The sequence below is a fragment of the Phyllobates terribilis genome, unplaced genomic scaffold (assembly GCF_046119375.1).
Source record: "Phyllobates terribilis strain yellow unplaced genomic scaffold, ASM4611937v1 Scaffold_2__4_contigs__length_985480577, whole genome shotgun sequence".
In the NCBI taxonomy this organism is placed as follows: domain Eukaryota; kingdom Metazoa; phylum Chordata; class Amphibia; order Anura; family Dendrobatidae; genus Phyllobates; species Phyllobates terribilis.
The window spans coordinates 232,416,699-232,488,787 of record NW_027362762.1 but is presented as its reverse complement, the minus strand read 5'-3'; positions in this window follow the sequence as shown (position 1 = coordinate 232,488,787).

The following is a 72,089-nucleotide window of genomic DNA, read 5'->3' as shown; positions in this document are numbered from 1 at the left end:
AAAAGCTCCTCCATCCATCTGACCATTTTTCCTCCAGGATAGCTGCACCCTCCCCATTCAGATGCAGTCCATTCCTACCAAGGAGCCTGCAGCCAACAGTGAAGTAGGCCCAGTGCTCTATGAACCCAAAGTCTTCCTTCCTGCACCAATTTCTAAGCCACTTATTTATCTCCCTAAGCTCCTGCTGTCTTTCTAGTGATGCACGTGGCACTGACAGTATTTCTGAAAACACCACCTTTGAGGACCTGGCCTTCAGCTTCTCTCCTAGTTCCCTGTACTCATTTTTAAGGACCTTCCACCTCCCTCTAACTTTGTCATTAGTACCGATGTGTATCATGACTGCTGGGTTTTCCCCAGCCCTACCCAGCAATCTGTCTATTCGATCCACAATATGCCGAACCCGAGCAGCCGGCAGACAACACAATGTTCAGCATTCACGATCTCGGCGGCAGATGACCCTGTCTGTACGCCTAATTATAGAGTCCGCTACAACCAACATCTGTCTGGTCTTTGCTGCACTCCTATTTCACTCTCTCCAAAATTGCTGAAGGTCATTATGCTCTTTCCAAATTTTTAGAGGGTCATTATAGTCACTCTTTCCAAATTTTTAGAAGATCATTAGGCGTCACTCTATCCAAATTTTTAGAAGGTCATTATGTGTCTCTCTTTCCAATTTTTTAGAAGGTCATTGTGTCATTCTCTCCAAATTTTTAGAGAGTCATTATGCAGCAATTGAATAAAATGTTTGTTTTCCAGGGTGTGTTGCAGTTCCTCCTAATTTTTGACAGCCCTTGCACTTAGTGCATAGGCTTTATGAATTTAGGAGTCCCACTACCTAACATTTTAACAGGATGTGTATGAGGCCCTCATTTATGTCTAATACAGGGTGTATCGGAGTCCCTCTTCCTTCTAATTTTTGTCTGTTCTTGCATTGTCCACCTAAGCTTTGTGAGTTTAAGAGTCCCTTCTTCATAAATTAAACAGGACGTGTCTGACCTTGTCACACATACCACATGCCCAGATAAGGTAGTAAAATATTAAAATTACATTTACCAGTGGGTGTAGTTTTATTTCCCCCTCTCCAATATCATCTGCTGTAATAATAGTAGACGGGGAAATACGATGAGAAATGGCCCGGCAATTAAAGGGTGGAGGATGATTTTTTAACATCTATTTTCTCTTTTTAATTTTGCCTTATAGACAAGTCATTATATAGGAAAGAAAGTTTCCTAACATTTTTCCTGTAAAATCCATTTTATCTTCGGTTTTGTATATTTTATTGTCAGTCAGTAAAAGTTGCATAATACTCTGACAGCATTATTCCCAACAGAAACCTGGGAGTCAGATATGTGTCCAGGCATCTTCTTCCCATTCCATTTGAGCACTGTTTCCATCCATTTAAGCAATTTTCCTGCCCCCTTCCCCAGCCCTCCGGGTAGGGTCTTCCAGAAAATACTCAAGTTTTCCATTGTCTTCCATTATACTCGTTACTCGAGTCGAGCCTGTCCTAGTGTCCGACCTGCTTGATTCGAGTATCACTACTGACCAAGGCTACCACCCTCCTCATGTGTGTATACTTGAGAAAGAAATGTTGCAATATTAAATTCAAAACAGGTCAATCAGAGAGTGTGAGTTACCTGAATGTTCCAGATATTGTCGCTCATCACAATTCCCAACTGCATTTCATGGGGAGTCAGCCAGAGCAAAAGTTGCTGTTTGATGCACAACAGCAACTCGTCTCCTGTATAGCATTTGTCCCCCAGGCTTTCACATGGTAAAACCACTTGGCAGTGCTTTACTTTACATGAATGAAATGAGTGATGCCAGTTTGGAATCAACACTGTATACTAAGGCTTTTGGGGATAGCATCATTTCTATTGAGTAGGAACTAGAGATGAGCAAATCTTTTAAAATTTGAATCTGCTGACTTCATTGAATTTACCCCAAAAATTTAATTTGTGGCAACTCCTTTTTTGTGAATTTAGATATAGTAAAGCATATATTTTCTTAATATATGTAAGGGACAGCAGAGAGAGAGAGAACCTTGCTGACCATAAGAACTTACACTTCACTGGCAAGAAAGTGAGTATACTGCTGACCATACGAGCTAATAATTTACAGGTTAGAGAGACAGTGGACCCCGCTGACCATAAGAACTTACATTTTACATTTTAATTTAGTATATTATCCACAATGGCGCTATAAACTCCCTACTCCCTAATCAGCAAACTGTGTGACAAATCCACCTGTTACTATTCTGGATAATTACAATAACAAAGTAAATGTTTGCGCTTTTGGAAATAGACAATACAATTGCCACAAATCATCTAGGTAAATAACCCCTATATAATATAAATCATAGATTAGCACTGTTAGGCATTGGTCTGGGGCTGGATTTGGAATGGGTCCAGGACCTTCTGTGGTCTCCCATTCCAAGCCAGCCAGGGCTGATACTGCTCAGCATTGTTGTCAGTCCCAACGTCTAGCTGTTCCACGAGCCCTGCAGATTGTCTCCCAGGCATTTGTGCCCAGCAGTGTTAAGCATAGGCTGCAGAGAGAGACAGGTCTCATGGAGTCTAAGTCCAGGATTCGCCGCACTGAGCATGTCCGTGACCTGGCGGATCATGATTGGTGGGTTGGCACCCACCTGACTCGGTGACCTGGCACTCCCTGATTGGTTCACGGGTAACGTCACCAATAGCGCATCGCTGGGCAGGGCTTAGTCTTTAAAAGGCCACAAACATGGCGGCACGCTCAGATCATTTGAGCTAGCTGTTTGGTGTGCACCCTTACTCTGGGCTCAAAGAGCCATAGCTTTAGTTAGGCAGGCCGGGCTCAAAGAGCCATAGCTTTAGTAGGCAGGTAGCTTCGCCTCGCTGACTGGCTCTAACCAGGGGGTTCGCCTTACACCCCGAGCCGCCTGTGAGCTAAATAGAGCGGGTTTGCTCAGACCGGTAGCACGCCGGCTGAGTGCTCGATTACCCGGCGGGAATCACCCGCACGCTAGCGCCGTCTCCTGTAGCGTAGCGCCTGTACCGAAGACAGGGCTACTGCTCATAGTCCGGTCACACATCTCCCTGCGGTTCTTGGAGATTGTGTGAACCGCTTTAGCGCCAATCCCCATAGCGTAGCGCCTGTATCAAAGACAGGGCTACTGCTGTTCCCACGGACGCACGTCTCCCTGTGGTTCTTGGAGATTGTGCGTACCGTCTTACCCTTCCATGTGCGTTAACACGAAGGGCTAAGATATTTGTTAGGTGCGTCGCCGGTCGCTCTCTCCTCCGTGCAGTAAACGGAGATAGAGCGTACCGCTATACCCTGTCCGGTGTGTAGTTAACACGGAAGGGTTTATCTTTTAGTTGTCGTTTGCCTTTCCTCCCGGGAAGTGTTCGGCAGCAGTCCTCTAGGCTGCATCGCAGACCCCAGGGTCGGTTGCGTTCCATTAAATAAAGTTGTCTACAACCGCTCCCCTTAACAAGCACTATGTATAACTTTATCCTGCTATATTTCAGTTACAAATAATACAGTAAAAAATCCTTTCTATGTTAACATCTACAGTATGTCTAGAGGAGTGCAAATTTTTACATACCATTCAAAACCAAGAAAAATGCACAATGTCCAGCAGATTTTTAATAATACTCAACAGTTACACAATTAAAGAGGATGGGGTTGCACCTATTCAGATGTGATTATAGATCATCTGTTCTGAATTTAACTGTGCTGTACATATATATGAATATATTGTGACAGAGTCACTGGTATGATTTTTGAGGGGAGGTACGTGTCACGCAGGTTGCTAGCCTGTGTGAACTAAAACCAATAAACTTTCTACCAACATGTTATATGCTGGAGGGTTAACTCACTTAAAGGGCATGGCTTTAGGTGAATGACATTGAGATGCGAGGGATTTCATTCCCCATACCTCCAACTCAGTGTGGCTGAGCAACGTTTAAATGTTCAGCCTTGTTTTTTTTTCTCTGTGATGTGTTTGCGGAGGCAAGGTCTCCAGACTGGACAGCCAGAGCTCAGGAGGGAGCAGAAGGCTGGACATAACCTGTGTGGGCAAACCCCACACACATACAGTACAGACCAAAACTTTGGACACACCTTCTCATTTAAAGATTTTTCTGTATTTTCTTTTCTATGAAAATTGTACATTCACACTGAAGGCATCAAAACTATGAATTAACACATGTGGAATTATATACTTAACAAAAAAGTGTGAAACAACTGAAAATATGTCTTATATTCTAGGTTCTTCAAAGTAGCCACCTTTTGCTTTGATGACTGCTTTGCACACTCTTGGCACTCTCTTGTTGAGATTCAAGAAGTAGTCACCGGAAATGGTCTTCCAACAATCTTGAAAAAGTTCCCAGAGATGCTTAGCACTTGTTGGCCCTTTTGCCTTCACTCTGCGGTCCTGCTCACCCCAAACCATCTCGATTGGGTTCAGGTCTGGTGACTGTGGAGGCCAGGTCATCTGGCGTAGCACTCCATCACTCTCCTTCTTGGTAAAATAGCCCTTATACATCCTGGAGGTGTGCTTGGGGTCATTGTCCTGTAGAAAAATAAATGATGGTCCAACTAATCGCAAACCAGATGGAATAGCATGCCTCTGCAAGATGCTGTGGTAGCCATGCCGGTTCAGTATGCCTTCAATTTTGAATAAACCCCCAACAATGTCACCAGAAAAGCACCCCCACACCATCACACCTCCTCCTCCATGCTTCACGGTGGTAACCAGGCATGTAGAGTCCATCTGTTCACCTTTTCTGCGTCGCACAAAGACACGGTGGTTGGAACCAAAGATCTCAAATTTGGACTCATCAGACCAAAGCACAGATTTCCACTGGTCTAATGTCCATTCCTCTTGTTCTTTAGCCCAAAAAAGTCTCTTCTGCTTGTTACTTGTCCCTAGCAGTGGTTTCCTAGCAGCTATTTTACCTTGAAGGCCTGCTGCACAAAGTCTCCTCTTAACAGTTGTGAAGATATGTCTCTACTGCTAGAACTCTGTGTGGCATTGACCTGGTCTCTAATCTGAGCTGCTGTTAACTAGAGATGAGCGTTGTTCTACTCGAACTGTTCGCCAATCTCAAATTCGAGCTGTTTTGGGCGGTGTTCGAGCCGGTCGGCGAACACGAACAATTTGAGAAAAATTCGGCTGTTCGAGGTTATGTTCGATAACTGTTCGTGCACCAAAATCATAACTGGATTTTTTCTCAGTAATGATGAAAATTAATGTTAATACGCAGTTTGAGTGTACAGCGGGGCGGGGGGAGGGGCAGGGGATGGATCTCTGCAGGAACAATGAAGATCTCCATTTTTTTTTCTCTTTCCCGCATTTGCAGTGGGGAGGTGCAATCTGTCAGCCTATCAGCAGCGCACACACGGAGCGAAGTGCTTTTTTTCACACAAGCAAGGGCATGTGTGATTGGCAGTGTATGTCACATGTCCTTGCCCTATAAGACCAAGCCATTTTCCCCGTCGCCACCATTTTCTCACTGCTGCAGCTGCGTGTTAGACGGCACCGCTGTTGCTGTGTGCGCTATACCTTGTTAATTTCAAGCCAATTTTCGCACAAATATACAGATAGCTTGGGAGTAGGGAATAGTTGTGATTGCAGTCCTTTTAAGGACTAGGTTACAGCATTTCCTACGACTTTTATCAGGCAGGTCTGTGCTCTTAAATAGATAGATTGTGGGAGTAAAGACTAATTGTAATTGGAGTCCTTTTCAGGAATAGGTTACATCAGTTCCTATCAGTTTTTGCCAGGCAGGTCTGTGCCAGTGCTGTGCAAGTTTTTTTCACAGCATTTGGCTGAATCTAGCAAAGCTAATCCTTTTTGGCCTATTGCAGAGTGTGTTAGTCAGTGGAGTAGCCTATCTGTGTTGCAAGATATACCACCTGTGTATAGAATACCAATTTTTTTACTGCACCTAGTGAAGTAAAATCTTTTGGGCATAGCATCATTCTATTAGTCCATCTATACTGACCTCCATCAGGTTGCAAACTGAATATAATTTTTTTCTGCATCTAGCTCTGAAAAAATATTTGGGCTTCTAGCGGTGTGTGGGACTTGGTCTATTAGTCCATCTATACTGACCTCCATCAGGTTGCAAATTAAAAATAATTTTTTTCTTCATTTAGCTCTGAAAAAATATTTGGGCTTCTAGCAGTGTGTGGGACTTGTTCTATTAGTCCTTCTATACTGACCACCAGCAGGTTGCAAATTGAATATAATTTTTTTCTGCATCTAGCTCTGAAAAAATATTTGGGCTTCTAGCGGTGTGTGGGACTTGGTCTATTAGTCCATCTATACTGACCTCCATCAGGTTGCAAATTAAAAATAATTTTTTTCTGCATCTAGCTCTGAAAAAATATTTGGGCTTCTAGCAGTGTGTGGGACTTGTTCTATTAGTCCTTCTATACTGACCTCCAGCAGGTTGCAAATTGAATATAATTTTTTTCTGCATCTAGCTCTGAAAAAATATTTGGGCTTCTAGCGGTGTGTGGCACTTGGTCTATTAGTCCATCTATACTGACCTCCATCAGGTTGCAAATTAAAAATAATTTTTTTCTGCATCTAGCTCTGAAAAAATATTTGGGCTTCTAGCAGTGTGTGGGACTTGGTCTATTAGTCCATCTATACTGACCTCCATCAGGTTGCAAATTAAAAATAATTTTTTTCTGCATCTAGCTCTGAAAAAATATTTGGGCTTCTAGCAGTGTGTGTGACTTGGTCTATTAGTCCATCTATACTGACCTCCATCAGGTTGCAAATTGAATAAAAAAATTTTCTGCATCTAGCTCTGAAAAAATATTTGGGCTTCTAGCGGTGTGTGGGACTTGGTCTATTAGTCCATCTATACTGACCTCCATCAGGTTGCAAATTAAAAATAATTTTTTTCTGCATCTAGCTCTGAAAAAATATTTGGGCTTCTAGCAGTGTGTGGGACTTGGTCTATTAGTCCATCTATACTGACCTCCATCAGGTTGCAAATTAAAAATAATTTTTTTCTACATCTAGCTCTGAAAAAATATTTGGGCTTCTAGCAGTGTGTGGGACTTGGTCTATTAGTCCATCTATACTGACCTCCATCAGGTTGCAAATTAAAAATAATTTTTTTCTTCATTTAGCTCTGAAAAAATATTTGGGCTTCTAGCAGTGTGTGGGACTTGTTCTATTAGTCCTTCTATACTGACCTCCAGCAGGTTGCAAATTGAATATAATTTTTTTCTGCATCTAGCTCTGAAAAAATATTTGGGCTTCTAGCGGTGTGTGGGACTTGGTCTATTAGTCCATCTATACTGACCTCCATCAGGTTGCAAATTAAAAATATTTTTTTTCTGCATCTAGCTCTGAAAAAATATTTGGGCTTCTAGCAGTGTGTGGGACTTGGTCTATTAGTCCATCTATACTGACCTCCATCAGGTTGCAAATTGAATAAAAAAATTTTCTGCATCTAGCTCTGAAAAAATATTTGGGCTTCTAGCGGTGTGTGGGACTTGGTCTATTAGTCCATCTATACTGACCTCCATCAGGTTGCAAATTAAAAATATTTTTTTTCTGCATCTAGCTCTGAAAAAATATTTGGGCTTCTAGCAGTGTGTGGGACTTGGTCTATTAGTCCATCTATACTGACCTCCATCAGGTTGCAAATTAAAAATAATTTTTTTCTGCATCTAGCTCTGAAAAAATATTTGGGCTTCTAGCAGTGTGTGGGACTTGGTCTATTAGTCCATCTATACTGACCTCCATCAGGTTGCAAATTAAAAATAATTTTTTTCTTCATTTAGCTCTGAAAAAATATTTGGGCTTCTAGCAGTGTGTGGGACTTGTTCTATTAGTCCTTCTATACTGACCTCCAGCAGGTTGCAAATTGAATATAATTTTTTTCTGCATCTAGCTCTGAAAAAATATTTGGGCTTCTAGCGGTGTGTGGGACTTGGTCTATTAGTCCATCTATACTGACCTCCATCAGGTTGCAAATTAAAAATAATTTTTTTCTGCATCTAGCTCTGAAAAAATATTTGGGCTTCTAGCGGTGTGTGGGACTTGGTCTATTAGTCCATCTATACTGACCTCCATCAGGTTGCAAATTAAAAATAATTTTTTTCTGCATCTAGCTCTGAAAAAATATTTGGGCTTCTAGCGGTGTGTGGGACTTGGTCTATTAGTCCATCTATACTGACCTCCATCAGGTTGCAAATTGAATAAAAAAAATTTCTGCATCTAGCTCTGAAAAAATATTTGGGCTTCTAGCGGTGTGTGGGACTTGGTCTATTAGTCCATCTATACTGACCTCCATCAGGTTGCAAATTGAATAAAAAAATTTTCTGCATCTAGCTCTGAAAAAATATTTGGGCTTCTAGCGGTGTGTGGGACTTGGTCTATTAGTCCATCTATACTGACCTCCATCAGGTTGCAAATTAAAAATAATTTTTTTCTGCATCTAGCTCTGAAAAAATATTTGGGCTTCTAGCAGTGTGTGGGACTTGGTCTATTAGTCCATCTATACTGACCTCCATCAGGTTGCAAATTAAAAATAATTTTTTTCTACATCTAGCTCTGAAAAAATATTTGGGCTTCTAGCAGTGTGTGGGACTTGGTCTATTAGTCCATCTATACTGACCTCCATCAGGTTGCAAATTAAAAATAATTTTTTTCTTCATTTAGCTCTGAAAAAATATTTGGGCTTCTAGCAGTGTGTGGGACTTGTTCTATTAGTCCTTCTATACTGACCTCCAGCAGGTTGCAAATTGAATATAATTTTTTTCTGCATCTAGCTCTGAAAAAATATTTGGGCTTCTAGCGGTGTGTGGGACTTGGTCTATTAGTCCATCTATACTGACCTCCATCAGGTTGCAAATTAAAAATAATTTTTTTCTGCATCTAGCTCTGAAAAAATATTTGGGCTTCTAGCAGTGTGTGGGACTTGGTCTATTAGTCCATCTATACTGACCTCCATCAGGTTGCAAATTGAATAAAAAAATTTTCTGCATCTAGCTCTGAAAAAATATTTGGGCTTCTAGCGGTGTGTGGGACTTGGTCTATTAGTCCATCTATACTGACCTCCATCAGGTTGCAAATTAAAAATATTTTTTTTCTGCATCTAGCTCTGAAAAAATATTTGGGCTTCTAGCAGTGTGTGGGACTTGGTCTATTAGTCCATCTATACTGACCTCCATCAGGTTGCAAATTAAAAATAATTTTTTTCTGCATCTAGCTCTGAAAAAATATTTGGGCTTCTAGCAGTGTGTGGGACTTGGTCTATTAGTCCATCTATACTGACCTCCATCAGGTTGCAAATTAAAAATAATTTTTTTCTTCATTTAGCTCTGAAAAAATATTTGGGCTTCTAGCAGTGTGTGGGACTTGTTCTATTAGTCCTTCTATACTGACCTCCAGCAGGTTGCAAATTGAATATAATTTTTTTCTGCATCTAGCTCTGAAAAAATATTTGGGCTTCTAGCGGTGTGTGGGACTTGGTCTATTAGTCCATCTATACTGACCTCCATCAGGTTGCAAATTAAAAATAATTTTTTTCTGCATCTAGCTCTGAAAAAATATTTGGGCTTCTAGCAGTGTGTGGGACTTGGTCTATTAGTCCATCTATACTGACCTCCATCAGGTTGCAAATTAAAAATAATTTTTTTCTGCATCTAGCTCTGAAAAAATATTTGGGCTTCTAGCGGTGTGTGGGACTTGGTCTATTAGTCCATCTATACTGACCTCCATCAGGTTGCAAATTAAAAATAATTTTTTTCTGCATCTAGCTCTGAAAAAATATTTGGGCTTCTAGCAGTGTGTGGGACTTGGTCTATTAGTCCATCTATACTGACCTCCATCAGGTTGCAAATTAAAAATAATTTTTTTCTGCATCTAGCTCTGAAAAAATATTTGGGCTTCTAGCGGTGTGTGGGACTTGGTCTATTAGTCCATCTATACTGACCTCCATCAGGTTGCAAATTGAATAAAAAAAATTTCTGCATCTAGCTCTGAAAAAATATTTGGGCTTCTAGCGGTGTGTGGGACTTGGTCTATTAGTCCATCTATACTGACCTCCATCAGGTTGCAAATTAAAAATAATTTTTTTCTGCATCTAACCCAGCCAATAGTTTTGGCCTAATACCACAGTTTGGCCACTCAGCTCTGCTCGGTTACCATCCATTGTTTTTTTGTGCAAACAACTCCAGAGTTGTGAATTAGTTAACCACCAAAATGAGTGGAAAAAGGCCTGCTGCTGGTGGAAAGGGGAATAGGCGTGTTGGGAAGGGGAAAAAAGGTTGTGTCCGTGGGGTAGGTGCAGAAGAAAGACCATCTTCCAGCCAAACTAAAATGTCTACTTCTTTTAGCGGACAATGTGATAAGATCCCTTTCTTACGGCCACGCCAATCGCTACAAATTCCAGATGAGGCACAAAAACAGCAGGTGCTTCAACGGATATCAAGTGCTCCTTTAAGTGGGCTCTCCTCCACATCAACTTCAACATCACAAATACTCCAGTCATCAAAGGTGTCACCCAAATCGCACTTGCTTCCTCACAGCTCCCAAATCTCCAGCTGCCCGTCTGAGTATGAGGTAGAACAGATGGTTGAGTCTGCAGAGCTGTTTACTCATACTATAGCCTGGGAATCAGAGGTCGACTCCAGCGCTTCTGTGAATCCAGACGAGGAAATGATCTGCACTGATGCCCAGAATCTTTATGAGTCGGATCCAGGACCAGACGCAGAAGGTTCTGACCATAATGTAGACCCTCATTCCCAAACTGTAACTCCTGTTGGTGGAGACAATGAGGAAGACGATGATAAGACTCAAATACCTGATTGGAGCGACAACTTTAGTTTTTTGTCAGGGCAGGAACAGGTTGGCTCTGAGGACGACGGGTGTGATAACGCACAGGGTGATGATGATGAGGTCGGAGATCCCACTTACTGTCAACCCACAGTCAGCCAAGAGATGAGGTCAGCAGAGGAGGTGGAGGAAGATGCTAGTGACGACGAGGTCAGGTTGCGCCTTCCTGGACAGAGACGTAGTACTGGAAGCACGTCAACAACTGCATCCTCAAACACAACTCTGCCTCTCACCACAAGTCGTGGTGGCTCTTCAGGTCGCATGGGTGCTAAGCCTTGCATAGCCTGGGCATTTTTTCAGATCGATAAAGATGACCCAACTCGTGTTATCTGTAACATTTGTCAGCAAAAGCTAAGTAGAGGCCAAAAAATACATAGTTTGAGTACTTCATGCATGAACCGGCACATGGACATGAAGCATAAGTTGCAGTGGGAAGCTCAGTGTGCTACAATGCGGTCTAGCCGGCCGGGCCAACCACCGTCTGCCATATCTTGTGCATCCGCGGCCTCTTCATCCTCTGTGACTGGGGGGACAGCAGTCACACCTGTTTTGGGGCGCAGACCTGCCACCTCTTTACCCGCAACAGCTAGCGTGATTGGCAGGTCATGATTTTCTTTGGAGGTGGTAACACCAGCTGGTCTTGAGCGCTGTCCGACATCGATAGCACCACCTTTGGATCAAGGCAACCTAACATGTCCGCCTGCATCTTCCTCACAGACCGGCAGTTTGCCGGGGACACCCTTATCAACCCCGTCTAAGCACAATAGCCAGCCCTCGGTCCCTCAGATGTGGACAAGTAAAAGACCATTTCCTCCTAGCCATGAGAAAGCTAAGAGGTTGAATTTCACCATCTGCAAGCTCTTGGCTACAGAAATGCTGCCTTTCCGCCTGGTGGACACAGAGGATTTTCGAGACCTTATGTCCGTCGCAGTGCCCCAGTACCAGATGCCCAGTCGGCACTACTTCTCAAAGAAAGGTGTGCCTGCGCTCCACCAGCATGTCGCACACAACATCACCGCTTCTTTGAGAAACTCTGTGTCTGACAGGGTGCATTTCACCACAGACACTTGGACGAGTAGGCATGGACAGGGGCGTTACATGTCGCTGACTGGGCACTGGGTAACTATGGTGACAGCAGGACAAGGGGCTGCTGTCCAAGTCTTGCCGTCCCCACGAGTTGTGCGTCAATCCTCTTTATGTCATTTTTCCTCCACTGCTTCTGCCTCCTCAACCTCCTCTCGGTCTTCCACCTGCACCCAAAGCCTGTCTGGTCATGCCACAAGCTTTCTAACTGCGCAGAAGGGATCCTGCACACCTCCTTACTATGCTGGCAGTAGGGCTCAACGTCATCAGGCGGTTTTTACATTGAAATGTCTGGGAAATGTGAGTCACACAGCTGAGGAGTTGTGGTCAGCTCTGGAGAACCAATTTCATGAATGGTTGTCTCCACTGGACCTGAAACCAGGGAAGGCCGTGTGCGACAATGCTGCAAACCTGGGTGCGGCCCTTCGCCGGGGCAATGTCACACACGTGCCTTGTATGGCTCACGTGTTGAACCTGGTTGTCCAGCAATTTTTAGCCCACTATCCCAGACTAGATGGCCTTCTGCAGAGGGCACGGTCGCTGTGTGCTCACTTCCGCCGTTCGCATCCCGCAGCTCAGCGACTTACATCTCTACAGAAGTCGTTGGGCCTGCCACTTCACCGGCTAAAATGCGATGTGCCTACCCGGTGGAATTCAACTCTGCACATGTTGCAGCGACTGTGGCAGCACCGACAAGCCCTGGTGCAATACGTTCTGACGTATAGCCTGGGCCAACGAGATTCAGAGGTGGGGCAAATCACGCTGGAGGAGTGGTCTCAGATCAGGGACCTATGCACCCTTCTGCACAGTTTTGAAATGGCGACGAAGATGTTTAGTGCTGACGATGCCATTATCAGCATGACTATTCCGGTGATTTACATGCTGGAGCACATGTTAAACAGAATTCGGAGTCAGGTGGTGGCACAAGAGGAGGTGGAGGAAGTAGAGGAGGAGGAGTTGTATGCGGAAGGGCTAACATCTGCAAGGTCCAGACGGTCGGCAGCACCAAGGCGGCAGGCATGTGAGGGTGGGGGAGATGATTTTACCAGGGCGCATGGTAGCAGCCAAACTAGTGAGGAAGGTGCAGGAGCCCAGGAAGAAGTGTAGGACGAACTGATGGAAGACTCATCAGATGAGGGAGACCTTGATCACATTTCTGTTGTGCGAGGTTGGGGGGAGAGGACAGAGGAAGGAAGCATGATTGCTACCTCGCCACCAACACAACAGGGACTTGGTGCTCCTGGATGCGCAACACACATGAGTGCCTTCTTGCTGCACTACCTGCAACATGACCCTCGAATTGTGAGAATTAGAAATAATCCTGACTACTGGGTTGCCACACTGTTAGATCCCCGGTACAAAAGTAAATTTGCAGAAATTATTCCTGCCATAGAAAGGGATGCACGCATGCAGGAGTATCAGCAGAGACTGTTGCAGAATCTTACATGTGCTTTTCCACAAAATACCAGTGGTGCACGTAGTGAATCTCACAGTTCCAACTTGCCAACCGTGGGACCGTCAAGTGTTCAGCACTCAAACCGTAACAGAACCACAGTATCTGCTGGTAACATCAATTTTGCGGAATCATTTCACCACTTTTTTAGCCCATCCTTTGCAAGGCCACAGGAGACAAGAAGTCTGACACATAGTCAACGCCTAGAGACGATGGTACAGGAGTATCTCCAAGTAAACATTGAAGCCACGACTGTGTCACTGGACCCTTGCTCTTTTTGGGCTTCCAATCTGGATAAATGGCCGGAGCTAGCCACTTACGCCTTGGAGATCTTGTCATGCCCCGCAGCCAGCGTTCTGTCTGAACGTGTGTTCAGCGCTGCTGGTGGTGTGCTGACAGATAAGCGCACGCGGCTCTCCACTGATAATGTAGACAGACTCACGTTCATAAAGATGAACAAATCATGGATCCGAAACGACTTTTCTACCCCTGTGTCATCCTGGGGAGAGTAAAAGCTTGATGATTGGTTAAAATCACCCTACCAACCGTTTTAAGCTTTCAAATTACTAATCATGTTTATCTGTATCTTGACTGGAAAATAATTTGGGCTTTGTAGCAGTGTGCAGCACTGATCCTATTAGGCCATCTATAATAAGCTTCACCAGATTTAAAATTAAAAATAATTTTTAGCTGCATCTAGCCCGGAAAATAATTTTGGGGCTCCGAGATGCGCAAGACACATAAGTGCCTTCTTGCTGCACTACCTGCAGCATGACCCTCATATTGTCAGAATTCGAAGTAATCATGACTACTGGGTTGCCACACTCTTAGATCCCCCAAACTTTTCGATCAACCTTTTCATTTTAATAAAGACCAAAAAAATGGTCATTTTTGAAATTATAAGCATTAGCAGGTTGTTAGAAACTGAAATCAAACAGTTTTCAACTCAAAACTTTATTCTAGGTGATGTTACATTTTCACATAGGACCCCTTGTTCGAAAGGAGCTTCTGAACTCTCTCGTCCATTGAATTTGTCAGGTTTTGGATGGTTTCTGCTTCAATTGTTTTGCATGAGGACAGAATACCCTCCCAGAGCTGTTGCTTAGATGTGAACTGCCTCCCGCCATCATAGACACTCCTTTTAATGATGCTCCAAAGGTTCTGAATGGGGTAGAGGTCAGGGGAGCATGGGGGTCACACCATAAGTTTGTCCCCTTTTATGCCCATATCAGCCAGAGATGCAGATGTTTTATGTGCAGCATGAGATGGTGCATTATCATGCAGAAAAATGATCTTGCTGTGAAATACACAGTTCTTCTTCTTGAACCATGGCAGGAAGTGCTGTTTGAGAAAATCCACATACATTATGGAGTTCATCTTTAGCGCCTTCAGGGATCCTAAAGGGGCCGACAATCTCTCTCCCCATGATTCCAGCCCAAAACATTACTCCACCTCCTCCTTGTTGGCGCTGTAGCCGTGTTTGCGTGAGGTGTCCATCAACCAGCCATCCTCCACTCCATTCATCTGGACCATCGAGCGCTGCACGGCACTCATCCGTGAACAAAACAGTTTTGAAATCAGTCTTCATGTAATGTTTGGCCCACTGGAGCCGTTTCTGCTTGTGTGAAGTGGATAGAGGAGGTCGACAGGATGGCATATGCACAGCTGCAAACCTCTGAAGGACCCTGCATCTTGTTGTTCGGGGGACGTTGGAGGCACAAGCAGCTTCAAAAACTTGTCTGCTGCTATGACAAGGCTTTTTTGCCGCTGCTGTTTTAACCTGACGTAATTGCCTGTAGGAAAGAGTCCTCAATTTGCCCTTATCAGCACGCACACGTGTGTACTGTGAATCAGCTACATACTTCTTGATTGCCAAGACACTTCATCCTGATCATCGCACAATGTTGATTGTAGTCATGCCTTGACCTAAACACTCCACAATTTGTTGCTTCTCAGCAGCCGACACATCCTTTTTCTTTCCCATTTTGGCAGAAAATGTAGGCTGCTTAATAATGTGAGAGAGCCTTCTTAAGTAGTCTTGCCTTTCATTGGACACACCTGCCAAACTAATTAGCACAGGTGTCTGCAATTGCTTACAGTGATATAAAGAGCCCTGACACACATCACCATCAATGAGTTTAACTGACAAACAAACAAATTCTTCCCTTATCACTCCTAAACACTTTTTGCATAATAATTTGGAACGCGGTGTACATGTGCTTTTCCACAAAACACCAGTGGTTCACGTAGTGAATCTTACAGTTCTAACTTGCCAACCGTGGTCTGTATGGAATTGTTCAATAAAGGGCCCAAAATTAAGATAACATAGATGGGAGAGGTCTCTATGAATAGGAATTCCTAAGTATTTGATACCCTGTGAGGGCCAGGCAAAGGGAAAGTTGGACTGGATGGAATCCTATATGGATTTAGGGAGGGAGACATCGAGGGCCTCAGACTTCGCTGCATTGATTTTAAAATTTTACCATGTAACAAAGTGATCTATTTCAGCCATAACAGCAGGGATGGATATATGTGATTGAGTGATATATACTAGGACATCATCAGCAAATAGAGAGCACTTGTACTCGGTGCCTCCCACCTCAATCCACCTAATATTGGGGTTATGGCGAATTGATGAGAGCAGGTGCTCCGTCACTAGGATGTATAAGAGAGGGGACAGAGGACATCCCTGCCTTGTCCCATTGGTGATTGTGAAAGGTGATGAAAATGTTCTGACGCACCCCCTGGGCCTTGGGACACCCGGAGCCGGACCCTTTTTGGTGGATGCTGGTGGTTGTAGTCTTCGTGGCGGCGATCCGGTTCCGTGGCTCAGGGCGGTCAAACCAGTGGCGGAACTATTTATGTGGTTTTGATGTTTAAATGTCCGACTACGCCACCCGTGGATTGCGGTCAGAGTGAACCGCCGCTACAGGGCAGACCGCTAAGGCTGGTGTTGTGGGTGCAGCAGAGCGTAGAATAACTCCCCACGGGAGGAGTATAGCCTCAGGGCAGTGTATGCGGAGGATGGGGGTGATGGTGCAGGGCAGCAGCAGTAACGACACGGAGTCAGTGATGCAGTTCAGGGCCTTTACTCACAGTTCTTATTATCCAGACTACGTCTGCAGGTAACGGCTGCCCAAGTCGTACTGTGCTCACCAGGTGAGGGGCTCAGACAACTCCCAGATAACTTTGGAGCGCTTCACAGGACCCCCTTTGTGTGTCCTTTGTCTGGCCTTTCTTACCAACACTTCTGTCCGGCTGCCTCGGGCCTCCTCTTGGTAAACTTGGCGCCAGTTTCCCTGACCCTATGTGGTGCCTTCCTAGCGGGTGGAGCAAGGGGCTGCGCCACATAAAATGTCAGAGCCTCCGGTTTCTAGCTGAGGGTCGTTTCCTGCCTCCACTAGTTCGGGGACCGGTCTCCCCCTTTGGCCTGACCCCTCCACGCAGGTGGATTCGGGCGTGCGGTGGCGACTCGCCCGTCCGCACCCCTGGGATCCCTTCATTCCTCGTTCCTGGAGCCTTCTCCGCTCCTCTTCCTTCCTTCTCCCTCTTGCAGGCCTGGGCCTCTGTTACTAGGCCCGCCTCCGGAGCAGAGCTCATGCAGAGCCCCTGCTCCCTGCCACTTCTGCTCAGACTTCTCTGCACTGAACTAAGATGGTGCCCACCTTTTATACTCCCTTCTCAATGCACCCAGGAACTGCTTCCTCCCTGCTCCTGCACTGCAGGGTTCCCCTTCCTCAGTGTTCCCTCCCCCCACTCCAGCCAGGGACAGGGACTGTCGTGCCCATCTCAGGGGCATATTGGTCGCCCTGCCCCACGGCAATGTGGTGTAATGCATGCAGGTGTCGGGTCCTGATCCACACTCCATCCTTATCTGAGAGTGAGATATCACACCTCTGGGTGAGGTGCAATACGTCTGTAGCAACCGAGCCCCCGGTGCTACAGTTCCATTTATCTTCAGCCTAGGTGACGTATTGTGATACAGGGCCGTGATTTTGGCTATAAAAGGGTCCCCTAGACCCCTACCCCAAGCTTTTTAAGAGAATCATATATGGCGTGCCAGGAGACTCTATGGAATGCTTTCTCAGCATCCAACGAGAGTATCTACTTACAAATTTTTAACTGCATCTAGCCCAGGAAATACTTTGTGCCTAGTAGCAGTGTCTGCTAGTCAGCGGATTATCCCGGCTGTTAAGCAAGCTACACCACCTGTAGTTTGGACACTTAATTTTTTCAAAGGAAATGCTTCGGGACCACGGGATACTTAGTGAAGAGCATCAGGAGGCACCCCAAGGCATAGGGGCTGGGACTGGCACTAGGATGCCTTGCGGTGGACAGCCGAGCTCGATCCTTATAAAAGCTTTTTAACTGCAGCAGCTTTAGTGGACGCTACTGGAGCTGGAATTACGCGGCTGCTGGCATGAGACTTGCCCTCCAATAGATCCTTGTAAATGGATTTAAAGTGTATTCATTCAAATTAGAGGGACAATTTAAATTAAAAAGCTTAGAGCTGCCTCCACCACAGGGGGGCTCTCTCGACCCACCAGCGGACAGGCACCAGTATTGGGAGAGGGGGGCTGGCCGTCAGGGTTCACCGCGGCTCTGGCACAAACCCGGCGACACGGAGGTGGCACGGGCAGGAGCGGACTGGCCGTCTCGGCTTCTCACTTTTTGGATTTTAGAAGGGCATGACATGCCTATATCTGTGTCTCCCCCTCCTTTTACTCCTCCACCTCTTTTCTTTTCGCATGACTATATGTACTTGTCACTTTTCCATGTGTTAGTTGTGTCTTCTGAGCAGTTTGTCAGCTTTTGGACACCTTTGAAGGTGTTTTCTATGTGTTTCTATGTGTTTTTGTTTGCCTGCCATTGGTTTTAACGGTGTTCGAAGGTGTTCGACGAACAGTTCGACGAACAGTTCGGCGAACACACGGGTGTTCGACGAACCGAACTCGAACACTACGGGGGTGGCTCAACACTACTGTTAACCTGCAATTTCTGAGGCTGGTGACTTGGATAAACTTATCCTCAGAATCAGAGGTGACTCTTGGTCTTCCTTTCCTGGGGCGGTCCTCATGTGAGCCAGTTTCTTTGGAGCGCTTGATGGTTTTTCTAACTTCACTTGGGGACACTTTCAAAGTTTGCCCAATTTTTCGGACTGACTGACCTTCATTTCTTAAAGTAATGATGGCCACTTGTTTTTCTTTACTTAGCTGCTTTTTTCTTGCCATAATACAAATTCTAACAGTCTATTCAGTAGGACAATCAGCTGTGTATCCTCCTGACTTCTGCACAACACAACTGATGGTCCTAACCCCATTTATAAGGCAAGAAATCCCACTTATTAAACCTGACAGGGCACAACTGTGAAGTGAAAACCATTTCCGGTGACTACCTCTTGAAGCTCATCAAGAGAATGCCAAGAGTGTGCAAAGAAGTAATCAAAGCAAAAGGTGGCTACTTTGAAGAACCTAGAATATAAGACATACTTTCAGTTGGTTCACACTTTTATGTTAAGTATATAATTCCACATGTGTTAATTCATAGTTTTGATGCCTCCAGTGTGAATGTACAATTTTCATAGCCATGAAACTACAGAAAAATCTTTAAATGAGAAGGTGTGTCCAAACTTTTGGTCTGTACTGTATATATATGGTTAGTGATTATCAAATGATTAAGTTATGTTAACATGTCTTATGGAAAGCAGCCACTTAAAAGTTTATAGCTCTGAATTTAGTTGGATCCTATAATTTGAACAAATGTAAAGTGTTCCTATACCAACTGGTAAGTATTATATTGATCGGATGAAAATGTTTCTAAACTTTTAGGTATTTTTTGAACATTTACTTAACATCTTGTCTTGATTCAGCTGATTTTTGTAGAAGCTAACATGTTCTAACCTCCTTTAGTCTTTAGAGTTTTTTTCAAAGACTTCATTACTCTGTCGGTTGAAAAATACTAAGTCTATAGATACTAGTTGCAATCTAAAAGAAAAATAAATCCTGCTTTTTTCTCTAATCATTTATACATATAAACAAGCAGTGTACTTTTGACACTCCATTTACTACTGACCTTGAGGTTGTTCTGTATTCATGCCATTCAACCTTCTCACTTTCATAGAACTAAGACATATAAATGTTTCAGGAAGCCTTTACAGGCATTTACAAGATAAAGGGAGAATTAGTACTAAGAAATATTTCCAGCAACATAATACTTATTGTAGTGTAAGCAGGCTGTATCATGGATTAGGTTACCTTGCAATTTTCTGAATTGAAATAGGCCCTTAGGGTGTATCACTTTACACTTCAAAATGTTACAGCCGGTAGTCAAAGATTGTTCTCAAATGGACTTTAAATTGCATTTAATCAAATGTTATGTAATTAAAAAGTTTCATACACATGTAAATGGCTTAGAATTCAGCTCTTCTCTTCGACAATTTGGACAGAATTATTCAATGTATTCTAATAATTCTAATATATTGGATCGGTGGTTTGATGAAATAATATATATATATATATATATATATTTTTTATTTTTTTTAATCAGTGACGATTACTAGTGTTTGTGCTAATTGGAAAATATTATTACATGAGCTGTTTAAATTAGAAAACTTATTCATGAATGATAATGATATGGGCATTCAAATTAATAGATTTTGGGGGTAATATTAAGAGTGTCCGTGTCACCCATACAATTGTCTATAACCTCTATTTCCACTTTTTTTCTCTGGCTACACAGGGGGACTCTATGAAATCTCTGCTTTACTAGGCCTTGTGGTTTCACCCAGCCCATTAGCTTGGGGGTTAATCCCTGGCTAGTGAGCATTGCTGGGCAGAGTTACTCCCGATTTAAGCTCCTTAGAGTCAGTATCATGTGTGAGTTATAATGAACACTATGTTTTCTTCAGCTTGTTTGGCCCTTGTTCATTCTGTGTTATTCTTGTTAACTGACTATTCTGTCTTTTAATTTTGTACCTTGTATGCCCTCATGATTCTAAACTGTTGACTGGTCCAGTCCTGCATGACAGCGTGGGAAACATGGGCAGTGATCGGCATTAACATCATTACCGACAGTAACAGAGCTGTATGGTCCCGCAGCTGTGACAGTTACCCATGGTAAAAAGCTTACCGCGGGTCATAGGCGCCGGCTGATTGGACTACTACCCCCATCAGCCAGTGCCTCCTGACACTGTTAACAAGGAGCGCAAGCACTGATGATGAGAGGAGTAACCTCTCATTAGCCGGCGCATGTGCAGTGAAAGTGAAAGTAAAAAAAAGTTAAAATGAATAAATAAATATTTAAATAAAAATAAAAAACACATTATACTCACCTACACTTTGTCCCCGATGCCCTTGTTCCGATGCCCTTGTCCCCTGTAAAAAATACAAAATAAAATACAACATATACTCACCTTAATGCCTAATCCCCGATGCCCATGTGTCCTGTAATGAATAAAAAATAATAAGCAACCATATACTCATCTATCCGCCATAGTCCAGGTAATATCAAGTGTCCCACAGTGATCTCACTGATAGCACAGCCACTTTTGGAGATGTGACTGTGCTATCTGGCAGCCGGTGATTCACTGACAGGAGCGCTATCGATCCTGCAGTGTATTGCAATGAGCTGCCGGGAGAGAGGTCACACGAGTTCATCAGCTGAGATCTCGTGTGACCTCACTTACTGCACTACTGCTGCATGAGAAAATTCTCAGTTGATGAACTCCAGTGACCTCACTCACTGCAGCTCAGTGCTATATACCGACACAGGAGTGACCACACTCCTGTATCAGTGTATAGCCAGCTGTCTTGTGGAGCAGTCACATCAGTGACTGCTGATGTAACTGTCCTACAAATGATGGCCATAGGACACTCAGGATTATGTCATCACAGCGGACAGGTGAGGGATATGGTTGTTTCTTTTTTTAAAATAAATTATTAAAACCATGTGGACTTCTATGTAAAATAAAAGACTTTATTTTGGCTGTGTGTTTATTTCATAACCTTGGTTATGGGGTTAGCAATTGGGGCGTCTTATACACGCCTCTCCATTTCTAACCTGGGCTTCATGTCAGCTACCAGTTCAAGGCTGACATGAACCCCAACCCTATTACCTCACTTGATACCACACCGGGACAAGTGGGAAGAGCGAGGCTAAGCACCAGAATTGGCTTGTCTTATGAATGCACCATTTTGGGGGCCGCTGAGGGCTGATATTATTAGCCTTGGAGAGGGCCAGTATCCATTGCCCCTCCCCTGGCTGTTAATATCAGCTCACAGCGGTCTGTTTGGCCTTTGCTGGTTAGATTTCATAGGGGGACACTATGTCAATTGTTTTCTGGGGTCCCCCTGTAATCTAGCCTGTAAAGGCTAAGCAAACAGCTGTGAGCTGTTATTAATACCCAGGGAACATCTTTAGGTAATGGCCCCTTCCCTTGCTAGTAATATCAGCTCCCAGCGGTTGGCTTTCCCTCTGCTGGTTATGAAAATGGTGCTGGAGCACGTGCCATTTTTAATTTACTTCTTCGTTTTATTTCATTTATAAAAAATCCCATGCCCACCGTGCTTGTTTTTGATGCTGCATAGACTCACCAACAGCATGTCAATTTCTGTAGCGGAGACACAAGATTAAAATGTCATTACATGCGGTTGATCCACATGTACTGACAAAATTAATGCTGCATTGGACCACAGCGTTTTGGACACAGCGAAAATATTCACTCCGGGTCCAACGGTTATTCAAGGGTTAAACCGATGTCCCACTTTTTTTATTCAAATATCTTTATTTAGCTCCAAAAATGATTCATTGCTGTACAAAAATGCATACAAAAAACGCATGCAAAAATGTATGCAAAAACACCCCAAAAACAAAAAAATTTTTTTCCACAGCAAAGTGAAGGAGAAATGTGAAGTGTCATGCACACATTGAGTATTTTTTGACTTGAAGATTTGGTGCAGAATATAATCATTAGCATGTCAATTCTATGTTCTTTTTTTGCTGCGTTTTTTGCCCAACAGGGGAAAAAAACAGGCAAAATGCACCGAAACCAAAAACAGAATGTAATCTTCAGCATGTCAATTCTCTGTGCGTTTTTGCCTATGTTTTTCACCCATTGAGTGCACTGAAAAAACGCAGGCAAAATTATGACAAAAAACTCAACAAAATCACAGCAAAATTAAAGCAAAATTGCAGGCAAAAATGCAGCAAAATAGCAGGCAAAAATACAGCAAAATAGCAGGCAAAAAATGCAGCAAAATTGAAGGCAAAAAATGCAGCAAAATCAAGACAAAAACTAAGGCAAATTCTCAGCAAAAACACAGGCAAAAAACATAACAAAATTGCACCAAAAACACAGGTAAAATTGTGGCAAAAACGCAGCAAAAAACGCAGGCTCAATCATGGTAAAATCGAGGCAAAAATGTGGCGTCAGCTCCCGCATCATCTTCATAACCAGCAGAGGGAAAGCTGACCGCTGGGGGCTGATGTTACAAGCCAGGGAAGAGGCCATTAGCCAAAGATGTTCCCTGGCTGTTATTAACAGATCACAGCTGTTTGCTTAGCCTTTACTGGCTAGATTACAGGGGGACCCCAGAAAAAAAATTGACATCGGGTCCCCCTATAAAATATAACCAGCAAAGACTAAACAGACAACTGTGAGATGATATTAATAGCCAGGGAAGAGGCCATGGATCCTGGCCCCCTCCAAGGCTAATAATATCAGCCCTCAGCCACCCCAGAAATAGCGCATTCATAAAATGCACCAATTCTGGTGCTTAGCCTCGCTCTTCCCACTTGCCCTGGTGCAGTGGCAAGTGGGGTAATAGATTTGTGGTTCACGTCAGCCTTGCATTGGCAGCTCACATGAAGCCCAGGTTATGAATGGGCAGAATAAAGTCTTTTATGTTAAATAAAATTACATACGGTTTTAATAATTTGCTTAGAGATAAAAAACACTGTATACTCATGAAATGCATAATCCCCAATCCACTCATCTCTTATAAGAAACCAAAAATAAAAAACAACTATATCCCTCACCTTACCACCGTGATTACATAATCTCAAGTGTTCCATGGTGATTATTTGTTGGACAGTCACATCAGCAATCACTGCTCTACAAGACAACAGCTATATACTGACACAGGAGTGTAATCACTACTGTGTCAGTGTATAGCGCTGAGCTGCAGTGAGTGAGGTCACTAGAGTTCATCAGCTGAGAGCTCCGGTGACCTCACATATGGCACCATTGCTGCGTGAGAATTTTCTCACTCAGCAGTAGTGCAGTAAGTGAGGTCACACGAACTCTCAGCTCATGAACTTGTGTGACCCCTCTCATGGCAGCTCATCGTGAAACACTGTGGGAGCGATCGCGCTCCTATCAGCGTATCGCCGGCTGCTGGATAGCACAGTCACATCTCCAGATGTGACTGTGCTATCAGTGAGATCTCTGTGTGACCCTTGATATTACCTGGACTACGGTGGACAGGTGAGGATTATGTTGGTTTATTGTTTTTTTTATTACAGGAAACAAGGGCATGGGGATTAGCCGTTAAGGTGAGTATATGGTCTATTTTATTTTGTATTTTTTTACAGGGGACGACGGCATCGGGAACAAAGTGTATAATATGTTTTTTTTTTACATAATTATTAATTTTCACTTTTTTTTTTTACATTCACTGCGCAAGCACCAGCTATTGAGAGATTATTACTCCTCTCATTGTCAGCACTTGCGCTCCTTGTTAATACTGTCAGCAAGTTCTGGCTGATGGGGATAGTAGTCCCATCAGTCAGCGCCTATGAACCTCGGTAAGCTTTTTACCGCAGGTCACTGTTACAGGTGAGGGATCATGCTGAGACCTGACAGCATGATCTCGCAGCGCTGTTACCGGCGGTAATGATGTTAATGCCGATCACAGCCCCTGTTTCCCGCACTGTCATGAAGATGACAGTTGGTTAACTACTGATGTCCGGGGCCCAGTTCATGTTCATGTTTGGGTGCCCGAACACAAACTTTTTTTTGATGAGCGGATTTAGTCAACGAACTCGAACATCAAAAGGTTTGCTCATCTGCAATCCCTGTATGAATATGCTGTAATTATATGCATCCTGTGTAGGCCTAGTACTAGAACACAGTAAGCATCTGAAGCACTACTAGTCCTGCTTTTATTATATTTTTTTCAGTGCTTTGGATTTTCTTTGTTTATGTGCCTCTATTGGGAGAGCCATACATTATTCTATTCATAGTTGGACTGGAGAACACAGGGCCACCAGAGAGCTTCATGCTTGGGGCCCACCAACCATTTACTTTAGAAATAATTAAGGTTAATGTCTGGAACAAAAGGAGGACAGCGCTATGTCCATTAAGCTAAAGCGTGTGAAACTAAATGTCAGAGATTTCATAGTGAGTTGAGCAGTGCTACATGGTGAGCAGTGCCGACAGAGGCAGGTATGCATCAGAGCAGGCCCTGGACAGTACATGGATCAATAATGACCAGCACAATAGAATATGCAGGAGAGCAGACAGACAAGTATTAACACCAAATGAAGCTGTGTAAATTGTTTGGATATACACATGAACAGTAGATTTATAGACAAAGTGGGAATTGTAGGTAGACAGATGGTTAAAGCAAAGATGTATGCAGTCAGGGACTTACAACAGACAGCTGGTTAATGGCAGAGTTGAATTCTTACAGCAGACAGATGGTTAATGGCAGAATTGTATGCTTGTAGTAGAAAGCTAATGGTAGAGACATATGCTTACACCAGACAGAGGTTAATGGCAGAGTCGAATGATTGCAGCAGACAGATTGTTAATGGTAGAGTCGTAAGTTTGTAGCAGACAGATGGTTATGCACAGGAGAGCAGTTAGCTTGCAGTGATGAGTTACCTGGATTGCAAAAACTGAGAGTTGACTATCGCTGAAAACAATTACAAGAAGTTGGTAATCTGGTAATTTAATTGTAAAGATGGGTGTGGACTACACCTTGCTAATCTCAGGGAAGTTTGGAATTAAATGCTGGTAGTGCAATGAAAGCCAGCTTTAACAAGAGATAATCAGGCACCTGGCTGGAGATTGAGATAAGTGGAAGGTGAAACAACTCCTAACAAGCACATAGTTGCTGAGAATAATGCTATCTCAGTACTCGGTGATAATGCCAGAGATGTTTGCCAGTTTACCACAGTAACCTGGCACAGATTAGCCTAAAATGAGCTGGCCAAAGGGGAAGGAAACAAAGCCTGATTCTTTTGCTTCAAGAGGTGAGCATCAAAAAGATTTAAGAAATGTTTTTGAGTAGAAAAGTTAGCAAAAGGTCTGAGAGTTTGAAGATAAAGTTGGAATCAAAATTGTCTCAGAGGCATCATACTTAGGAGATTGGAGGGAGTGTGGAACAGTAAGTAGTAACTGATAGGCCTGGTGGTGGGGTTGGGCAATGTGGAAGCTATTTAATTCAGTTGTCCCTTACTGAGTTTTAGAAAATAAAAAAGAGGATATGTCTAGATTTATGAATCGTAGGTGACAACAAATGACATATTTTTCACTTAAAATGATGCTGGTATGACATTGAAATGTGCTGTAAATAACAAAACCTTATTATCATCATTGTTGAAGTATCAGCTTGCTCCTGCAGTGCAGTCCACCTAACATGTTATGTCCAACTGGATCCAATATTTCCTGGGGGATTTATCCACCAGCCACAGGGCAGCAGCAGCTGTTTTTCTTAATGTCTATAGAGGAGTTGTGCCAATCACATCTTCTCCTGGTGAGCAATAACCAAGCACTTACCCACGCTTCCTCCATAGGGTCTCACCCTATTGTGTGCTCTGTTCCCCACATCTAGATTTCTTCAGGGATTTTTATTTGCAACATTCATGCTCAATAAATTTCCTTTTTAACAAAATAACCTGTGGAGACTGGATCTTTGCAATTACAGATTTCCATATCAAGTGGTGGAGAATACAAGCATATCCAGCATCCACAGTTCCTTTGGCAAATCAATCCAAACAGGAGGATGTGCATGATGGACAAAAGCAGCTGCACATGAGATTTCTTTTTAGTCTCTTCTTTTCTCCTTTTTTGTGGGGGATTTTACTTTGGGAATTTTGGCTATGAGAGATATTGCTGATCTCTCTCACGGGTGACTCTTTAAATTTACATATACACAATTGTATGTGTTTATGGGGCTTAGGACACTCCTCACTCACTGTAACTGTCACAGACAGGCAATTTGCATGTCCCAAGTCTATGTTTAGGCATTCCTAATAGTTAGATCCAGGTATTCCTTTAATGTCAGTAATCACTACAGTCCCATAACTTGAACCGTCTGATCCCCATAGTTAAACTTCAGTAAGGCTGTCTGCTCTTTACTCGCCAGGTGTGGGATTGGAGCTGAAGGTGGCAAATTGATTGCTTGGGATGAGGAAAGTATCTTTAGACAATGACCACACCTAAACAAACTAATTTCTCTATTTTCATAATTGAGTTACCTTTATGTAGAGAGCACAGGGCAGCATGAACAGCATTTCTAATTGCCTTCCATAACAGGCACCCATGTACCTGGGATCACCTCAGATGGCAAGGTAAACTTGCTTATAGAATTAGAAAAGCTGCCGGTAAAGAAAGGTTCCATAAATGTATGCAGTTACAAACTGCACAGAAAACATATGGAGGAATTTGAGAGTTTCATCCTGACGGCTGCCTCATTTTTCCTCTTGACTGTCATTTTTCCAACTCTGACACAGTATTAGACGCAGTACTAGACTGCACAAGAGACTTGCAGTCTGATTTAGGAGAACTGACAACAATTTTTTGTTGGTAACAAAGAGAACTACATTCATACTATTAGAACATATGCTTTGTCTGCTCCCTGCATTTAACTCCGCATGCCTTCCACCCTGAAGTGCTGTCATATCTCAGGTCATCTTCATCAGCAGCTGAACACAGATCTTAGGAGAAGGAGGTACCACTCAGACTCAAGTTCCCAAAGGAGTAATTTTTATGGGCTATCGGTTGATCCTGGAACTTTGTTCCCTTACCTGGCTGCTATGTTACATAATATAATGCATGTCATAAAAGGAGGGATAATTGAACTGGAAAAGCATCATTTGTCTGCTCCTACATTCACCTCAGTTACAGGTACCAAATGTCAGTCCTCTGCAACGTGTCTAATATTTAGTGCTAACGAAAACTTGCAAAAGCTCATCAAATACATTTTCCAAAAGCACTGTTTACATATTCATGTCATACAACTATCAAACTGTGAATTGTATTTGTGTGTGTATAGCCTGTATGTGTGTCCGTAGTTACGTGCAGATTTTGGATACCAGTGGAAATTGATAGAGGTAAAGTACATTTTTTAACCAGGTATAGCTATGTGAGGCTTGGATGTTTTCCAACACACAGTATGTGGTAAGGTTGAATTTTGTAACTTTACTCCGAAAAAACAAAAATCCTAATATATGTGAATGAGCAGCGTTAAAAAATAAATGGACTCAAGAGTTAGAGTTTTAAACTGATGTATTCCAGAAATGTCCAGGAAAATTCTCCCAATTCTTTTTGTAACATTTAGATGAATAATACAATATTATTAGATATAGATTACCCCTGCTTGATGTATGGACAAAGCTGGTGAAGCTCCAGAAATACAGGTGCATCTCACTAAATTAGAATATCATCAAAAAGTTAATTTATTTCAGTTCTTCAATACAAAAAGTGAAACTCATATATTATAGAGTCATTACAAATGGAGTGATCTATTTCGAGTGTTTATTTCTGTTAATTTTGATGATTATGGCTTACAGCCAATGAAAACACAAAAGTCATTATAGTGGGTACAGAAAGTAGTCAGACCCCTTTAAATTTTCCACTCTTTGTTTCATTGCAGCCATTTGGCAAATTCTAAAAAGTTCATTTTTTTTCTCATTAAAGCACACTCCGCACCCCATCTTGACTGAAAAAAAACAGAAATGTAGAAATTTTTTGCAAATTTATTGAAAAAGAAAACTGAAATATCACATGGTCATAAGTATTCAGACCCTTTGCTCAGTATTGAGTAGAAGCACCATTTTGAGCTAGTACAGCCATGAGTCTTCTTGGGAATGATGCAACAAGTTTTTCACACCTGGATTTGGGGATCCTCTGCCATTCTTCCTTGCAGATCCTCTCCAGTTCCGTCAAGTTGGATGGTGAACGTTGGTGGACAGCCATTTTCAAGTCTTTCCAGAGTTGCTCAATTAGGATTAGATCAGGGCTCTGGCTGGGCCAGTCAAGAATGGTCGCATAGTTGTTCTGAAGCCACTCCTTTGTTATTTTAGCTGTGTGCTTAGGGTCATTGTCTTGTTGGAAGGTGAACCTTCGGACAACTCTGAGGTCCACAGCACTCTGGAAGAGGTTTTCATCCAGGATATCTCTGTACTTGGCCGCTTTCATGTTTCCTTCAATTGCAACCAGTCGTCCTGTCCCTGCAGCTGAAAAACACCCCCATAGCATGATTCTGCCACCACCATGTTTCACTGTTGGGATTGTATTGGGCAGGTGATGAACAGTGCCTGGTTTTCTCAACACATACCGCTGAGAATTATCACCAAAATGTACTATCTTTTTCTCATCAGACCAGAGAAACTTATTTCTCATAGTCTGGGAATCCTTCATGTGTTTTTGAGCAAACTCTATGCGGGCTTTGATATGTCTTGCATTGAGGAGAGGCTTCCGTCGGGCAACTCTGTCATAAAGGCCCAACTGGTGGAGGGCTGCAGTGATAGTTGACTTTGTGGAACTTTCTCCCATCTCCCTACTGCATCTCTGGAGCTCAGCCACAGTGATCTTGGGGTTCTTCTTTACCTCTCTCACCAAGGCTCTTCTCCCACGATTGCTCTGTTTGACTGGACAGCCAGGTCCAGGAAAACTTCTAGTGGTCCAAAACTTCTTCCATTTAAGGATTATGGAGGCCACTGTGCTCTAAGGAACCTTTAGTAATGCAGAAATTCTTTTGTAACCTTGGTCAGATCTGTGCCTTGCCACAATTCTGTCTCTGAGCTTCTTGGGCTGTTCCTTTGAGCTCATGATTCTCATTTGGTCTGACATGCACTGTGAGCTGTGAGGTCTTACATAGACAGATGTGTGCCTTTCCAAATCAAGTCCTATCAGTTTAATTAAACACAGCTGGACTCGAAGAAGTAGAACCATCTCAAGGAGGATCATAAGGGAATGGACAGCATGTGACTTAAATATGAATGTCTGAGCAAAGGGTCTGAAAACTTATGACCATATGATATTTCAGATATTCTTTTTTAATAAATTTGCAAAAAATTCTACCTTTCTGTTTTTTTTCAGTCAAGATGGGGTGCAGAGTGTACTTTAATGAGAAAAAAATGAACTTTTTAGAATTTACCAAATGGCTGCAATGAAACAAAGAGTGAAAATTTTAAAGGGGTCTGAATATTTTCTGTACCCACTGTATCTCAGTAAATTAAAATAATTAACAAAAAAAAGCTGCAAATGCTTCCTAAGCATTTAAAAAGGTCCCTTAGTTTGTTTCAGTAGGCTCCACAATCATGGGGAAGACTGCTGACTTGACAGAAGTCCAGAAGGCAGTCATTGACTAGCTCCACAAGGTACCACAGTTCCAATTTTCTTTTGGAAATCAAGGTCCCAGAGTCTAGAGGAAGAGTGGAGAGGCATACAATCCATGATGCTTGAAGTTTAGTGTGAAGTTTCCACAGTCAGTGATGGTTTGTGAAGCCATGTCATCTGCTGGTGTAGTTCCACTGTATTTTATCAAAACCAAAATCAGCGCAGCCGTCTACCAGGAAATTTTAGAGCTCTTCATGCTTCCCTCTGCCGACAAGCTTTCTGGAGATGGAAATTTCATTCTCCAGCAGGACTTGGCACCTGTCCACACTGCCAAAAGTACCAATACCTGGCTTAAGAATAGCAGTATCACTGTGCTTGATTGGTCAGCAAACTTGCCTGACTATCCATAACCCCATAAAGAATCTATGGCATATTGTCAAGTGGAAGATGAGAGACACCAAACCCAACAATGAAGACAAGCTGAAGGCTGCTAACAAAGCAACCTGGGCTTCCATAACACCTCAGCAGTGCCACAGTCTGATCGCCTCCATGCCACACCACATTGATGCAGTAATTGATGCAAAAGGAGCCCCAACCAAGTATTGAGTGCATTTACTGAACATACATTTCAGTAGGCCAACATTTCTGATTTTAAAAACATTTTTCAAACTGTTGTTGTAAAGTATTCTAATACACTGAGATAATGGCTTTTGTGTTTTTATTGGCTGTAAGCCATAATCATCAACATTAACAGAAATAAACACCTGAAATGGATCACTCTGTTTGTAATGACCCTATATAACATATGAGTTTCACTTTTTGTATTGAAGAACCGAAATAAATTAACTTTTTGATGATATTCTAATTTAGTGATATGCACATGTACTTGATAAAATCCACTGATAGGTTGAAGTCCAGCAAACAAAATCCAATATTCTTTCGTGTTTAAAGATTTAAAATATAGAAGGTACAGAATCCACGATTAAGAATCAGATTGATTCGAAACGCATCAAAAATACTCGTGTACCTTCTATATTTTAAATGGGGTTACAATAAATATTATTGCATTTTCAGCCACTACATGCTGTACTTCAAACTACCATTGGTCTTTGAGAAAGTTCTTAAGAATGGATAGTGTTTCCCTCATGACTCTGATCATCACATAGGACACATAAGAATTTAACTGATTCTGATGCACTTACATTATACTCTAACTGATTTGTATAAGCAGGTGTTTGCTTCACTCCAAGACCTAGTCTCAGCTCTGCCTACTGATGGTGACTGGGCAAGTGTTTAAAGACCACTGAATTCCTGCAGCCTAGGTAGGAAGGACCTTACAAGGTATGCAAACTTCTCAAGCTGAAAGGCAAGACCACCTAAATTCATGCCTCCCTCTGCAAAAAGTTTCCACCTCCTCTCTGCCCAGAGGTGTCCTCTGAACGAAAGTGTGTCATAGGGAAAGCTTCACTTGATTCTGAATCTATTTGATGTAGAGGTTGTGGGACCATAAAAATATATACTATATACTAGTGATTTTCAACCTTTTTTGAGCCGCGGCACACTTTTTATGCTTAGAAAATCCTGGGGCACACCACCAACCAAAATAGCACAAAATGACACTAAAACAGTCATATTATACATATAGTTAATAATATAGATTCTAAATTTATTTTACTCACTCAGTGTGAAACCTGGGCCTGTTTCGATAAACACAAAAGGGATATCCTGGCAGGAATGGTGGAAAGACACACACGAAGCTCTTCCTCAACAGTTCTCAGTTTCTCCCTGTTTTTAGTTTTTATCGCAGTCACGCTTGAGAAGCCCAGCTCACATAGATATGTGGTTGAAAATGGGAGCAATGTCAAAATAGCTTTGTTGGCCAGAATGGGGAACTCCTTGGCAACAGATAACCAAAAACTGTCCAAAGGAAGATCAGCAAACTTTAGCTTTAAACCGCGATCTTGCTTCAGTTCAACAAGTTCCTCTTGCTCCTTTAAAGTCATGTCCTTTCCAGCAACGGATAATGAGCTGTATGGGTCCCTAACCCAGTCAAGGCATTCTGTGAAGGCTGAAGAGAAATAGAACGATAACTTCTCCTCAAGAGTTTTTAAATGTCTGCCAATCGCTTCGCACATTGCAGCAGTATTGTCATCATGCAGTTTCTCGGTGAGTGGGAACATCTGAAGGTTGCCACCCTGCACATGTTGTTGCCAGAGCTGCACCTTTAAACGGAATCCGTTCATTTTATCAGTGCTTGTAAGCAGGTTTTCATTTCGACCTTGCATCCGTGTGTTTAGTTCATTCAGATATTGAAATATATCAGCCAGGTATGCCAGCTTTGCACACCACTCATCACTTGCAAGCAGCTTTGAATAATCGGACCTCTCGTTTGTAAGAAATATTTTAAGTTCCTCTCGCAACTCATACACACGGGCCAGCACTTTGCCGCGTGACAGCCACCTGACCTCCGTGTGGAGCAATAAGATTTTATGTTCCGCTCCCATTTCTGTACACAAAGACGCAAATAAGCGACATCTCAAAGGTCGCGTCTTCACAAAGTTCACTATGCGCACAACATCATCCAACACAGGAGCTAGATCTGCTGGTAAGGTCTTTGCAACGAGGGCCTCACGGTGCAAGAAACAGTGGGTAGCAAGAACATCTGGGTTTCTTTCTTTAACCCTACTTACAAAGCCTTTGATGGGCCCGACCATGGCTGCGGCTCCATCAGTGCAGACACCTGTGCAGTTTTCCCATGTAAGTCCACTTTTATCAAGATATTCCGATGTGACTTGGAATATTGCCTCTCCTGTTGATTTTTCTGTCAGTGCCTTGCAAAATAGGAAGTTTTCTCTAATGGCTTCACCATCCACAAAACGCACATTGGCCAACAACTGACAATGTCCACTGATATCCGTCGACTCATCAAGTTGCAAGGCAAATTTCTTACTGATGCGCACCTTTTCCAAAACAACTGTTTCAATGTCCGCAGACAAGTCATCAATCCGTCTGGCAATTGTGTTATCAGAGAGAGGCACTTTAGCTATCTCTTTAGCTGCTTCAGGGCCAAGCATCTCATTTACAATAGCTTTACAAGCTGGTAGTATTAATGTTTCTGCCACAGTGTGGGACTTTTTTGATTTAGCTATGAGTTCAGCAACAAGGTAGCTAGCTTTGAGGGCTCTCTCATTTACCTTTGTGCTTTTTCTCAAAAAAGTTGCCCCTTTCTCATTGTTTGTACGTTAGCGTACAAAATACTCCATCGGTTTATTTTGAACGGAAGGGTGTTTCGTTTGGAGATGGCGTTTTAGTTTGCTTGGCACCATAGCGCTATTGGAAAGCTTCTCACCACACACCAAGCACAGTGGTGTTGGTGCTGTCGCATCCCCAGTGGAAGTAAATCCAAATGAAAGACAGCTTTCACTGTATTGCCTTGAGCTCACCGTCTTGTCTTTTTTCTTTTGTCGAACTCTCATACTAGGGCCTTCATTTGGGTTAGAATTGTGTCCAGGATCCTGTTCGGCATTTGCCTTTTCCATTCTCAAATACTTCTCCATCACTGCTGAGATAGTGTGCGCAGCCACACACTAAAATAGAAGCGTATTATATTATCTGCCACACTTAAAGGACCTCTGCTAGGCATATTTCATTCCTGAGGGCTTAAAAAGCAGCTCTCGTGGTGACAAGAAGCTGATTTAAACCCCCCAAGAGTGAACTTCACGAGAGCTGTATGTGTGTGATAATAACTTATATTACTACGGTCTGCATTTACTGCTTGAATTGACACTAGTGACATAGCACTCAGCTTTCTCTATAAGTAGAATATAGCCAGCTGCCAAGTCCTACGCTACTAGAGTCAATTCAAGCAGGACATGACTGCTGAAGAACGGTACTAATATCATTTATTTATCCATACATACAACTCTCACGGAGTTCACTCTTGGGGGTTTTAAATCAGCTTCTTACCACCACAAGAGCTACTTTTTTAGCCCTCAAGAGTGAAATATGCCTGGCAGAGGTCCTTTCAATAAATTATTTATTTTAAAAAAGTGAAATAAAAAAGGATAACCCCGTCATATATTCAATCCAATGTAACCTCATACTGTAAATACAGTCCCACGTATATGAGCACATGATTATCAGCATCATATACTGTGGTGATGTGCACTGTACAGCGCCACAGTATATGGTGCTGATTATTATGATGCTCATATACTGCAATATAAAGGGGTACAATGAGAAGTACTATGGCCATGAGGCCAGAGTACAAGTGCCAGCTCATATACTCAGCATATGAGCTGGTACTTGTAGTACTCCAGCCTCATGACTATAGTATTTCTCATTTTACATTTCTCATTGTTATATGCAGTATACTGCTGGAGTACTAAAAGTACCAGCTCATATGCTGAGTATTCTGCCAACAGTTCATATACTCAGGCAAAAGCTTATATAGTCAGCATTATTGGCGGGCATTACCTTGGTGGCTGGCAAATGCGAGAGTCTCTCCGCTCTCAGGATGACGCGCCGGCCTCGGTGACGTCATTAAGTCGCGCAAGGTTCAAAGCTTGCGCATGTGTTATTGTACACGTCTCCTACATTGTAAGAAGGCGTGACTGCGCATCGAGCGCATTGCCGGGAAACAAAACACAGGGGGCACCATAGTTTGGGGAACTTTCCCCGCGGCACACCCGACCATGTGTCGCGGCACACTAGTTGAAAATCACTGCTATATACTATAATCACATATAAGAAGTACAAGAATTAGGAGACACACTGTTTTCATCACTTTGACAGAAACACGACACGTTCTTTATAATGTCATTAATACTATGCAAACATTGCTGACCAGTAAGTAACCTTGCAGAATAGTTCTCACCCTATAGCCACAGGATTGATTAATTCTTGCAGATAGCAACTAAAGATTTTTTACCTCAGTATATAAATCTATCTCTAACTCTGCCTGGAAAGCTGTCTTCCCTTTGTACCCATCAAGCCAGTTAGATCTATAGGTAATTGCAGCTGTGCAGGTTTGATCAGCACAGACATGTAGATTAGCTTTACAGAATAGGTTGGCTGATGATTTATTTTACAGTGCAAGATGGTGTGTGCGTTCTGGTGGTGGGAAGAATGTTATATTTCCATCTCTGATAATGCAGACCTTGTGTCAGGGCATCTTAAGAAGTTAAAAGAGCTCTAAAGTTTGACATCTAAGATAGGTGACTGAGACCTATAATCAAGGATGTGTTCCATGGGATATTGATTAAGTGAGTTCCTAAGCTCATTCCTGAAGTAATTCGTTGAAATTCTTCTTGATTGTCCTAATTTTTCATATTTTCATGTGCATTTTCAAACAATGAACTTCTTGCTCGAAAAAGCAGCTATTGGCTGTTACTGATTTGCGATTGATAAAAATGGTATGTATAAATAAAAGGATAAAATAAACAATACAGCTATTATGAGTTGCCAACATTTTTAGCATAATTAATTATTAATTATGTTTTTAATTGGTAAATGTTGTATGAGTAATCCATTGCACATATCTCTGTTCAACTGTGCAGATTGTTTTTAAAAACATCTCAATAAATGTATTGCTTTTATCTCTTATGTTTATCCTTTTCTTTTAATTGTAACTTATTCTAAATAAATTTAATTTTGATTCAAATAACCTGTGAGACCAGATCTTTGCTTGAACAAATAGCCATATCACTGCATAATAAACACCATAAAAGCAAAATGCAAACAACGGCAGAATTATTATTTTTTGTTTTAATCTTTGTCCTGTTTTTCAGTGCATTATATAGTAATATGAATAGTGAGATTCAAAACTACAACTCGTCCTGCAAAAAAAGGCCCAATATGTTGATGGAAAATTATAAAAAACTATAATCCTTGGAGGAATGGGAGGAAAAAACAAAAGCGCAGTAGCTAAAATTTCACATGGAAAGTATATGTTTCTAACAGGATGCGCACAAACTTACCTGTCTTAGATGTATACACACAGTACAGCCAATTTATTAAAAGGCCAATTATCTTATCTGTTTAAACAAAACACATTAAAGGGGTTGTTCACTACCAGGAAAATAAAATTAAAATAAAAACACTTCACCTCACCTCCGGTGCCAGCGTCATTCCAGTGGTGTCGGCACTAGCATTTCCGGAGCACACATGAGATGGTTACATCATGCGGGCCATGCGAACAATCATTGCAAAGCTTCAGACAAATCGAACATGAACAGTAAGTCAGAGAGGAGCCGCAGCCCGGACTTCCTGTTGATGTTCAATTAGGTCCGAAGATGGAGACAGTGAAGCCGGAGTTGATTGGGCACAGGGCTTATTTTACATAACAACCTCACGTGAGCCCTGGGAATGCAAGTGTCGGAACTGCTGGAACAGCGCCGTCACCGGAAGTGAGAGTAAGTGTTTTTATCTTTTTTTTATAGCAGGCAAACATTTAAATTGTGAAGGGGTTGTCCTAGTAGTGAACACGGGCATTAAGCCCCAAATATTGTCCTTGTCTGCCTCTGAACGCAATATGCCAGAATTGCATTCTACAGTAACTGCTAAGCCACATTAAGATAACACATCCACACTCAACAAGATTCAACATAACGGACAATGTGTAGTTCATTATGGGAAAACACGATCTACAAATACATGTTGAAGGATCTAAATGGATAGTTAGTTATCAAAAAATCTACAATACAAAAATACAATACAGATTGTATAGCTAGAATGACTAAAGTGTTACATTTTTCTTCCTTTTTTTTTCTTGCTCTTAAAAAAACTCCTGTAAAATATGCAATACATAAAATGAAAAGTCACATGTTACAACAATACAAGAATAGCTGTTTTAAGGTGTTTGTGTTTTGGAGTCTTTTACCTGTTTCTGTGAGACTTGATGACAATACAAACAAGTCCTTCTCTAGCTAGGCCTTCAGCGACATAAGGCACATTCTGGCAAAGCTTTGGATACTTGGAATTCAGCAGATAGGAATACTGTGTAGTTTATGAATAGATGAAAGCCGAGGGCAAACATGGTGGCCTTGTCTATTTTTCACAAAACAATCCTGGCTGAAAATGGCCTTCTTGCAATTCATTTCCAATGTAAGTTATATGCAAAACATGTATTAGAATAATTTGTGTGCTGTTGTGTCATTATGTAATTGAAAATAAAAACAACTATAGGAATCAGAAATCAAAAATTAAATAGCATAAAACAAAGTAGACAGAAAAGGAAAATAATATTATTATACTTTGCAAACAGATTTTATGCTACATTAAACTCGTGAAATTAAAAAAAGGCAATTATAAGTCTTAATTATGAATAGTACTTAGTGGCAGAAATTGTACCTAGTAGAAAACTATCAAAATAAAAATGTAAAAAATTGTTTAAATATTTTGAAGTGCAGATGCTGCTGTAAAAGTTATGCTCACATTGATATCATTGCTTTTAATCATGACAAAGCAATAACAGCTACTGTTTGATTCATTAAATAAATCCCAAACAATCTTGAAAAAGCCTTTTTGCTACCTGTTGACTTTTAATGGGGTCTGTCAGGTTACTGTTTTTTCCTTTTTATACACTCAGAAGTGCAAAAACACCAGAATCTTCATTAGAAAGTAAGAAAATGTCAATGTCGAAGGGGCCCTAAACAAGCATATAAAGCAAACAGATTATACTTGAAGGAAGTTCTGCTTGGAATATGGTCCATTCATTAAAAAATGTGACCAGGTATGTTGTGATATTTAATACATCACTTGGCACTTCATGTATTAACAAAAATGCTACTACAACAAAATGCTACTACAATATCACAATTATACTACCATCCTTTCAGGTTTGACCACATACAGATGAACAACTATCCAATCCTGAATTTTACTGCAAGTCCCATCAACATCTCCAATCATTTCTGCAATTGTCACCATCACTACACCTTATGCAAGGAAAGTATCCAATTTAAAATGACTGGGTTATGTTTACATCTATATAGAAAGCTAAGTTCAGAAATTCCGAGAATTAATAAAATTTGATGAAGAGATAGTATTTAAGGCAATGCTTTTTTAATGAAGGCAATATTTCTTTTGTCAAAATATTTGATAACTAGGTGAACCTGAAAGACTTTATTTGTATTTTGAGAAAAGTCTCGTGCCACAGAAAGAGATCTATACAAACTTGGCTCAAACGTTTAACTAGCAGAAAATACAAGCATCGTCCAAGAGTCCCGAACACTAGAGGTGGATTAACTTTGGGGCCCAATTCATGTTATCTGGAGTAAAACACCTTCAATTATTGCAAAATGTTTCAGCAACTAAGAAGTTGCAGAAAAAGTTTGTCACATTTGGCTTCCACTAGCCCCAGTGAACTTTGCCAAATTAGGTAGAGTATGGTCGGGACGGAGTGTGGCTAAACCCACCCATCTAATTGCTTAAAATTTACGCTGGTTTGGTGAAATTATAGAATATAAATAAAATAAAGTATAAAGGATTAAGTAACATTTAATAAATAAATAAATAAATAAATAATGAACGCCTTTTACTTTAGGAATACCTGTTTTACTAGTCCATTTAGAGCAACTGTAAACTGTAAACTACTGCTGATTAGTACTTTTTATTAATGTACCTACTGACCAACATAGGACTTAGTGCAAACAAGGATGTGGCCTCCCTTTCTTTGACCTGGGCATTTAGTTTATATAGCTTCTTATGGCTGGGTGTCCATAGTCGAGTCCAGATCCTGCTCGGCTTTAACTCACATTGAGTTCATTTCTGACATATGGTAAGGTTTTAGTATTAGAGGTTAGCACTGTCCTGATTAGGTACACCTTTTTGCTGGTTGGTATGTTTTTTATGCTTTTTTTTTCCATCAAATACAGTGTTTACTAAGCATCCTATGTTATTTACATGGACTATTGCTTTTTTCTTACTTATAGCAGGGTATATGTTCATATTGTTTGTATCTTAGGTTTCGTATAAATATAGCAGAGGTTTAAAAATTAATTAACATTTAAGAAATAAATAAAATCATACACACCTTTTACTTTTGGAATACTTGTTTTACAAGTTCATTTTAGCAACCGTAAACTACTGCTGATTAGTCCTTAGTCCTCTCTGTGAATGTATCTACTGAGCAACATAGCATTTTTGGTAAGGGATGTGGAAGGAGGAAGAGTGATTAAAATTAAAAACAAGTAGTACACAAGATTAGTGTTGAGCGAACATGCTCGACACTGCTCATTACTCGCCCGAGCATCACGCTACTCAGGATGTTCGGCGAGCACCGAGCATTTCCGGGTTACTCGGGCGGGAGCTCGGGTCTCTGCCCTGCATGTTTGGCGCTCTTTACAGAGCCAATGAACATGCAGGGATTGCCAGCCAGTCACTGTAATGCTGCAGCCATGTTGGTTGTGGGCATTACAGTGATTGGCTGGCCGCACAGCGTCACCTCGAGTATTTAAAACGGGGCGCCGCCATCATGGACACAGTCGCTCCAGATTAGACAGTGTATGGACAGCGCTGCTGATTTAGGGAGAGATATAAACTGCAAAATAGTTAGTGTAGGGTCTGTAAAGGCTGCCAGAACAAACAAACAGTCCTTTTCAGGACTAATATCCATCCCAGATACCAGGCAGGCAGGCTGTATAGGAGACACAGTGGTTATACCAGCAAACGCTGCATTACAGTCCTGTGTGCTCCTGTTGCTGAAATTGCTGGACTTAGCACCAGGTGTTGGGGGCCAGGAAAAATCCTTTTTTTTTTCATCTAAATCCTCCTTTTTTTTTCCTCCTTCACACTGTACAAATTCCCGTCTTATTAACCTTTTGGTGTGTCCCCCTCCCCCCAAAAAAAGCGTGTCTCTGATTTTTCAGACACAAATATAACTGTTGAAAATAGTCTGGTGTAGGCTAGAGAAGCAGAAGTGTTGTTTTGCACTTCCACGGTTCAAACCTCTGTATTATCCATTTTGGGCCATTTGTATCTAAAAACAAAACAGTTTGAGTGTGTCGCTCACTGTTCAGCCGCAAATATCTCTATTTAAAAAAGTGTGGTATACTCCAGTAAACAATAACTGTGGTTTTGCCATCCCACGGTAAAAAATCACTATTATTCAGGTTTTGGTAGTTTTTTCCATAAAGAAAAACAGTAGCGTCTCCTGACTGTTGTGACACAAAAATATATCTGTTGAAAATAGTCTTGTGTATGCCCGACATCCCAGTGTGGTTTCGCAGTTCCACGGGTCAAATCGCTGTACTATCCAGTTTTGGGCCTTTGGTATCTAAAAAAAAAGCAGTTTGAGTGTGTCGCTCACTGTTCAGCCGCAAATATCTCTATTAGTGTTGAGCCACCCCCGTAGTGTTCGAGTTCGGTTCGGTTCGTCGAACACCCGTGTGTTCGCCGAACTGTTCGTCGAACTGTTCGTCGAACACCTTCGAACACCGTTAAAACCAATGGCATGCAAAAAAAAACACATAGAAGCACATAGAAAACACCTTCAAAGGTGTCCAAAAGCTGACAAACTGCTCAGAAGACATAACTAACACATGGAAAAGTGACAAGTACATATAGTCATGCGAAAAGAAAAGAGGTGGAGGAGTAAAAGGAGGGGGAGACACAGATATAGGCATGTCATGCCCTTCTAAAATCCAAAAAGTGAGAAGCCGACACGGCCAGTCCGCTCCTGCCCGTGCCACCTCCGTGTCGCCGGGTTTGTGCCAGAGCCGCGGTGATCCCTGACGGCCAGCCCCCCTCTCCCAATACTGGTGCCTGTCCGCTGGTGGGTCGAGCGAGCCCCCCTGTGGTGCAGGCATCTCTAAGCTTTTTAATTTAATTTGTCTCTCTAATTTGAATGAATACACTTTAAATCCATTTGCAAGGATCTATTGGAGGGCAAGTCTCATGCCAGCAGCCGCGTAATTCCAGCTCCAGTAGCGTCCACTAAAGCTTCTGCAGTTAAAAAGCTTTTATAAGGATCGAGCTCGGCTGTCCACCGCAAGGCATCCTACTGCCAGTCCCAGCCCCTATGCCTTGGCGTGCCTCCTGATGCTCTTCACTGAGTATCCCGTGGTCCCGAAGCATTTCCTTTGAAAAAATTAAGTGTCCAAACTACATGTGGTGTAGCTTGCTTAACAGCTGGGATAATCCGCTGACTAGCAGACACTGCTACTAGGCACAAAGTATTTCCTGGGCTAGATGCAGTTAAAAATTTGTAATTAGATTCTCTCGTTGGATGCTGAGAAAGCATTCCATAGAGTCTCCTGGCACGCCATATATGATTCTCTTAAAAAGCTTTGGGTAGGGGTCTAGGGGACCCTTTTATAGCCAAAATCACGGCCCTGTATCGCAATACGTCACCTAGGCTGAAGATAAATGGAACTGTAGCACCCTGAGGGCTCGGTTGCTACAGAGGTATTGCACCTCACCCAGAGGTGTGATATCTCACTCTCAGGTAAGGATGCAGTGTGGATCAGGACCCGACACCTGCATGCATTACACCACATTGCCGTGGGGCAGGGTGACCAATATGCCCCTGAGATGGGCATGACAGTCCCTGTCCATGGCTGGAGTAGGGGGAGGGAACACTGAGGAAGGGGAACCCTGTAGTGCAGGAGCAGGGAGGAAGCAGTTCCTGGGTGCATTGAGAAGGGAGTATAAAAGGTGGGCACCATCTTAGTCCAGTGCAGAGAAGTCTGAGCAGAAGTGACAGGGAGCAGGGGCTCTGCATGAGCTCTGCTCCGGAGGCGGGCCTAGTAACAGAGGCCCAGGCCTGGAAGAGGGAGAAGGAAGGAAGAGGAGCGGAGAAGGCTCCAGGAACGAGGAACGAAGGGATCCCAGGGGTGCGGACGGGCGAGTCGCCACCGCACGCCCGAATCCACCTGCGTGGAGGGGTCAGTCCCCGAAACTAGTGGAGGCAGGAAACGACCCTCAGTTAGAAACCGGAGGCTGTGACATTTTATGTGGCGCAGCCCCTCGCTACACCCGCTAGGAAGGCACCACAAAGCGTCAGGAAAACTGGCGCCAAGTTTACCAAGAGGAGGCCCGAGGCAGCCGGACAGAAGGGTTGGTAAGAAAGGCCAGATGAAGGACACACAAAGGGGGTCCTGTGAAGCGCTCCAAAGTTATCTGGGAGTTGTCTGAGCCCCTCACCTGGTGAGCACAGTACGACGTGGGCAGCCGTTACCTTCAGACGTGGTCTGGATAATAAGAACTGTGAGTAAAGGCCCTGGACTGCATCACTGACTCCGTGTCGTTACTGCTGCTGCCCTGCACCATCACCTCCATCCTCCGCATACACTGCCCTGAGGCTATACTCCTCCCATGGGGAGTTATGCTACGCTCTGCTGCACCCACAACACCAGCCTCAGCGGTCTGCCCTGCAGCGGCGGTTCACTCTGACCGCAATCCACGGGTGGCGTAGTCGGACATTTAAACATCAAAACCACATAAATAGTTCCGCCACTGGTTTGACTGCCCTGAGCCACGGAACCAGGTCGCCGCCACGGAGACTACAACCACCAGCATCCACCAAAAAGGGTCCGGCTCCAGGTGTCCCAAGGCCCAGGGGGTGCATCAGAACATTTTCATCACCTTTCACAATCACCAATGGGACAATGCAGGGATGTCCTCTGTCCCCTCTCTTATACATCCTAGTGATGGAGCACCTGCTCTCATCAATTCGCCATAACCCCAATATTAGGTGGATTGAGGTGGGAGGCACCGAGTACAAGTGCTCTCTATTTGCTGATGATGTCCTAGTATATATCACTCAATCACATATATCCATCCATGCTGTTATGGCTGAAATAGATCACTTTGTTACATGGTCAAATTTTAAAATCAATGCAGCGAATTCTGAGGCCCTCGATGTCTCCCTCCCCAAATCCATACAGGATTCCATCCAGTCCAACTTTCCCTTTGCCTGGCCCTCACAGGGTATCAAATACTTAGGAATTCCTATTCATAGAGACCTCTCCCTTCTATGTTATCTTAATTTTGGGCCCTTTATTGAACAACTCCATACAGACCACGGTTGGCAAGTTAGAACTGTAAGATTCACTACGTGAACCACTGGTGTTTTGTGGAAAAGCACATGTACACTGTGTTCCAAATTATTATGCAAAAAGTGTTTAGGAGTGATAAGGGAAGAATTTGTTTGTTTGTCAGTTAAACTCATTGATGGTGATGTGTGTCAGGGCTCTTTATATCACTGCAAGCAATTGCGGACACCTGTGCTAATTAGTTTGGCAGGTGTGTCCAATGAAAGGCAAGACTACTTAAGAAGGCTGTCCCACATTATTAAGCAGCCTACATTTTCTGCCAAAATGGGAAAGAAAAAGGATGTGTCGTCTGCTGGGAAGCAACAAATTGTGGAGTGTTTAGGTCAAGGCATGACTACAATCAACATTGTGCGATGATCAGGATGAAGTGTCTTGACAATCAAGTAGTATGCAGCTGATTCACAGTACACACGTGTGCGTGCTGATAAGGGCAAATTGAGGACTCTTCCTACAGGCAATTACGTCAGGTTAAAAGAGCAGAGGCAAAAAAGCCTTGTCATAGCAGCAGACAAGTTTTTGAAGATGCTGGTGCCTCCAACGTCCCCTGAACAACAAGATGCAGGGTCCTTCAGAGGTTTGCAGCTGTGCATACGCCATCCTGTGGACCTCCTCTATCCACTTCACACAAGCAGAAACGGCTCCAGTGGGCCAAACATTACATGAAGACTGATTTCCAAACTGATTTGTTCACGGATGAGTGCCGTGCAACGCTGGATGGTCCAGATGGATGGAGTGGAGGATGGCTGGTTGATGGACACCCCACGCAAACACGGCTACAGCGCCAACAAGGAGGAGGTGGAGTAATGTTTTGGGCTGGAATCATGGGGAGAGAGATTGTCGGCCCCTTTAGGATCCCTGAAGGGGTAAAGATGAACTCCATAATGTATGTGGAGTTTCTCAAACAGCACTTCCTGCCATGGTTCAAGAAGAAGAACCGTGTATTCCACAGCAAGATCATTTTTATGCATGATAATGCACCATCTCATGCTGCACATAAAACATCTGCATCTCTGGCTGATATGGGCATAAAAGGGGACAAACTTATGGTGTGACCCCCATGCTCCCCTGACCTCTACCCCATTCAGAACCTCTGGAGCATCATCAAAAGGAGTGTCTATGATGGCGGGAGGCAGTTCACATCTAAGCAACATCTCTGGGAGGGTATTCTGTCCTCATGCAAAACAATTGAAGCAGAAACCATCCAAAACCTGACAAATTCAATGGACGAGAGAGTTCAGAAGCTCCTTTCGAACAAGGGGTCCTATGTGAAAATGTAACATCACCTAGAATAAAGTTTTGAGTTGAAAACTGTTTGATTTCAGTTTCTAATTACCTGCTAATGCTTATAATTTCAAAAATGACCATTTTTTTGGTCTTTATTAAAATGAAAAGGTTGATCGAAATTTTGGGGGATCTAAGAGTGTGGCAACCCAGTAGTCATGATTACTTCGAATTCTGACAATATGAGGGTCATGTTGCAGGTAATGCAGCAAGAAGGCACTTATGTGTCTTGCGCATCTCGGAGCCCCAAAATTATTTTCCGGGCTAGATCCAGCTAAAATTTATTATTAATTTTAAATCTGGTGGAGCTTAGTATAGATGGCCTAATAGAATCAGTGCTGCACACTGCTACAAAGCCCAAATTATTTTCCAGCCAAGGTACAGATAAACATGATTAGTAATTTTAAATCTGGTGGAGCTTAGTATAGATGGCCTAATAGAATCAGTACTGCACACTGCTACAAAGCCCAAATTATTTTCCAGCCAAGATACAGATAAACATGATTAGTAATTTTAAATCTGGTGGAGCTTATTATAGATGGCCTAATAGAATCAGTGCTGCACACTGCTACAAAGCCCAAATTATTTTCCAGCCAAGATACAGATAAACATGATTAGTAATTTGAAAGCTTAAAACGGTTGGTGAGGTGATTTTAACCAATCAAGCTTTTACTCTCCCCAGGATGACACAGGGGTAGAAAAGTCGTTTCGGATCCATGATTTGTTCATCTTTATGAACGTGAGTCTGTCTACATTATCAGTGGAGAGCCGCGTGCGCTCATCTGTCAGCACACCACCAGCAGCGCTGAACACATGTTCAGACAGAACGCTGGCTGCGGTGCATGACAAGATCTCCAAGGCGTAAGTGGCTAGCTCCGGCCATTTATCCAGATTGGAAGCCCAAAAAGAGCAAGGGTCCAGTGACACAGTCATGGCTTCAATGTTTACTTGGAGATACTCCTGTACCATCGTCTCTAGGCGTTGACTATGTGTCAGACTTCTTGTCTCCTGTGGCCTTGCAAAGGATGGGCTAAAAAGGTGGTGAAATGATTCCGCAAAATTGATGTTACCAGCAGATACTGTGGTTCTGTTACGGTTTGAGTGCTGAACACTCGACGATCCCACGGTTGGCAAGTTGGAACTGTGAGATTCACTACGTGCACCACTGGTGTTTTGTGGAAAAGCACATGTAAGATTCTGCAACAGTCTCTGCTGATACTCCTGCATGCGTGCATCCCTTTCTATGGCAGGAATAATTTCTGCAAATTTACTTTTGTACCGGGGATCTAACAGTGTGGCAACCCAGTAGTCAGGATTATTTCTAATTCTCACAATTCGAGGGTCATGTTGCAGGTAGTGCAGCAAGAAGGCACTCATGTGTGTTGCGCATCCAGGAGCACCAAGTCCCTGTTGTGTTGGTGGCGAGGTAACAATCATGCTTCCTTCCTCTGTCCTCTCCCCCCAACCTCGCACAACAGAAATGTGATCAAGGTCTCCCTCATCTGATGAGTCTTCCATCAGTTCGTCCTCCACTTCTTCCTGGGCTCCTGCACCTTCCTCACTAGTTTGGCTGCTACCATGCGCCCTGGTAAATCCATCTCCCCCACCGTCACATGCCTGTCGCCTTGGTGCTGCTGACCGTCTGGACCTTGCAGATGTTAGCCCTTCCGCATACAACTCCTCCTCCTCTACTTCCTCCACCTCCTCTCCTCTTGTGCCACCACCTGACTCCGAATTCTGTTTAACATGTGCTCCAGCATGTAAATCACCGGAATAGTCATGCTGATAATGGCATCGTCAGCACTAAACATCTTTGTCGCCATTTCAAAACTGTGCAGATGGATGCATAGGTCCCTGATCTGAGACCACTCCTCCAGCGTGATTTGCCCCTCCTCTGGATCTCGTTGGCCCAGGCTATACGTCAGAACGTATTGCACCAGGGCTTGTCGGTGCTGCCACAGTCGCTGCAACATGTGCAGAGTTGAATTCCACCGGGTAGGCGCATCGCATTTTAGCCGGTGAAGTGGCAGGCTCAACGACTTCTGTAGAGATGTAAGTTGCTGAGCTGCGGGATGCGAACGGCGGAAGTGAGCACACAGCGACCATGCCCTCTGCAGAAGGCCATCTAGTCCGGGATAGTGGGCTAAAAATTGCTGGACAACCAGGTTCAACACGTGGGCCATACAAGGCACGTGTGTGACTTTGCCCCGGCGAAGGGCCGCACCCAGGTTTGCAGCATTGTCGCACACGGCCTTCCCTGGTTTCAGGTCCAGTGGAAACAACCATTCATGAAATTGGTTCTCAAGAGCTGAACACAACTCCTCAGCTGTGTGACTCACATTTCCCAGACATTTCTGCACAGTTAGAAAGCTTGTGGCATGACCAGACAGGCTTTGGGTGCAGGTGGAGGACCGAGAGGAGGTTGAGAAGGCAGAAGCAGTGGAGGAACTTTGAGATAAAGAGGATTGACGCACAACTCGTGGGGACGGCAAGACTTGGACAGCAGCCCCTTGTCCTGCTGTCACCATAGTTATCCAGTGCCCACTCATCGACATGTAACGCCCCTGTCCATGCCTACTCGTCCAAGTGTCTGTGGTGAAATGAACCCTGTCACACACAGAGTTTCTCAAAGAAGCGGTGATGTTGTGTGCGACATGCTGGTGGAGCGCAGGCACACCTTTCTTTGAGAAGTAGTGCCGACTCGGCATCTGGTACTGGGGCACTGCGAAAGACATAAGGTCTCGAAAATCCTCTGTGTCCACCAGGCGGAAAGGCAGCATTTCTGTAGCCAAGAGCTTGCAGATGGTGAAATTCAAACTCTTAGCTTTCTCATGGCTAGGAGGAAATGGTCTTTTACTTGTCCACATCTGAGGGACCGAGGGCTAGCTATTGTGCTTAGACGGGGTTGATAAGGGTGTCCCCGGCAAACTGCCGGTCTGTGAGGAAGATGCAGGCGGACATGTTAGGTTGCCTTGATCCAAAGGTGGTGCTATCGATGTCGGACAGCTCTCAACACCAGCTGTTGTTACCACCTCCAAAGAAATCCAATCACGCTGGCTGTTGCGGGTAAAGAGGTGGCAGGTCTGCGCCTCAAAACAGGTGTGACTGCTGACCCCCAGTCACAGAGGATGAAGAGGCCGCGGATGCACAAGATATGGCAGACGGCGGTTGGCCCGGCCGGCTAGGCCGCATTGTAGCACAGTGAGCTTCCCACTGCAACTTATGCTTCATGTCCATGTGCCGGTTCATGCATGAAGTACTCAAACTATGTAATTTTTGGCCTCTATTTAGCTTTTGCTGACAAATGTTACAGATAACACGAGTTGGGTCATCTTTATCGATCTGAAAAAATGCCCAGGCTATGCAAGGATTAGCACCCATGCGACCTGAAGAGCCACCACGACTTGTGGTGAGAGGCAGAGTTGTGTTTGAGGATGCAGTTGTTGACGTGCTTCCAGTACTACGTCTCTGTCCAGGAAGGCGCAACATGACCTCGTCGTCACTAGCATCCTCCTCCACCTCCTCTGCTGACCTCATCTCTTGGCTGACTGTGGGTTGACAGTAAGTGGGATCTCCAACCTCATCATCATCACCCTGTGCGTTATCACACCCGTCGTCCTCAGAGCCAACCTGTTCCTGCCCTGATAAAAAACTAAAGTTGTCGCTCCAATCAGGTATTTGAGTCTCATCATCGTCTTCCTCATTGTCTCCACCAACAGGAGTTACAGTTTGGGAATGAGGGTCTACATTATGGTCAGAACCTTCTGCGTCTGGTCCTGGATCCGACTCATAAAGATTCTGGGCATCAGTGCAGATCATTTCCTCGTCTGGATTCACAGAAGCGCTGAAGTCGACCTCTGATTCCCAGGCTATAGTATGAGTAAACAGCTCTGCAGACTCAACCGTGTGTTCTACCTCATACTCAGACGAGCAGCTGGAGATTTGGGAGCTGTGAGGAAGCAAGTGCGATTGGGGTGACACCTTTGAAGACTTGAGTATTTGTGATGTTGAAGTTGATGTGGAGGAGAGCCCACTTAAAGGAACACTTGATATCCGTTGAAGCACCTGCTGTTTTTGTGCCTCATCTGGAATTTGTAGCGATTGGCATGGCCGTAAGAAAGGGATCTTATCACATTGTCCGCTAAAAGAAGTAGACATTTTAATTTGGCTGGAAGATGGTCTTTCTTCTGCAGATGTTACTGTTGCTTTAACACCTACCCCATGGACACAACCTTTTTTCCCATTCCCAACACGCCTATTTCCCTTTCCACCAGCAGCAGACCTTTTTTTCCACTCATTTTGGTGGTTAACTAATTCACAACTCTGGAGTTGTTTGCACAAAAAAACAATGGATGGGAACCGAGCAGAGCTGAGTGGCCAAACTGTGGTATTAGGCCAAAACTATTGGCTGGGTTAGATGCAGAAAAAAATGATATTCAATTTGCAACCTGATGGAGGTCAGTATAGATGGACTAATAAAACAAGTCCCACACACAGCTAGAAGCCCAAATATTTTTTCAGAGGTAGATGCAGAAAAAAATTGTATTCAGTTTGCAACCTGATGGAGGTCAGTATAGATGGACTAATAGAGAAAGTCCCACACACTGCTACAAGGCCAAATATTTTTTCAGAGCTAGATGCAGACAAAAAATTATTTTGAATTTGCAACCTGATGGAGGTCAGTATAGGTGGACTAATAGAACAAGTCCCACACACTGCTAGAAGGCCAAATATTTTTTCAGAGCTAGATGCAGACAAAAAATTATTTTGAATTTGCAATGTGATGGAGGTCAGTATAGATGGACTAATAGAACAAGTCCCACACACAGCTAGAAGCCCAAATATTTTTTCAGAGGTAGATGCAGAAAAAAATTATATTCAGTTTGCAACCTGATGGAGGTCAGTATAAATGGACTAATAGAACAAGTCCCACACACTGCTAGAAGCCCAAATATTTTTTCAGAGCTAGATGCAGAAAAAAATTATATTCAATTTGCAACCTGATGGAGGTCAGTATAGATGGACTAATAGAATGATGCTATGCCCAAAAGATATTACTTCACTAGGTGCAGTAAAAAAATAGGTATTCTATACACAGGTGGTATATCTTGCAACACAGATAGGCTACTCCACTGACTAACACACTCTGCAATAGGCCAAAAAGGAGTAGCTTTGCTAGATTCAGCCAAATGCTGTGAAAAAAACTTGCACAGCACTGGCACAGACCTGCCTGGCAAGAACTGATAGGAACTGATGTAACCTAGTCCTGAAAAGGACTGCAATTACAATTAGTCTTTACTCCCACAACCTATCTATTTAAGAGCACAGACCTGCCTGATAAAAGTCGTAGGAAATGCTGTAACCTAGTCCTTAAAAGGACTGCAATCACAACTATTCCCTACTCCCAAGCTATCTGTAGATTTGTGCGAAAATTGGCTTGAAATTAACAAGGTATAGCGCACACAGCAACAGCGGTGCCGTTTAACACGCAGCTGCAGCAGTGAGAAAATGGTGGCGACGGGGAAAATGGCTTGATCTTATAGGGCTAGGACATGTGACATACACTGCCAATGACACATGCCCTTGCTTGTGTGAAAAAAAGCACTTCGCTCCGTGTGTGCGCTGCTGATAGGCTGACAGATTGCATCTCCCCACTGTAAATGCGGGAAAGAGAAAAAAAAATGGAGATCTTCATTATTCCTGCAGAGATCCATCCCCTGCCCCTCCCCCCGCCCCGCTGTACACTCAAACTGCGTATTAACATTAATTTTCATCATTACTGAGAAAAAATCCAGTTATGATTTTGGTGCACGAACAGTTATCGAACATAACCTCGAACAGCCGAATTTTTCTCAAATCGTTCGTGTTCGCCGAACGGCTCGAACACCGCCCAAAACAGCTCGAATTTGAGATTGGCGAACAGTTCGAGTCGAACAATGCTCATCTCTAATCTCTATTTAAAAAGTGTGGTATACCCCAGTAAACAATAACTGTCACATTTGGCTTCCACTAGCCCCAGTGAACTTTGCCAAATTAGGTAGAGTATGGTCGGTACGGAGTGTGGCTAAACCCACCCATTTAAATGCTTAAAATTTATGTTGGTTTGGTGAAATTGTAGAATACAAATAAAATAAAGTATAAAGGATTAAGTAACATTTAATAAATAAATAAATAATGAATGTATCTACTGAGCAACATAGCATTCTTCGTAAGGGGTGTGGAAGAAGGAAGAGTGTTTAAAATTAAAAACAAGTAGTACACAAGATTAGTGTTGAGCGAACATGCTCGACACTGCTCAGTACTCGCCCGAGCATCACGCTACTCGGGATGTTCGGCGAGCACCGAGCATTTCCGGGTTACTCGGGCGGGAGCTCGGGTCTCCGCCCTGCATGTTTGGCGCTCTTTACAGAGCCAATGAACATGCAGGGATTGCCAGCCAGTCACTGTAATGCTGCAGCCATGTTGGTTGTGGGCATTACAGTGATTGGCTGGCCGCACAGCGTCACCTCGAGTATTTAAAACGGGGCGCCGCCATCTTGGACACAGTCGCTCCAGATTAGACAGTGTAGGGACAGCGCTGCTGATTTAGGGAGAGATATAAACTGCGAAATAGTTAGTGTAGGGTCTGTAAAGGCTGCCAGAACAAACAAACAGTCATTTTCAGGACTAATATCCATCCCAGATACCAGGCAGGCAGGCTGTATAGGAGACACAGTGGTTATACCAGCAAACGCTGCATTACAGTCCTGTGTGCTCCTGTTGCTGAAATTGCTGGACTTAGCACCAGGTGTCGGGGGCCAGGAAAAATCCTTTTTTTTTCATCTAAATCCTCCTTTTTTTTCCTCCTTCACACTGTACAAATACCCGTCTTATTAACCTTTCGGTGTGTCCCCCCCCCCCCAAAAAAAAGCGTGTCTCTGATTTTTCAGACACAAATATAACTGTTGAAAATAGACTGGTGTAGGCTAGAGAAACAGAAGTGTTGTTTTGCACTTCCACGGTTCAAACCTCTGTATTATCCATTTTGGGCCATTTGTATCTAAGAAAAAAAACAGTTTGAGTGTGTCGCTCACTGTTCAGCCGCAAATATCTCTATTTAAAAAAGTGTGGTATACCCCAGTAAACAATAACTGTGGTTTTGCCATCCCATGGTAAAAAATCTCTATTATTCAGGTTTTGGTAGTTTTTTCCATAAAGAAAAACAGTAGTGTCTCCTGACTGTTGTGACCCAAAAATATATCTGTTGAAAATAGTCTTGTGTAGGCCCGACATCCCAGTGTGGTTTCGCAGTTCCATGGGTCAAATCGCTGTACTATCCAGTTTTGGGCCTTTGGTATCTAAAAAAAAGCAGTTTGAGTGTGTCGCTCACTGTTCAGCCGCAAATATCTCTATTTAAAAAAGTGTGGTATACCCCAGTAAACAATAACTGTGGTTTTGCCATCCCACGGTAAAAAATCTCTATTATTCAGGTTTTGGTAGTTTTTTCCGTAAAGAAAAACAGTAGTGTCTCCTGACTGTTGTGACCCAAAAATATATCTGTTGAAAATAGTCTTGTGTAGGCCCGACATCCCAGTGTGGTTTCGCAGTTCCACGGGTCAAATCGCTGTACTATCCAGTTTTGGGCCTTTGGTATCTATAAAAAAAGCAGTTTGAGTGTGTCGCTCACTGTTCAGCCGCAAATATCTCTATTTAAAAAAGTGTGGTATACCCCAGTAAACAATAACTGTGGTTTTGCCATCCCAAGGTAAAAAATCTCTATTATTCAGCTTTTGGTAGTTTTGTCCGTAAAGAAAAACAGTAGTGTCTCCTGACTGTTGTGACCCAAAAATATATCTGTTGAAAATAGTCTTGTGTAGGCCCGACATCCCAGTGTGGTTTCGCAGTTCCATGGGTCAAATCGCTGTACTATCCAGTTTTGGGCCTTTGGTATCTAAAAAAAAAGCAGTTTGAGTGTGTCGCTCACTGTTCAGCCGCAAATATCTCTATTTAAAAAAGTGTGGTATACCCCAGTAAACAATAACTGTGGTTTTCCTCTTCCACGGTTCTAATCTACTCTTTATTACCCTTTTTCCATTGATAGTGCAAGTGTAAGCTATTTTACTTAATATACAATGGGCAAGGCGCGTGGCAAGGGACGTGGATGTGGACGTTCCGGTGATGGTTCGTGCAGAGGACGGGGCCGTGGCCAAGGTGAAAATGTGCCACAACCAACAGCCACATCTTCTCGCTCCCACTTCTTGACCGAATTACTAGGGAAGCACAGAACAACACCAGTATTGAGAACTGATCAGTGTGAACAGGTTATTAATTGGATAGCAGATAATACTTCCAGTTACCTGGGCACCACCACCTCTGGTCTGTCTTCCACACGGTCAACTCTTAGTAGCCGTGAGTCTCAACCGCATACTCCTCCTCACCCTGATGCTCCTTCCTCCCACCATGCCGAGTGTCGTCAGACAGCAAGTGATCCCACACTTGGACACTCTGAAGAGCTGTTCACTGGTCCATTTCCAGATTTGGGCCCCTCGCCTGATACCCTTGAAGTGTTGGAAGAGGAGATCCCATGTTGCGATGCCCAGATATTTGAACAGCCACGGCCACAGGAAGTCGACGTTGGCAATCTGTCACAAGAGGTGGATGATGACGAGACACAATTGCCAGGAAGTGAGGAGGAGGATCGTGGTGCGCAAGTGGAAGAGGAGGAGGTGGTGGATGATCTAGTAACTGACCCAACGTGGAAGGAGGACATGCAGAGTGAGGCCAGCAGCACACAAGGGGAGGGAGGCAGAGTACCCCAACAGGCAGGGAGAAGCAGTGTGGTGGCTCTGCTGATAACCCCAAAAAGGCCATATGTTACACCTGCCATGCCAGCATCAGCAGGGGTGACAAAACTACCAGCCTGACCACCACCAGCATGATCAGGCACATGGCAGCAAAGCACCAGACTTTGTGGGGCGAAACCCAGGGTCCACGACCAGTGTCAGCGGGTGTCACCACTGCTTCTTCCACTGTTGTGCGTGCAATAGAACCCGCTGTTGTGTGTGCAAGGCAATCCCCTGTCCATACTGCATGTAAAGATGCCCCCTCCTCTCAGTCTTCACTTGTTATGGCAGTTTCTCAAGAAACAGCATCAACGTCCACGTCCCACCGCAGAGTTCAATTTTCCATATCCCAGACCTTTGAACGAAAGCGGAAATTCGCAGCTAACGCCCCACAGGCCACAGTCCTAAATTCGCACATTTCACGACTGCTTGCATTGGAAATGCTGCCTTTTAGGCTGGTGGAGACGGAATCCTTCCGCAATCTTATGGCGGTGGCTGTCCCTCGGTACTCGGTCCCCAGCCGACACTATTTTGCCCGGTGTGCCATCCCCGCACTACACAAGCACGTGTCCCAAAGCATCTGCCGTGCCCTCAACAATGCAGTTACTGGGAGAGTCCACCTGACAACGGACACGTGGACAAGTGCTTGTGGCCAGGGACTGTACATCTCTCTGACGGCACACTGGGTAAACATAGTGGAAGCCGGAACACATCCACCCCACACCGATGATTGCGGGCCCTATTTCAGTCAGAGTTGCCCCCACAGTGTACAGCTCCTGCGCATCCTCCTCCTCCTCCTCCTCCTCATGTTCAGCCTCCATCTCAGATATCACCACATCAGTTACAAGCTGGAAGCTTTGCAGTACTGCCTCCGCCAAGCGGCAACAGGCTGTGCTGAAACTCATAAGCTTAGGTGATAAACCTCACACTGCTTGTGAGTTGTGGACAGCTGTGAAAGAGCAGGCAGATCTGTGGCTGAGACCGCTGAACCTACATCCCGGCATGGTCGTGTGTGACAATGGCCGTAACCTGGTGGCGGCTCTGAGGCGAGGTGAGATCACACACGTACCATGCCTGGCTCATGTGCTTAACCTCGTGGTTCAGCGGTTTCTTAAATCGTACCCCGAGTTGCCAGATCTGCTCGTGAAAGTACGCCGCCTGTCAGCTCATTTTCGCAAGTCGGCTACAGCTTCTGCCGCCCTTGCTGTGTTGCAGCAGCGTTTGCAGCTTCCGGCACACCGACTGGTGTGTGATATCCCCACACATTGGAACTCTACCCTCCACATGTTGCAAAGGATTTGTGAGCAGAAGAGAGCAGTTGTGGAGTACCAGCTGCAACAAGGCTGTCAATATTCAGGTCAGACTCCACACATAAGACCTCAGGAGTGGACCTGGATGTCTGACATATGTACCATCCTGACAAACTTTGAGGAGGCCACCAAGATGGTGAGTGGCGATGACGCCATCATTAGTGTCAGCATCCCACTTGTCTGTCTTTTGCAACGCTCTCTGCAGAGAATTAAAGAGGAGGCATTGCAGCCAGAGTATGATGAGATGGATCAAGAAGCCGTAGTGGGCGATTACACACAGCCCAGCCTCATCTCATCTCAACGTGCATTGGGGGACAATGAGGGAGAGGAGGAGGAGGAGGAAGAATAGGAGCTGCTATCATGCGTTGTAGACGGTAGTACCTGTAAAAGTGTCATACCGTCGGATCAGCGTGGGTGGCCTGAGGACAGGGGGGAGGAGGAAGAGGAGGAGGAGAGCATGGTCATTCGTCATCTTGGTGAGGACATGGAAATCTTGCCCGTTACCAGTCTGGCATGCATGGCTGACTTTATGTTACGCTGCCTTAACCGTGACCCTCGCGTTGTCAAAATGTTGGGTGACAGTCATTACTGGTTGGTGACACTTGTAGACCCCCGCTACAAGGAGAACTTTCACTCTCTTATTCCTGAGGTGGAGGGGTCTACAAAAATTCGGCAATAATAGAAGGCCCTTGCGGCAGAACTCTTAAAAAAATTCCCATTTGAACATGCTAGCGGCAGAGGTCACGGTTCGTTGCCCAACCAAGGCGTACAGGCGAGAGAAATGCAACTCCAATCCAGCAGAGGCAGGGGAACACTGTCAACGTTCTGGGACAGTTTTCTGACACCCGCCCATCTTACGGGCCCTGAGGCGCGGGGTACTCTCACAAGGAGTGGAAAGTTTCAAAAGATGGTGAGGGAGTACCTTGCCGATCGTACCAGCGTCCTCCGTGATTCCTCTGTGCCTTTTAATTATTGGGTATCCAAGCTGGACACTTGGAATGAACTCGCTCTGTATGCCTTGGAGGTCCTGGCCTGCCCTGCCGCTAGCGTGTTATCGGAGCGTGTTTCTAGTGCCGCTGGGGGAATTATAAATGATAAGCGCACTCGCCTGTCAACTGACAATGCTGACAAGCTGACCCTTATCAAAATGAACAAGGGCTGGATTGGGCCAGACTTCTCATCACCACCAAATGACAGCAGAGTAACAAAGTCAAATCCACTGTGTTATTTCGGGAGGTGTATTCACATGCACCGCTTCACACCCACACATGGGTATACGCTTCCTCGTTTCGGCTGTTTAATCATCTCCTTATCCTCAGCCTCCACCACCACTATACCACCAGGGTGCCAGCATTGCAAGTTCCTCTGTCCTTATTTTTGGCAGCTTTTGCTTGCAAGGCATAAGCAAATACTATGGGACACCCACTCCCCAATAATGGGACTTATGTTTGTAATATGCTGTACTGCATGGCTCTTGTAAGGGGCATTGCAAGTTGCTCCGTCCTAATTTTTGGCAGCTTTTGCTGGGAAAGCATAAGCAAATACTATGGGACACCCACTCCCCAATAATGGGACTTATGTTTGTAATATGCTGTACTGCATGGATCTTGTAAGGGGCATTGCAAGTTGCTCTGTCCTAACTTTTGGCATCTTTTGCTGGGCAAGCATAAGCAAATACTATGGGACACCCACTCCCCAATAATGGGACTTATGTTTGTAATATGCTGTACTGCATGGCTCTTGTAAGGGGCATTGCAAGTTGCTCCATCCTAATTTTTGGCAGCTTTTGCTGGGAAAGCATAAGCAAATACTATGGGACCCCCACTCCCCAATAATGGGACTTATGTTTGTAATATGCTGTACTGCATGGATCTTGTAAGGGGCATTGCAAGTTGCTCCATCCTAATTTTTGGCAGCTTTTGCTGGGAAAGCATAAGCAAATACTATGGGACATCCACTCCCCAATAATGGGACTTATGTTTGTAATATGCTGTACTGCATGTGACGCGCCCCCTGGGCCGTGTGTACACGTGTGTGGGATTCCCAGTGCCGGGTCTCTGGGGTCTGTAGTCTCCGTGGTGGTGACCCGGTCCCGTGGCTCAGGCTGGTCAAACCAGTGGTAGTCTTTCTTAGGTTTTGAGGTTAATTGTCCGACTGCGCCACCCGTGGATTGCGGTCAGGGAGTACCACCGCTGCGAGGCTGGTGTTGTGTGCGCAGCATAGAATGGGATAACTCCCCTCGGGAGGAGTATAGCCTCAGGGCAGTGAGTGTGGATGATGGGGGTGATGGTGCACGAGCGCAGCAGGAATGATGATTTACTGATGATTATAAGGTAGACCCTCCCAGGAGTACTGGCTAGCATAAGAGGCCTGGTCAGTCTGTGAGAAAGCAGGAGTTCCCCTGGCCAGGTGGAGTTGTAGGCCTCCCCGTCTGTCTGCACTCTTCCGGGCTACCTTGCTGTAAGCGGGTAGAAGTAGCCCACGTCCCTGAGTGTACCGTGTAGTGCTCACCCTTATGGCTGGTGACTTGGGGCCTTCTGTTAGCCTCCGCTCCACGACGGCGGTGCTGGTCCCTTGCTTGTGAAAGAGCCTCCGGGCTTCTATGGCTAGAGGACCTGAAATCCCCTGCCGGCTGGTTTCTGCTGCTGGATATATAAGTCCTCACAGCTTCGGACTCCTGTGTCCGGTTCCTATTGTCTTCTGCCAGGGCGAGCTCTGCTCAGCTTCCAGCCCCTGGTCTTTAGCTCCTAGCTCCTACAGAGCTCCTTGCTGTTACTTTCCCTTGCTCTCACTCTGACTCTGACTGTTCTCTGACTCACTCAACCCCGCTCCAGATCCAGTTTATAAGGGCAGAATTCTCCCCTCCCAGGATTGGGGCAGGAGGATGTTGCATGTTTAAGGGATCCTGACCAGGAAACCTCCCACTTGCTCTCCGACGCAATATCTCTATTACTGTGGTGACCAGACCCCTGGGGTGCCACACATTGCTCTTGTAAGGGGCATTGCAGTTCCTCATAATTTTTGGAAAGCCTTCCATTCACTGCTTAGGCCAACAGTGCACGGGAGACCCAGTTGCTATAAATGGAAAAAAAGGTTTAGTTAATGCCCTCTGACCTCCATGTCATTTCCAAGGGGCATTGGAGTGGCTCAAAATTTTTGGTAGGCATTGCACTCACTGTATGCCCTATAACTGTGTAGCCGAACCGCTCCTTTTGTTACAGAAACATATCCTACAAGACATATCTGGTTGACTGGCCTGATATTGATGTGAATGGTCCCTGTTCCTCCTACTCTTTCTCCTTTGCCACTACCTCATCCATCATTTATCACCTGAAGCTTTGTTTTAACGGGAGTCATAGAACTTGGATTGTAGCAGGAAAACATCCAGCAATCCTCGGAGGAGGTAGGATATGTGCCAAAACGCTGACCACCTCAGGCCTAGCCACTACTACATTCATGCGCTTGCATTACAACAAAACAAAGCAGATGCTAACTTCTATCATCCTCATCATGCTCCTCACCTTGGCACTCTCAACTCCCCTGATGGAGAAGCCAGGGCCCACCGGAGGAGTCTGATAGTCCGGTGGGCTCGGCCAATGCTGCCCTAAAGCAGGCCAGGCTAAGAAAAGTGTGGGAAAGGTTACCGGGACAAATAGGGGTGGCTGGGGACCGAGTATGGACACCCGGCCACCCCCTGGAGGCTGGGGAGCAAGCGGGGACACCCGGCCACCAGGCGGCTGGGGACTGAGTATGGATACCAGGCCGCCGACACAGCCATGGCGTGGTGGCCAGATTCCGCGTCCACATGCCTAAAAGGCCCAATTTAAAGTGCAAGCAAGCAAGCAGTATGGTATTGCAGCCTGGGGGTGGGTGGGTGGCAGGCTGCATACTTGCGCTTGCATTGCAAGGAATGTGAGAGGTACAATTGAACACTGCCCTGGGACATGGACTTGAATGGGGATAGTTGCAAGTCTGCAACACCAGGTGCAAGGTGGGAGGCATCTTCGCATGTACCATGAACAGGGGTTTGGCATGCACACACTACAGCGGAATAGGCTCTCCTTCCCACTAAATGCACTGGGGAGGGCACAGGTAATGTTTTGGTATACGCGCTTAATCTTATGTATTAGGCACACCAGGACAAATATGGGCGGCTGGGGACTGAGTATGGATACCTCGCTGCCGAAGCAGCCATGAGGTAGTGGCCAGCTTCGGCCTCCTCCAAACTAAAAGGCCCCATTTCAAGTGCAAGCTAGCAGTATGGAATTGCAGTCTGGGGGTGGGTGGGTGGCAGGCTGCACACTTACACTTGCATTAAAAGAAAACATAGCAGATGCTAACTTCTGTCATCATCATCATGCTCCTCACCTTAGCACTCTCAACTCCACCGATGGAGAAGTCAGGGCCCACCGGAGGAGTCTGGTTCTCTGGTGGGCTCGTCCAATGCTGCCTAAAGCAGGCCGGGCTAAGAAAAGTGTGTGGGGGGATGTTCCAAGGAGAAATAGGGGCGGCTGGGGACCGTTTATGGACACCCGGCTGCCCCCAGGCTGGGGGCTGAGTATGGATTCCAGGCCACCAACACAGCCATGACGTGGTGGCCAGATTTCGCCTCCACATGCCTAAAAGGCCCAATTTCAAGATCAAGCAAGCAAGCAGTATGGTATTGCAGCCTGGGGGTGGGTGGGTGGCAGGCTGCATACTTGAGCTTGTATTGCATGGAATGGGGGAGGTACAATTGAACAGTGCCCTGGGACTAGAACTTGCATGGGGATAGTTGCAAGTCTGCATCTTCTGATGCGGTAAGGATGACTTATGATGGGCACACTTTTAGACAGTGACCTGGGAGTCAGAGATGCTTCCAGGGGTCTTCCCCATGCTGTTCCCTTGTCTTTTCAGCACTTTATGCATGTGTCACACAGCACATGGCCAGATAAGGTTGTAAAATGTTAAAATGACATTTCACGGTGAATGCATTTGTCATAGTTGAAAGCAATACAAAAGTGCAAAAACGCATAAAAAATGCTACTTGTGAACATAGCCGAAGGTGTGGAGGAGTATTTTTGTTTTTGGTCATTTATTTTAACTTATACACAAGTCTTTACCCTGGAAAGGATGTTCCTTAACATATTTCACAGGAAAAAAGTTTCACTTTCGTTTTTGAACGTTTTATTGTGAGCCTGTAAAAGTGGCTTAATACCTCTGACCACGTTGTTGACAGCAGTGACCTGGGGGTCATAAATGCTTCCTGGGGCGGTCCCCATGCTGTCCCCATGTCATTTAAGCACTGTCACTATCGTTTTGGGCACTTGTTAGGCTTTTAAAAGACTGCCGGGGGTGCCACCGCAAAAATGCTCGAGTCTCCTATAGACTAACATTGGGCTCGTTGCTCGGGTCGAGCACCCGAGTATCACGGCGAGCTCGGCCCGAGCTTCGAGCACCTGAGCATTTTAATGCTCGCTCAACACTAGACAAGATTTATTTTTTGCATACTTGTTTAACTTGTCTAGTTTGGTAACTGAACACCACTAGTGATGAGTGAGCACTAAAATGCTCGGGTGCTCGAAGCTCGGGTCGAGCACATTGGAATACTCGGGTGCTCGACCCGAGCAACAAGCCGAATGTAAGTCTATGGGAAACTCAAGCATTTTTCTTTCAGTCCCCCCCTGCGGTCAGCAGAAGGTCAAAAATTGCCCAAATTGATGGGAACAGTTCTCAATTAAACGTCAGGCAGGCTGAATATATAGGCAGACAGGCAAGGTATATAGGAGGGTGCATGAAAAACATAGCAGGGCACTTGAAACACACTAGTGCCCTCCGAGTTTCATGCACCCGTCTCTTTAAAAAAGCTGGCCGGCAAATCATTAGCGACATACATCGGTACTCGACAATTTAGAACAGAAAGAATAGAGCATCACGCATAGATTAGATAGATAGAAACATGTCAGTCACATATATAAGTCTTATAGACGCCTCTCCTTTACTAACCTGGGCTTGATGTCAGCTGGCATTATAAGCTGACATCAACCCCAACCCTATTACGCCACTGCCACCGCTACAGGGCAGTGGAAAGAGCGAGGTTAAGTGCCAGAATTGGCGCATCCTATGTGTTAGGAGGGCGGTTGCAAACACTTTATTAAATAGGAACGCAAACGACCCCGGGGTCCGCGATGCAGCCTGAAGGACTGCTGCCGAACTCTTCCCGGGTGAGAAGGGAAGACAACCAACTAAAGATAACCCTTCCATGTTAACTTCACACCGGACAGGGTATAGCGGTACGCTCTATCTCCGTTAACTGCACGGAGGGAGAGCGACCGGCGACGCACCTATCAACAATCTTAGCCCTTCGTGTTAATGCACACGGAAAGGGTAAGACGGTTCGCACAATCTCCAAGAACCGCCGGGAGACGTGCGACCGTGGGAACAGCAGTAGCCCTGTCTTTGATACAGGCGCTACGCTATGGGGATTGGCGCTAAAGCGGTTCACACTATCTCCAAGAACCGCAGGGAGACGTGTGACCGGACTAGGAGCAGTAGCCCTGTCTATGGTACAGGCGCTACGCTATAGGGGACGGCACTAGCGTACGGGTGTGATTCCCACCGGGTATTCGAGCATGCCACCGGACTGAGCAAACCCGCTCTATATAGCTCACAGGCGGCTCAGGGTGTAAGGCGAACCCCCTTGGTTAGAGCCAGTCTGCAAGGCGAAGCTACCTGCCTACTATTTCTACCTGCCTAGCTAAAGCTATGGCTCTTCGAGGAGCCCAAGAGAAAGCGTGCACACCACATACAGCCAGCTCAAATGATCTGAGTGCGCCGCCATGTTTGTGGGCGGGCCTTTTAAAGATTAAGCCCTGCCCCACTGTCGCACCATTGGTGACGACACCCGTGACCAATCAGGCGGTGCCAGGTCACCAGATCAGCTGGTTCCTGAACCACCAATCACGGTCCACCATGTCACAGACATGCTCAGTGCGGCGTATCTTGGACTTAGGCTGCCGGAGCCCCAACTCCCTCCGCAACCTATACTTCATAGTGCTAGGCACAAACACCCAAGATACAACCCGAGTATCTCGTGCACTAGCTAGGTGTTGGGATTGAAGGAAATGCTGTGCAACATCAGCCCTGGCTGGACCTGAATGGGAGACAACAAAATCCTCATATGTCTCTGAACCCATTTCAGATCCAGCAAACGCCTGATGCCTAACATTATCCCCCCTTTAACATCCTCCTCCACTTGACGGGCAAAAATTTTAAAAGGACCAGTAGAGCGGAGGGCAAAGTTAGCAGATTCCCTGCGTACTTTATTTTTGCGAGCCATGAGTCACACTCTGTCGCCTGGATAGAACACGGGGGCGGTACGACAAAAAGTGTCAACCGACTCACTATCTGTGGAGTCCGCCATGGATAACGAGTGGCAACGTCCATCCGGACTTCGACAGAAAGATCTATCTCTCGCACAGATGGCACAAGCTAGAATATGTTCCTTAACGTCCTGGCGCCACCGGGGCCACCAATACGACCGTTGAAGGAACTTAGTGGTACGTTTGACCCCAAAATGACCTCCGATCTTAGGGGCATGAGCCCAAGAGAGCACCTCCTTCTGTAGTTTAGGAGGAACGAACATCCTCCCAGGGGGAAGAGTAAGACTGGGCTCGTCATCGTCCCTAGCCATATTCATGGACTGGGACAAAAGGTCTATCCGGGGATTCTTTTTGACATAAACTGACGAGACCTGAGTCTCGGGGACAGACAAAGAATCTGTGCCAGGGGTCAAATTAGTAGAAGGCTCAGAGGCTACCCTCTGAGAGACTGGTACTATACATTGGGACACACAATTCTTTCCCCAGGAAGAAATCCTCCGTGTACTCTAATCAATGTGTGGAGCATGAGTACGTAGCCATGGAAGACCCAATAGCACCTCATCTAATCCCTCGGGGATAATAAGGAAGGAGATAACCTCCCGGTGACCCTGAGGGAACGACATGGTGAGGGGAACTGACTGATGAGTAATCTGTGTGTCCAGCCGAGAACCGTTGACCACCCTGATGTTCATGGGCTTTGGCAGAGACTCCATAGGGATGGCATGCCTCTGGGCAAATGTGAGTGACAAAAAATTGTCGTCGGCACCAGAATCCACCCCGGCTTTGGCAGCAACCGTGGCTGTGCCGAAGGACAATGTCACCTTGCATAATAATTTAGAGGAAAGCGCCCCAGGATCTAACGCACCAACGGTGGTTAAACCCACTCGTTCTCCCGACTGCTTGGAACCCTTATTAATGGGGCACTCCAAGAGATGTACAGGTCGGGGACGAGAGGAGCTAGAGACAGTCCGGGATATGTCCATAGCCTCAGGCTCTGGGTCGGGATCCGCGGGTTTGGAAATGGGTCTGGAAAACGATGGTGCCAACCGATTCTGAGGTCCAGGGACCTCCAGCTCTAACTTATGTTCTGCATGACGCAAATCTATTCGGTTAGCTAGGGAGATTAACTCCTCCAGGGAGGTTGGAATCTCCCTGGTAGATAGAGCATTTTTGACATGCCCAGTCAGCCCCCTCCAAAACACCGGAATAAGCGACCGCTCAGACCAATCCAGTTCAGCACCTAAGGTTCTGAACTGGATGGCATAGCGACTGGCAGTGGCCGAACCCTGGATCAACGCAAGCAGTTTAAGGGCCGTATCATGCGTGACCTGAGGCCCCAGGAAAACACTCTTTAGGGCTCTAAGGAAAAAACCCGCATTAGTTACTACCGGGTCATTCCGCTCCCACAGTGGAGTAGCCCACTCCAGAGGCCTGTGGGTGAGTAAAGAGATGACATAACCCACTTTGGCTCTTTCGGAGGGGAACCGTGCCTCCATCATCTCCAAGTGAATGGAGCAAAAATTAATAAAACCCCTGCAGGTTTTACTGTCCCCAGAATTTTTTTCCGGGAGAGCAAAATGGGGTAATGGGGCACTTGCAGTGGTCGCAGCATTCCCCATGGCCGAGTTTATCATATTGGCTGCTAAAGAAGCCGCCTGGGTATTCTTTCTGTTCTAAATTGTCGGGTACCGATGTACGCCGCTGATGAATTGCCGGCCGGCTTTTTTAAAGAGACGGGTGCATGAAAACACTATTATTTTTTTTTTAAATAAATCCTTTATTTTAACACTAAATAACAAGTACAGTAACCAACACTGTCACTGTACTTATTATATATGTGACTGACATGTTTCTATCTATCTAATCTATGTGTGATGCTCTATTCTTTCTGTTATAATTTGTCGGGTACCGATGTATGCCGCTGCTGAATTGCCGGCTTTTCATGTTTCACTGTGAGCACTGTTCCCATTGGTTTGGTCAATCACTGTAATGCCACAACCACCATGGCTGTGACATTGCAGTGAGTGGCAGACAGTCCCTGCATGATTGGTGCTCTAAATAGCGCCAAACATGCAGGTCGAGTACTGAGATGCTCGGGCAAGTACCGAGCAGTGGCGAGCATGCTCGCTCATCACTAAACACCACTCTATATTATGGACTGTTGCCGCATTTGGAAGCCATGTATGTACCTAGCATTTGTTGTTATATCATCTTTTTTGGCCAGGAGAGGATTAAATTGTTAAACAAAAAGTTTTAAAAAGAAATTACACAAGATTGAGAAACATTTATGCAAATGTTATGCTTTTGTCCAAAAAATATGTTAAAAGGAAAAGTGACACTGGCAATGGACATCATAGATTTTTTTAAGAGAAAAAGACTTAGTGTGGGAGATGCAGCATGACCAACACTGTTGGCACTAGCCATGTCACCAGTAGTAGTGACAAAACACAGGTCATGAATGTTCTCCTTTGCCTCTGGCAAGCATATTAGTAGGTTATAAGCAGGGGGATAAATAGAATAATAATCATATTACTTGTCACAGTCACAGCAGAACATTACCTCTGACAATGTCATTGTCAGTTGAAGTCACTGTTCTGTACAGTTAACCTCCTCTGCCACCAAAACACCTAGTCTTATACAAAACAGATTTTTGCTTCCATCAATGACACCATCTATCTGTGCTGTAGCTCATACCCCTTATCCACAGCACCTCAGGTTCTAATTAAGATATTTGACAAAAACAACTTCTTCCAGTTGACTTATTGGATGAGATGGACAGTCAACCCTTATATTTAGATGACATGGTGCAGGAGGACATGGAGGACATGTTTTAAAAAACTACCTGTGTCACTGTTATTACAAGCCTTGGTGTTAAGGGCACTGACAATTAGCAGTGTTTACACTCAGTCAGTGCAAATCTCGAGGTGGGAATCTGGCTTGGGTGTTTTTAGCTCAGGACACTTCTTTCACTGAGGCAACTGTGAGTCAAGACATGGATAATGCTGATGATTATTGGGAACAGATCATGGTGCCAGGAAGGATGGGAAATTTTTAAAAATGAGATTCTCAAAGCACAATCGTTAACAATCCCGAAAAGTAGGAAGAATGGGAAGCATTTAAGGAAACCAGGATGGATGAACACAGAACTTAAACACATGCTAAAAAGAAAGAAAGAAATGTTTATTAAATGGAAAGAGGGAGGCATATCTAAAGAAGATTATAATGCAGTCTGCAGATCCTGCAGGGCACGTATCAGGTTAGATAAAGCTGACAATGAATTAAGGCTTGCAAGAGATGTCAAAAGCAATAAAAAAGGATTTTGGGGGTATGTCAAAAGTAAAAGAAAAGTCAAAGATGCTATAGGATTTTTACAGGATGAAAATGGAGAAATGGTAAGAGAGGATGTTGAGAAGGCCGAACTTTTTAATTCCTATTTTGCATCTGTTTTCTCTCAGAAAGAAAATGTAACATCAACTGATCTTCACTGTCCTTTTAAAGGAATAGAGGAATCCAAGTTATCAGTAAACAGAAAGATTGTGAGGGAATATTTAGCTAACATAAATGAGTTCAAGTCTCCAGGTCCAGATGAATTACACCCCAGAGTACTGAAGGAGATTGTAGAAGAAATTTTAGAACCACTCTCCATAATCTTTGAAAATTCTTGGAGAACAGGAGAAGTCCCAGAAGACTGGAGAAGAGCAAATGTTGTTCCTATCTTCAAAAAGGGGAAGAAGGTGGACCCAGGGAACTATAGGCCGGTGAGTCTGACTTCTATACCAGGAAAGATCTTTGAACAAATTATTAAACAACATGTATGTAAGTACATGGATAAGAATGAAGTGATTAACCAGAGTCAGCATGGGTTTGTAACTAACAAGTCATGTCAGACTAACTTAATTTCCTTCTATGACAGAATCACTGACTGGGTGGATCAGGGAAATGCTGTAGATATAGTATATCTTGACTTCAGCAAAGCATTTGACAAAGTATCTCACATCATCCTTATTGAAAAAATGACCAAGTATGCAATGGACCAGGCAACTGTTAGGTGGATTCATAACTGGCTTAGTGATCGGACTCAAAGGGTGGTTGTAAATGGCTTCACATCCAGCTGGATGAATGTCTCAAGTGGGGTACCACAGGGCTCCGTCCTGGGACCTGTATTGTTCAACATCTTTATCAATGATTTAGATGAAGGAATTGAGGGTAAACTGATTAAATTTGCTGATGACACAAAGCTAGGAGGGATAGCTAATACTAGAGAAGAGAGAGAGAGGATTCAAAAAGACCTAAATAAACTGGAGCAGTGGGCAGCAACCAACAGAATGGTTTTTAACAGGGAAAAATGCAAAGTACTACATCTGGGCAATAAAAATGAAAAAAGCATATACAGAATGGGAGGAATAGAGCTAAGCAACAGTACATGTGAAAAAGACTTAGGTATACTAATAGATCATAGACTGAACATGAGTCAACAGTGTGATGCAGCAGCAAAAAAGGCAAATACAATTCTGGGATGTATTAACAGAAGCATACAGTCTAGATCACGTGAAGTCATTATCGGTCTTTACTCCTCTTTGGTCAGACCTCATCTGGAATACTGTGTACAGTTTTGGGCACCACATTTTAAAAAAGACATAGACAAACTGGAGCAAGTTCAGAGAAGAGCGACCAGAATGGTGACTGGTCTGCAAACCATGTCCTATGAGGAACGGTTGCAGGATTTGGGAATGTTTAGCTTGCAAAAAAGAAGACTGAGAGGAGACTTAATAGCTGTCTACAAATATGTCAAGGGCTGTCACATTGTAGAAGGATCATCTTTATTCTCATTTGCACAAGGAAAGACTAGAAGCAATGGGATGAAACTAAATGGGAGGAGACACAGATTAGATATTAGAAAAAACTTTTTGACAGTTAGGGTGATTAATGAGTGGAACAGGCTGCCACGAGAGGTGGTGAGTTCCCCTTCAATGGACGTCTTCAAACAGAGGCTGGACAGACATCTGTCTGAGATGATCTAGTGAATCCTGCTTTGAGCAGGGGGTTGGACCAGATGACCCAGGAGGTCCCTTCCAACTCTACCATTCTATGATTCTATGATTCTATGTCATCAAAGGGTCAGGGTGGTAGAGTTGTCATTAAAGAGCAGAGATGATGGTTTCCCAAAAGATTTTCTGGGGGAAGATATGCTTTTTCTGTAGTCAGTTATGATGAAGGTGATGTCGCAACAGATGTTAGTCTAAGAAACAAAATAGTCCATGAAAGCTCTGGTGTTGACTATGATGATGAGTTTTTTTGTGGGCATCTCATGTGTGAGAATTTTTTTTCATATTACCCTTGGGCCATTCTTTTTCTTTGTGCAGACTCTGCTTTTGGAAAATTATGTTTCTTCTTCAGAAGCATTACCTGAATTATGCTAAAGGCATTACCTGCTCATGTGTGGAAAACAAACTAAAAGGCTCAAGGTGTCTTTCTTCTTGTCCGCATAATCATATTTTTGGTGGCCTGCATGCATCCACAAGTAGTGCCTGGTCATTGTTATCATCCCCATCATCACCCTCACCTACTGCTTTCTGCACAAGCAACATCACATGGTGACATGATGAATATTCTTATGCGACATAGAAATTTAAGCTTTTGTTACCTTATTACTAGTGTTGAGCCACCCCCGTAGTGTTCGAGTTCGGTTCGGTTCGTCGAACACCCGTGTGTTCGCCGAACTGTTCGTCGAACTGTTCGTCGAACACCTTCGAACACCGTTAAAAACAATGGCAGGCAAACAAAAACACATAGAAACACATAGAAAACACCTTCAAAGGTGTCCAAAAGCTGACAAACTGCTCAGAAGACACAACTAACACATGGAAAAGTGACAAGTACATATAGTCATGCGAAAAGAAAAGAGGTGGAGGAGTAAAAGGAGGGGGAGACACAGATATAGGCATGTCATGCCCTTCTAAAATCCAAAAAGTGAGAAGCCGAGACGGCCAGTCCGCTCCTGCCCGTGCCACCTCCGTGTCGCCGGGTTTGTGCCAGAGCCGCGGTGAACCCTGACGGCCAGCCCCCCTCTCCCAATACTGGTGCCTGTCCGCTGGTGGGTCGAGCGAGCCCCCCCTGTGGTGGAGGCAGCTCTAAGCTTTTTAATTTAAATTGTCCCTCTAATTTGAATGAATACACTTTAAATCCATTTACAAGGATCTATTGGAGGGCAAGTCTCATGCCAGCAGCCGCGTAATTCCAGCTCCAGTAGCGTCCACTAAAGCTGCTGCAGTTAAAAAGCTTTTATAAGGATCGAGCTCGGCTGTCCACCGCAAGGCATCCTAGTGCCAGTCCCAGCCCCTATGCCTTGGGGTGCCTCCTGATGCTCTTCACTAAGTATCCCGTGGTCCCGAAGCATTTCCTTTGAAAAAATTAAGTGTCCAAACTACAGGTGGTGTAGCTTGCTTAACAGCCGGGATAATCCGCTGACTAGCAGACACTGCTACTAGGCACAAAGTATTTCCTGGGCTAGATGCAGTTAAAAATTTGTAAGTAGATACTCTCGTTGGATGCTAAGAAAGCATTCCATAGAGTCTCCTGGCACGCCATATATGATTCTCTTAAAAAGCTTGGGGTAGGGGTCTAGGGGACCCTTTTATAGCCAAAATCACGGCCCTGTATCACAATACGTCACCTAGGCTGAAGATAAATGGAACTGTAGCACCGAGGGCTCGGTTGCTACAGACGTATTGCACCTCACCCAGAGGTGTGATATCTCACTCTCAGATAAGGATGGAGTGTGGATCAGGACCCGACACCTGCATGCATTACACCACATTGCCGTGGGGCAGGGCGACCAATATGCCCCTGAGATGGGCACGACAGTCCCTGTCCCTGGCTGGAGTGGGGGGAGGGAACACTGAGGAAGGGGAACCCTGCAGTGCAGGAGCAGGGAGGAAGCAGTTCCTGGGTGCATTGAGAAGGGAGTATAAAAGGTGTGCACCATCTAAGTTCAGTGCAGAGAAGTCTGAGCAGAAGTGGCAGGGAGCAGGGGCTCTGCATGAGCTCTGCTCCGGAGGCGGGCCTAGTAACAGAGGCCCAGGCCTGCAAGAGGGAGAAGGAAGGAAGAGGAGCGGAGAAGGCTCCAGGAACGAGGAATGAAGGGATCCCAGGGGTGCGGACGGGCGAGTCGCCACCGCACGCCCGAATCCACCTGCGTGGAGGGGTCAGGCCAAAGGGGGAGACCGGTCCCCGAACTAGTGGAGGCAGGAAACGACCCTCAGCTAGAAACCGGAGGCTCTGACATTTTATGTGGCGCAGCCCCTTGCTCCACCCGCTAGGAAGGCACCACATAGGGTCAGGGAAACTGGCGCCAAGTTTACCAAGAGGAGGCCCAAGGCAGCCGGACAGAAGTGTTGGTAAGAAAGGCCAGACAAAGGACACACAAAGGGGGTCCTGTGAAGCGCTCCAAAGTTATCTGGGAGTTGTCTGAGCCCCTCACCTGGTGAGCACAGTACGACGTGGGCAGCCGTTACCTGCAGACGTGGTCTGGATAATAAGAACTGTGAGTAAAGGCCCTGAACTGCATCACTGACTCCGTGTCGTTACTGCTGCTGCCCTGCACCATCACCCCCATCCTCCGCATACACTGCCCTGAGGCTATACTCCTCCCGTGGGGAGTTATGCTACGCTCTGCTGCACCCACAACACCAGCCTTAGCGGTCTGCCATGTAGCGGCGGTTCACTCTGACCGCAATCCACGGGTGGCGTAGTCGGACATTTAAACATCAAAACCACATAAATAGTTCCGCCACTGGTTTGACCGCCCTGAGCCACGGAACCGGATCGCCGCCACGAAGACTACAACCACCAGCATCCACCAAAAAGTGTCCGGCTCCGGGTGTCCCAAGGCCCAGGGGGTGCGTCAGAACATTTTCATCACCTTTCACAATCACCAATGGGACAAGGCAGGGATGTCCTCTGTCCCCTCTCTTATACATCCTAGTGACGGAGCACCTGCTCTCATCAATTCGCCATAACCCCAATATTAGGTGGATTGAGGTGGGAGGCACCGAGTACAAGTGCTCTCTATTTGCTGATGATGTCCTAGTATATATCACTCAATCACATATATCCATCCCTGCTGTTATGGCTGAAATAGATCACTTTGTTACATGGTAAAATTTTAAAATCAATGCAGCGAAGTCTGAGGCCCTCGATGTCTCCCTCCCTAAATCCATATAGGATTCCATCCAGTCCAACTTTCCCTTTGCCTGGCCCTCACAGGGTATCAAATACTTAGGAATTCCTATTCATAGAGACCTCTCCCATCTATATTATCTTAATTTTGGGCCCTTTATTGAACAATTCCATACAGACCACGGTTGGCAAGTTAGAACTGTAAGATTCACTACGTGAACCACTGGTGTTTTGTGGAAAAGCACATGTACACCGCGTTCCAAATTATTATGCAAAAAGTGTTTAGGAGTGATAAGGGAAGAATTTGTTTGTTTGTCAGTTAAACTCATTGATGGTGATGTGTGTCAGGGCTCTTTATATCACTGTAAGCAATTGCAGACACCTGTGCTAATTAGTTTGGCAGGTGTGTCCAATGAAAGGCAAGACTACTTAAGAAGGCTCTCTCACATTATTAAGCAGCCTACATTTTCTGTGAAAATGGGAAAGATAATAGATGTGTCGGCTGCTGAGAAGCAACAAATTGTGGAGTGTTTAGGTCAAGGCATGACTACAATCAACATTGTGCGATGATCAGGATGAAGTGTCTTGGCAATCAAGAAGTATGTAGCTGATTCACAGTACACACGTGTGCGTGCTGATAAGGGCAAATTGAGGACTCTTTCCTACAGGCAATTACGTCAGGTTGAAACAGCAGCGGCAAAAAAGCCTTGTCATAGCAGCAGACAAGTTTTTGAAGCTGCTTGTGCCTCCAACGTCTCCCGAACAACAAGATGCAGGGTCCTTCAGAGGTTTGCAGCTGTGCATATGCCATCCTGTCGACCTCCTCTATCCACTTCACACAAGCAGAAACGGCTCCAGTGGGCCAAACATTACATGAAGACTGATTTCAAAACTGTTTTGTTCACGGATGAGTGCCGTGCAGCGCTCGATGGTCCAGATGAATGGAGTGGAGGATGGCTGGTTGATGGACACCCCACGCAAACACGGCTACAGCGCCAACAAGGAGGAGGTGGAGTAATGTTTTGGGCTGGAATCATGGGGAGAGAGATTGTCGGCCCCTTTAGGATCCCTGAAGGCACTAAAGATGAACTCCATAATGTATGTGGATTTTCTCAAACAGCACTTCCTGCCATGGTTCAAGAAGAAGAACCGTGTATTTCACAGCAAGATCATTTTTCTGCATGATAATGCACCATCTCATGCTGCACATAAAACATCTGCATCTCTGGCTGATATGGGCATAAAAGGGGACAAACTTATGGTGTGACCCCCATGCTCCCCTGACCTCTACCCCATTCAGAACCTTTGGAGCATCATTAAAAGGAGTGTCTATGATGGCGGGAGGCAGTTCACATCTAAGCAACAGCTCTGGGAGGGTATTCTGTCCTCATGCAAAACAATTGAAGCAGAAACCATCCAAAACCTGACAAATTCAATGGACGAGAGAGTTCAGAAGCTCCTTTCGAACAAGGGGTCCTATGTGAAAATGTAACATCACCTAGAATAAAGTTTTGAGTTGAAAACTGTTTGATTTCAGTTTCTAACAACCTGCTAATGCTTATAATTTCAAAAATGACCATTTTTTTGGTCTTTATTAAAATGAAAAGGTTGATCGAAAAGTTTGGGGGATCTAAGAGTGTGGGAACCCAGTAGTCATGATTACTTCGAATTCTGACAATATGAGGGTCATGCTGCAGGTAGTGCAGCAAGAAGGCACTTATGTGTCTTGCGCATCTCGGAGCCCCAAAATTATTTTCCGGGCTAGATGCAGCTAAAAATTATTTTTAATTTTAAATCTGGTGAAGCTTATTATAGATGGCCTAATAGGATCAGTGCTGCACACTGCTACAAAGCCCAAATTATTTTCCAGTCAAGATACAGATAAACATGATTAGTAATTTGAAAGCTTAAAACGGTTGGTAGGGTGATTTTAACCAATCATCAAGCTTTTACTCTCCCCAGGATGACACAGGGGTAGAAAAGTCGTTTCGGATCCATGATTTGTTCATCTTTATGAACGTGAGTCTGTCTACATTATCAGTGGAGAGCCGCGTGCGCTTATCTGTCAGCACACCACCAGCAGCGCTGAACACACGTTCAGACAGAACGCTGGCTGCGGGGCAT